Here is a 72,089-nt window from a genome sequence, read left to right as displayed (position 1 = left end):
GGATCGAACCTGCCAAGCTGGGGTCAGAAGGCCAGCACCTCAACAGTCTGAACCACTCAGCCCGACTTGTGAAAACTAGATGAAGTCATATTTATCTTTATCATGTTTAACTTTTTCCCTCCACAAAGATATTTAATTCTCTTTCATGGGCCCCGGAAGTGGGTAGGCCAGTTGTCCCAACCATGAATATATATTTTTTTGGGAATGATAGATTATAGCCCTATAGTACTATGATCTTTCTTTCCTTCTTTCTTTCTTTCTTTCTTTCTTTCTTTCTTAATCAGTTTATCCTTCAGGGTTGGTTTTCTCTCGGACTCAGCGAGGGATTTCACCTCTACCACTTCAAGGGCAGTGTCCTGGAACGTGAGACTTGCAGTATGGCGATGGAACTGGTGAGGAGGGCCATTACCTCGCCCAGGCGGCCTCACCTGTTATGCTCAACAGGGGCCTTGTTGGAGGATGGGAGGATCGGAAGGGATAGACAAGGAAGAGGGAAGGAAACGGCCGTGGCCTTAGGTGCCTGGAGGAGAAGTAGGAAAATACGAAAAACCACTTCGAGGATGGCTGAGGTGGGATTCGAAACCCTTCTACTCAGTTGACCTCCCGAGGCTGAGTAGACCCCGTTCCAGCCCTCGTACTATTTGTTTTCAATTTTCATGGCAGAGCCGGGAATCGAAACCGGGCCTCCGGGAGTGGCACACATTAACCACTACACCACAGAAGCGGACTAGTACTATAATGCTACCTACATGTTTATGTTAGTGCTGAAATCCGATTTCTTACTTTACTAATGCTGAAAGCCCGAAAATGTAATGTTATTCTTTAATAGGGGAATCAGTCTAGAAGGAAATGTTGAAAGTGATGTGATATCCATCCAGGTTCGTTGTTATCCTAATACTATGGGTTACAGTACATTGCACGTATATAAAAGACGCCACTTACAAACTTGCTTGTTATCCGCGAATTTCTGCGGCCACAAAAGTTACTATTTTTCAAGAATGATGACATTTACACATGATGGATTGTCTGATTGTGCTGTTTTGAACCTTTCTTCTGTCATTATGAAGTTATTCGCGATCATGAATAATAAACAATCGGCTTTTAGCAACGGCTGATGCACAACGGCTGGTAGAGCTCCATGCGGTACTGGATCGTGACGTCACAGCGCGCCGCTTACGTCAGAGGCCGTTTCACTCGCCTTGCGGAAAGGCACTATTAAATATCTTTTTAATGGTAGAAAACAAGGCAACATACCACAATGCAATATGTTTACGTACTATTTCATTGGTGTACTTTTCAAAAAAAATATTTTTGAAAATGATGCATGTTCCCAATTGCTGAACGACGCTGCAACGCACAGATGGTCAGATATCGGTCATCCTGTGGGGTTGTCATGCGTCCACGACCTTGTCCAACCCTCCTTGTGAGATGGCCTGTCTCCATGTAGCGATTCCACAAGCGTTGAATAACTGACGGAGAGACATTGAGATCCACAGCAACACGACGAAAAGTCCATCCTTCCTGGATCAAAGTGACGGCCCTTGCGTCTTGTACCTCGTTAAGGCGTCACTCCGGAGATAAAAGTATATTTTTACCTAACGCATGGATTTTCACGAAACTTTGTGGGAATGTCACCTACATAAAAGTATAGATATCATGACCATTTCTTTCATATACAATTAATAGCTTTTCTAAAATATGTTTTGAAACTTTTAATTCCTCTTTATTCATGAAATTTGTTGTCACCTTCTATTAGAAGCCTCCGTGGCTTAGGCGGCAGCGCGCTGGCTGGGTTCCGTGGTTCAAATCCCGGTCACTCCATGTGAAATTTGTGCTGGACAAACGGAGGTGGGACAGGTTTTTCTCAGGGAACTCTGGTTTTCCCTGTCATAATTCATTCCAGCAACACTCTCCAATTTAATTTAATTTCACCTGTCATTCACTAATCATTGCACCAGAGACTTCGGCAGCCGGCACAACTCCTATCCTCACCGCTGGAAGGGGGCTTCATTCATCCCATTCCTGACCCGGTCGAATGACTAAACAATGATATTGCAACAGTTTCAACTTAAGTTCACTAAGTACTGACATGAATTGAATGGTTCCACCCGTCGACTGTTGGCCGTGTTCAGTAACGGTGATTGGGGTGGGGGCTGCCCCCCACTTTGTGGAGGAAACAATTTTTAATCCATTTTATCCGGCTGGAACGAGGAAATATTAAAACAAGCAATTTGTACAAGCTTTGTTGTCTTATCAGATAATTATTTTCTTTAATTATTAATAAAAGAGCCTCCGTGGCTCAGACGGCAGCGCGTCGGCCTCTCACCGCTGGATACCGTGGTCCAAATCCCGGTCACTCCATGTGAGATTTGTGCTGGACAAAGCGGAGGCGGGGCAGGTTTTTCTCCGGGTACTCCGGTTTTCCCTGTCATCTTTCCTTCCAGCAACATTCGCCATTATCATTTCATAGCATTTATCACCCATTAATAAATCACCTTGGAAGTGGCGACCCCATTGTAATAACAGCCTATATATGTTTCATTCATTCCATCCCTGACCCGGTCTATGACTGGAAAACAGGTTGTAGGTTTTCAATTATTAATAAAATTATTAGCGGAAATGCCCACAAAATATCGTTCATCGCGGATTACCGATTTGTATAGCGCCACATGTAGTGGTTAGTGTGATTAGCTGCCACCCCCGGAGGCCCGGGTTCGATTCCCAGCTCTGCCACGAAATTTGAAAAGTGTACGAGGGTTGGAACGGGGTCCACTCAGACTCGGGAGGTCAACTGAGTAGAGGTGGGTTCGATTCCCACTTCAGCCATCCTGGAAGTGGTTTTCCGTGGTTTCCCACTTCTCCTCCAGACAAATGCCGGGATGGTACCTAAATTAATGCCACGGCTGCTTCCTTCCCTCTTCCTTGTCTATCCCTTCCAATATTCCCATCCCCCACCAAGGCCCCTGTTCAGCATAGCAGGTGAGGACGCCTGGGCGAGGTACTGGTCAACCTCCCCAGTTGTATCCCCGACCCAATGTCTCACGCTCCAGGACACTGCCCTTGAGGTGGTAGAGGTGGGATCCCTCGCTGAGTCCGAGGGAAAACCAACCCTGGAGGGTAAGCAGATTAAGAAAGAAAGAAGAATAGCGCCACAGCAAGTAGCGGAGACTTTGCATGTGTTGTGAGGAAGAATAGCAAGGGTATTTTTTTTTTTTTTTTTTTTTTTTTTTTTTTTTTTTTTTTTTTTTTTTTTTTTTTGCCAAGGTCCGAAGGTCATGGACACTCAGGTATGTTTCACCTGCTTGCCGCGCGCATTCGTCAGTCTCGCAGTCTCTTTAGTGTCAGTTTCTTAGTGTGTAGCAAATGCTAAATGATTTTTATTGTATAATCATGCAGTACTTCTATTTAATTGTATTACATGTGTAAATATTGTTCTTTTGGTGAAAGTTTAATTGTACAATACTGTAGGTATTAGGCCTAAGTCAAAATCTCAATATATATATTGCCGCACTTACGTTGCTAAATTGTCAACCTTCGCTCAGAAAACATTAAAAAAACATTTTATAGCTTCTTTCAGTTCTGATATATATCCCCCCCTCCACCGACCGCTATAACCTAAAAGCCCGTGTACTTATTGTTGTCTGTACATCTTTTGCCCCACCCCCACCACTTCCAATTCCCAATCGCCGGTACTGGCCGTGTTAATGTTTCACCAGTCTATACCAGAAGATATTTTTCATAACACAAAATAATGCTGAAAGGCATGTACCCCAACCTCTGCTCTGTGACATGTATTGTAAATGGACTACACCATACTTGTGAAAATATCGGGGAAAATTACAGCAGGGTAAATGACTTCATTGTTGCTCTGAACACAATTCTTTCGTAAAGGCTCCCAGTCCTCAAGTGTTGTACCATGAAGTGTCTGGGCTCTACCTTCCACAGTTTCCTGTCACCGGAAAGTGAGGTACTCGGATAAGATGCGCAGTTTTCTTGGCGAAAACTTTGATAAAATCAGGTGTCTCAATTGTCTCATATATGCCATCAAGCAGGTCCAACAATTACTCAACAAGAAAGACCTAAACTTTTTGCAGTGCATGGCTACAAGTATTGCCTGATGTGATTCAGAGTTTGGAAGTAGATGATGAGTGTTGGGGAGAAGCTTGAAGGATTAGCTAAAGACAAATTCGAATTAAATTTGAAGAACAATCTAGATGTGGAAACCTTTGCAACTTCGACCGAACTCCCTTTGAGTGCCGACAAGATATGCTTCAGTGGTTTCTGTAGATGTCAAATGCAGTTTCTCTCTATACAGGATGAACAAAAAATGCTGCACGTGGAGGTCTGCATGCGGTTTCTCGTCGAAATTCACGACAAAAGTTTATCTTGCAAAACCAAGTCCCACCAATAGATTTAATAGAAAAGCGAGTTAAGAAATGAGGCTTTGGCAACGCTGTAACGGCGTGCAGCGTGGCCAAACACAGGTCGCATGAACTCGGCGCTCGGCCGAAGCTGTCTCAATTGCTCAGTGACGAAGTAATGCCACAAATGCCGGTTGTGCGGACGCGCCGATGTTCGAGTCGCGTTAGCGCCAATGTTTTTTTCAGTTAATGTATCAAATTGTATCCAATGTACACCTCCACTATGCAACACACGATGTTCTGTTTTACAGTTACAGTTACCTTTACTGAAACATTCAAACGTAACATTAACTTCTTACAGACGTAAACGACTACTTTGTTTTGTCCACGGCACAAATAAAGCCAATACGTAGAACATAATAGTGGATATAGTAACGCCGGCCCCGTGGTGTAGGGGTAGCGAGCCTGCCTCCCGGCTAGGTCAGGGATTTTTACCTGGACCTGAGGGCTAGTTCGAGGTCCACTCAGCCTACGTGATTAGAATTGAGGAGCTATCTGACGGTGAGATAGCGGCCCCGGTCTAGAAAGCCAAGAATAACGGCCGAGAGGATTCGTGCTGATCACACGACACATCGTAATCTGCAGGCCTTCGGGCTGAGCAGCGGTCGCTTGGTAGGCCAAGGACCTTCAAAGGCTGTAGTGCCATGGGGTTTGTTTGTCTTGTCCATTGCGGTACAAGGAAACACAATACAATACAGTAGGTAGGCTACACTGGATTGCATATTACGCTACGCACAATAGTTCCATAGTGTATGTTGTGTAATACCATTACACGCAGACACAAATGCTTTAAGAAAGTCTTACAATTGATCTGCACTGAATTTAATGTTAGAACACTTCTTTGTACAGCTTACACCACATCATAGGTACTTTACAAAAACATTACTGTCTTTTTTTAAGTGCCCAGCAGATGGAACTGCCGGCAAATGGCGCTGACAGTGTCGACAGCAATGTCTGATGCAACATGCTCCCACCTTAAATAGCAGAAGATTACTCAACAATACCAACAAATACAAACCTACTGCTTACAAATCGAGTCTGTCAGGAACTTTCACTACTCGACCACTTCGAGTAACAACTGGATCACCACTGTTGTCATCCTTTGGTACACCTGAAGAATCACAGCTTCTAGAGAGCCCAATAGGGTCATCAGAAGACACTTCCAAGAGATAAATCCTTGGTATTGGAGTTTCACTGTTCTGACGACACCATCCTTTCTTTCTTTCTTTCTTTCTTTCTTTCTTTCTTTCTTTCTTTCTTTCTTAATCCATTTACCCTCCAGGGTTGGTTTTTCCGTCGGACTCAGCGAGGGATTCCACCCTTACCGCCTCCAGGGCAGTGTCCTGGAGCGTGAGACATTGGGTCGCGGGATACAACTGGGGAGGATGACCAGTATCTCGCCCAGGCGGCCTCATTTGCTATGCTGAACAGGGGCCTTGTGGAGGGATGGGAATATTGGAAGGGATAGGCAAGGAAGAGGGAAGGAAGCGGCCGTGGCCTTAAGTTAGGTACCATCCCGGCATTTGTCTGGAGGAGAAGTGGGAAACCACGGAAAACCACTTCCAGGATGGCTGAGGTGGGAATCGAACCCACCTCTACTCAGTTGACCTCCCGAGGCTGAGTGGACCCCGTTCCAACCCTCGTACCACTTTTCAAATTTCGTGGCAGAACCGGGAATCGAACCCGGGCCTCCGGGGGTGGCAGCTAATCACATTAACCACTACACCACAGAGGAGGAGTATTATCACCAACATTATGGTGTCTGGTAGTGGATGAACTACTTACCAGGTTAAATGTTGGAGGAATTTACGCCCAAGGCTATGCAGATGACATTGGCCCGATGGCGGTGGGAAATTTCCCCAGTACGGTTTCAGAGCTCGTACAAAGCTCCCTACGTAGGATGGAAAGATGGTGCCACGACACGGACTTGTCGGTTAATCCCGACAAGACGGAGCTCGTGGTATTTACCAGGAGGAGGAGGCTAGACGGACTGTCAGAGCCTTTCCTATTTGGGTAAAAATTAGTTAAGACAACCTCAGTTAAGTACCTAGAGGTAATCCTTGAGGCAAGACTGAGTTGGAAGTAACATATAGATCATAAGGTGGATAAGGCTCGCAAGATTATGTGGGCCTGTCGCAGGGCCATCGGAAAGACTTGGGGCCTAGGACCTAAGATGGTCCAGTGGCTCTATATTTCTATTGTATGGCCCACGATCACCTTCGCATCTTTAGTCTGGTGGCCAGGTTCGGAGATTAAAACTGTAACCACCAAGTTAAACAGTGTCCAAAGACTTGCGTGTCTAGGAATAACAGGGGCACTGGGTACTACACCATTATGTGCAATGGAGGCCATCCTAGGCCTTCCTTCCTTATATTTATATGTTAAGGAAATAGCGGGAATGGGTGCTTACCGCCTCTGGTCACTCGGAGGATGGTCCTTCAAGAATCCGAATAGAGGACATGCTTCTATTCTTACAAGGCTTCACCAGACCTGCCCTACGACAATGATGATCGGAGATCTGATGAAGCCTAGTTTTAATCTGAATTATAAGTTCACAGTGGTGATACCCACAAGAGAGGAGTGGGCCGCGGATCCTGGGGCCCGTCTTAGGTCTGGGGGCTGTACATGGTACACAGATGGTTCGCGGACAGAGACGGGCACAGGCGCCGGGGTCAGGGGGACTAAGACAAGGCTCTCCCTCCCCATGGGTAAATATGCTACTGTTTTCCAGGCCGAAGTATATGCAATACTGACCTGTGCTGTATATATGGAACATGCCTGGACATAGAAGATGCATCACCATTTGCAATGATGCCAGGCAGCGTTAAAAGCACTATGCGCAGTCAGAACAACAACAAAAATGGTATGGGAGTGCCAAAGGATGTTAGATCAACTGTGTGAACTTAGCTCAGTTACCCTATTATGGGTCCCTGGGCACACAGGAATCAGTGGAAATGAAGAAGCTAACAAACTAGCGAAACAAGGCTCAAAAGGTCCTTTCACAGGACCAGAGCCCTTCCTAGGAGTGTCACTCTGAAGTGTGAAACTGGTAATATCCCAGTGGACGAACCAGTCTCACCTAGACATTTGGAAGAGGTTAACCATAGCAAGGGAAGCACGTGAACTTATCAAAGGGCGTAGCCAAAGTTATAAAAAGGTCCTGATAAATTTGAATAGGACCAGAACGCGAATGGTAGTTGAACTGTTGACAGGCCACAATACCTTACAGAGACACCTACACATCATGAAAATCAGTCAGGAACCGATGTGTAGAAGATGCGGTAGGGAGGAAGAGACCTCTGCGCATGTGTTGTGTCACTGCGAGGCTGTTGCAAGTACTAGACATCGATATCTTGGCTCACATTTTGTGAGCCTGGAAGACATCAGGAATGCCAATATCCGAACACTGGTATCCTTTATAGGAGCACTAGGGCTGGAATAGGCAAACCCGTTTAAGGGATACAAAGAGTCTTCACAGACCTACGTGTGGAGCCCTGGGCTCGCCCCTTCCTTATCTATCTATCTATCTATCTATCTATCTATCTATCTATCTATCTACACCACAGAGGCGGACGACACCATCCTTACCTGGTACAACTTCAACTATGTATTCCAATGGACACAGGATTGCCACCTTTAGTACTAGATCTAGTACTTCATGATCATTTTTAGTACGTTAGTTCTTATTATGGAAATCTAGTACCTTTTACCGGGGTAGAGTGTAAACTCTTCTAGTGGAGCAAAAGAACAAGAAAGAAATTGCCAAGAAACTTCAGAGCCATGTTGAAGTTTGTAAACAGATTTTTTGGACGGTGGATTTTCGTGATCCTATTTTAAGAAATCTGTCCATGGCGAACCTGGAAAATTACTAATGGGGTGGCAGTTTCATCAGTACAATCCCATTAGCTATATATTTATCGGCTGTAATTAGAGAAAGTGTTAATGAAATTCGATGGGAAATCGTGGTAAGCTAAGACCACAGAAACTTAAAAGATTTTCAGCCTCGTGTGAAAATGGGAAACCATGGAAAACCATCTTCAGGGGTGCCGACAATGGGGTTCGAACCGACTATCTCCCGGATGCAAGCTCACAGGTGCGCCCCTCTAACCGCACAGCCAACTCGCCTGGTGTTTTTGAAATTAAAAATCCTGTAGGCGACTACACCTTTCCAAATTTGACGAATTTTGTGAAGGCAGTGTTCTGTTTACTACATTCTTCTGCTGCAACAGAACGGTTTTTTTTTCTGCTGTTACTATCAATAAGACCAAGTTGAGAAACAAACTCCAATCCTGTATGATGAACGGGCTCCTTCTGACAAATGAGAAACTAAAACATTCGTCTGCACATAATTTTCACATTTCAAAACAGTTTATTGCTTTGGCATTGTTTTCCAAGGATTAAGAGAAGAGTAAAATATGAAGATGAAAACCGGTAAGTTCCGTTCTCATTTTATAAATGTGTATTTTTGTTAAGTATACTTTGATTTCTATAACTTACTGCCTTTATGAATAACCCTATTCCATTGTTAATACATATTTAGTACCTTTTACCATAATCTAGTACCTTTTTAGGGGAAAATTTAGTACGAAAATATTTTTCCCGGTGGCATTCCTGAATGGACAGTCTATACGTTACCGAGCTCGATAGCTGCAGTCGCTTAAGTACGGCCAGTATCCGGTAATCGGGAGATAGGGGGTTCGAATCCCACTGTCGGCAGCCCTGAAGATGGTTTTCCGTGGTTTCCCATTTTCACACCAGGCAAATGCCACGGCCGCTTCCTTCCCTCTCCCAGGCATTTCTTGTCCCATCGTCGCCATGATACCTGTCTGTGTCGGTGCGACGTAAAGCAAATAGCAAAATAGGATTTCAGTTTTGATAGGTGTCCAAACTTCCAGATCTTAGGTGGTACAGAATACCTAAAAAGTAAATGAGTGTCCTTGGATCCAAGTAAGTGGTGGATTCGTGCGGATTCCGGAAGCTAATATTAATCTTATTCCGCTTTTCCCACATCTGTGGAGTCGCGGGTGCGAACTGTGTCGCACATGTGGATTTAGCCCTGTTTTACAGCTGGATGCCCTTCCCCACGCCAACCCTACATGGAGAGATGTAATTACTGTTGTTTGTTTCTTGTGGTTGGTAGTGTAGTATGTTGTCTGAATATGAAGAGGAATGTGTTGGGACAAATACCCAGTCCCTGAGTCAGAAGAATTAATGAGACGCGATTAAAATGCCCGGCCGGGAATCGAACCCGGGACCCTCTGAACCGAAGGCCTCAACACTGATCATTCAGCCAATGAGTCGGACACCGGAAGCAAATTGTAATATATATACAGTATATATAAAATGCTTAATAAAAGTACATTCGTTAAAACTCCTGGGGTCTCTGGACTCCTTGGACAACACCCCCCGCCATCCTCTGTTACTCCCATCTCAACATAACTGCAGCACTTCATATATTCCGAGTACAAGTGAAATGAATGTAAGAATAAACTGAGTAAAGATGCATTATTCTAGTTTAGAATAAATACGGTAATTTTATTATAATAATGGTCATGTGATAAGCTATAAAGAAGTGACATTTTATACAAATAATGCGCTCGTCAAATAAAGGTTTCTCGCCCTTCAATGGGAAACAAACCCTAGATGACACAGACTTCGAATCTTACCACATCTAAAGAAATCGCACAAAGCAGTTAATCAGAAATTTTTAAAAAATGTACATATTTTTTAAATTTATTAAACAACTTAAATTTTAATCGGGCATAGGACCAACTTAGAGCTCTGGGAATAGCAAAACATTAACAGAGACAGACAACTCTGGCATTCCACTTTACGAACTTAATTACTTTAGTAGAATAAATATTCAACCTACCCCAATTATCTGCACCGACTCACCGCCCCCGCCACGCCCAGCCAATCTACCATTCACATTTCACAGTGTCACAGAAAATCAGGTTAAAAAGGCTCTACTCGATTAAATCAAAGGCTACAAGTGTAGATGATATTACTTTTATACATAACATTATGGGTGCTGTCCTGCCTATGCTGACACACATACTGAACTACTGTATACTAAACGGAAATTTCCCTACTATCTGGAAAACAGCCAATATTATACCGGTACCTAAGAGTTTAGACCCACAATCACCCTCTGACAATCGTCCTGTGTCCATATCTCCCTGAGCTTTCTAAAGTCTTTGAATGTTCTGTATACGAGCAAGTTCTGGAATACCGTACCTAAATAAAAATGCTCTTTTGGACCCTTTGCAATCTGGATATAAGAAGGGTCACAGTACCGCGACAGCACTTTTGAAGGTTACTGAAGACATTAGAAACGCTACGGACAAACGACTGCTCATTATACTTATCCTTCTTGACTTCAGTAGCCCCTTTGACACTATAGAAATTCCGACTATGATAAAGGAAATGGAACTGCTAAATTTCGACCTCGCTGCGCTTAAGTTTTTAAATTCTTATTTTAGTCAAGATGTACATCCGTACTTGAAAAAGGTCCGGTCGTTCTGAATTTTTTATATATTGTTAGGACCTAAACCAATATTAAAAAACAGATTTGCAATTTCCAAAGTGCTGTGCGAGCGGTGTACCCAAATAACCATGACATTTTCGGACTTTTTAAAGGTTTTGCTCAATATCTCAGTGAAGGAAGGGTTCGACCGGTATCGGCACTCTATATACTTCTAAAGTAGACTAAATTTGCTACCAAGGGTAGCTCCATACAGCCACTGGTTTCCAATAGGCAATAGGCTGACGACAGTGGGGTTCGAAGCCAATATCTCCCGGATGCAAGCTCACAGCTGCGCGACGCTAACCGCACGGCCAACTCGCCCAGTAAAACTGAAATCCTGGCTATGCCACTGCACCTATACTTGGCCATGAATGACAACACTTCACCGAAAGGGAAAGGGCGTATGGCTTTTAGTGCCGGGAGTGTCCGAGGACAAGTTCGGCTCGCCAGATGCATGTCTTTTGATTTAACGCCCGTAGTCGACCTGCGTATCGTGATGAGCATGAAATGATTAAGACTACACATACACCCAGCCCCTGTGCCAGCGAAATTAACCAATGATGGTTAAAATTCTCAACCCTGCCGGGAATCGAACCCGGGACCCCTGTGACCAAAGGCCAGCACCCTAACCACTTAACCATCTAATCCAGGGATGGCGAACCTATGCCACGCGTGTCACTAGGTGACACGTGACACGATTTCGGTGGCACACCACATGAACATAATAATATTTTATATATACCGGTACGTCTTGCACTGCAGACAATACATATAAAGTTTCACGTGTAAGAAATAAATATCGAAAATCTAAATACTAGTTCCATTCGGACGTGCAATATGGCAACACTGCTACGCTGATAGGTCCGAAAGTCAAGTGAGATAGTGTCGTTTTCTGGTGGTTTTGTATGCGGACATCGCAAACATGTTTTCCGTGCCGAAAAGAGCAGAAACTTAACAAAGATGGTGACCGTATTTTTCAAGAACTCTGGCCAAGGGAATTCGGACTGATAAAAAGATGTGTTGCCTTTGTTCGAAAACAATTGTATCCCCCACATTTAATGTAAAGCGCAACTTCGAGACTGATCATTCGAATATTTGTTCCATTTCAAATGAAGATAGAAGAGAGTTCGTTTAACAAAATATCGAACATTGCACAAAACAAACCAATTCTTTTGTATCATCTTTTCGGCCAAGGAATAATATCAGTGCGGCTGTTTCCATCTCTCTCACTGCATAGTACAGCATGCATGGGAAACCGATTTCTGACGGTGAGTTGTTGAAACAAATTGACGTCCGACACATTATTTGAAAACTTCCCTAACAAACAACTGATAACAGAATTAAAGGATGCCAGCCAGCTGAACTGCTGTCAAGGATAGAATATTAAAAATGAGTGAAGAAGTTTCGGAGCAGTTGAAAGCTAATTTGGATAACTCCCACATGTATGCAGTATGTTTTGATGAAAGCAGAATGTGACCTTACCAAAAATTATACCTGTTTTTTTAATTTTCCATTTCGTTATGGAAATGTGATGAGGGAGAAATTAGTTTAATTGTTGAGCATACAAACTACAACATGGAATGATAATGCTAATGGAGGAAGTTAAGTCCATTCGCAATATTAGTACTTTTGAATTTTGTATCTAATAACTATTTTTTTACAATTTGTTTTACGTCGCACCGACATACATACAGTAGGTCTTGTGGCGAAAATGGGATTGGCGTACAAGTGGGAAGGAAACCGCCATGGCCATAATTGAGGCACAGCCCCACGGAACATGCAATCAAATGTATTTACCAGATATGTGTATAATAAATAAATAAATAAATGAATCTGCAAATGAATAAATAAATGACATATTATGAAACATAATGGGGAATTTATAAAGGAAGTCCCGGGGGGACGGGGGGTTGTAGACATCCCCTAATGGAAAATAACAAGTGGCACAGTCAACAGATGATAGTAATAAACCAGACTTAAAATGGCACACTAGATGGAAAAGGTTCGCCATCCCTGATCTAATCAATGAACAATCAGTGATCTGCATTTAGAGCTGTTGCCCAGGTGGCACTTACCATATCAGTTGTTTACCTACTCTTTTCTTAAATGATTTCAAAGAATTAGGAAATTAATGGAACATTGCCTTCCGTAAATTATTGCATTCCCTAATACCTCTTCCTATCAATGAACACTTGTCCCAAGTTGTCCTCCTGAACTCAAACTTTATCTTCATAAGATATACGTGACGTGACAATATGATCTGGTCTGGCATCAAACATGAATATCCTACCGTAGGCTTACGTATTTTAAGCTAATATGTCGCTTGGCCTTTCTTTAAAACAGCTAATTAAAGCTCGTGTCATGAACGCGAATATTACATTCTTAAATTACTTACATATGGCGTAATTATTAAAACATTTGAATAAAATGTCCAAAGCTATGGCCCATGTTGCCACATGCGTTAAAACGGCCCGGGTATCTTTTAATACGAGAGACATACATAGCAGAATTATTCAGTAAGAAAATGCGTACCGCATGTTACGAAATAGTATGACAAGAACTGCGTAGGGCAAGGAATCATTTCCCCCTCCCCAACTGATGTGACTCAGATGGTCGTGAACATTACTTCCGTTCACCGCTCTTAATGTTGATATATCTCTTTCTCTGTCTGACTCGATGCGCATACATCCCCTACGTCCCCTAGCCAATCCCCAGCCCCACTCTTTCTTGTCTAAACCTACCAGGAGATTCCGGAACTCGTGCAGAACATTCTGGGCTCTCTGCTCCGGCACTATATAACGATCTTGTTTACGGTTGTTGGTTGAGTTGATTTTGAACTTGTTGCTGTAACTGTTAGTGAAGGTAAGAAGCAGTGTAAAATTTGTTCCAATAACGCTGATGATTATCAGTTTTGCAGTAGTGTTTTAACTTTGAGTTATTAGGTGTGGTAGTGTATTTAAGAGTGACGACCTTTTTTTTTTTTTAAATATCGAGGAAGTTGTACAGTTGTATGACAGTGTTTCAGTATTTTAATTATTTTATTGCATTGCAGGATGAAGTGAAAAACTAAGAAGTATTGCTTTCGTGTAGATGGAGTGAAGTAATGCATTAATTTTCGAACGTCATGTTACGTTCTACGTGAAACGAAATGTATTCCTCGTTTGAAAAAAATGTGTAGGAACATGTCCAATTTTTTTTTTCTGTGGACCACATATTATGTACTGTACATTTATTTCTGTTGTGGTTGTATTTTTATTTGACATGTATAATGCGAAACTGGCAAAGTACGTATCGCGCAGATTTAGTGTCTTGTGTTGCAATCTGTTGTCGTGGGTATGTTTGACAAACTAAAATAATTAACTAAAACGTAGCATGCAAAGAAAGATTCCAAACACGCCGAGTCAAATGCGACTACCCTCGTAGAGCATACCGTTAGTACATTCGAGAAAAATATTAAAATAGACTTTGGGAAAGGCGTGTTACATTGATATTATGAAGCAAGTTATCATTGAGATACCCTTGAGCTTCTAAAATACGTCTTCAGAAAATATATTGGCAATTATTCCCTCGTACTCTTTAATCTGCTGTAGCTCAAGGTCTACCGGATATTAAAGGTGTTAAATCATTTATCATAGTGTATTTATAAGCAAAGTTGAGAGAATGCATATCTAGCAACTCGAAGTCAGTATTGGCGTGTTAGTAGCTAGGTAGCTCATGTTTCATACTTAGCGCGATTCGAACAGATCAGTCCTCAGCTTGGCAAATGGGGGCATGTTGGGTACGTGTTATGATTTTCAAAATAATCACGCTGATGAATTTGTAGATAAAAGGGTGTGACAAAATGTGGTACAGTTTAAAACAAGCGTAGTACCATGATTTTGGAAAATATGACACAGTACTTAGTCGAATTATTAGCCCTTCGGTACCATTAAAAAAAAAAAAAAAAAAAAAAAAAAAAACACCCCTACCATCCTTTAACCGTTCATGAGTAATTTGAAGTGGACACCTTTGCTGCATAACTCTGTATATGGGAGGAATCTTTGTATAGTCCTATGCTCGTGCTTCCTATGACTGAATCACAGACGACATATTCTGAAATATCATTTAAGCACATCTCTAATTGTCAGTTTGTCAAGCTTTATATTTGTGGACGTTTTAGATATGGTTTGAGAGGTTCCTTCCAGTTTGAAAATTTGCGAGAGCCGCGAAGTACGAGATTGCGAGGACGAAGAAAACATTGATTCAACTTTTTTTTTTTTTCAGGCTAGTGGTACTGTTTGTCAATCAATACTAATCAGCATTTAGGGCATTCGCCCAGGTGGCAGATTTCACATGTTTTCCTAGCCTAGCCTAGCCTTAAATTATTTCAAAGAAGTTGGAAATTTATTAAATCTCCCGTGGCAAGTTATTCAAATCCTTAACTCCCCTTCTAATGTCATTCCATTTACTCGGGCAGCTTGTCTTCTTTCTCCCAAGTCTTCTCAGCCCAAACTTTGCAAAATTTTTGTAATGCTACTCTTTTCTTCGAAATCACGCAAAACAAATCAAGCTGCTTACCTTTGGATTCTTTCCAGTTCTTGAATCAAGTAATCCTGGTTAGCGTCCCATACACTGGAACCATACTCTCCTAGTTGTAGTCTTACCAGGGACTTGTATGCCCTCTCCTTTACATCCTTACAACCCCTAAACACCCTCCTATTTGTGAAGCTCAGAACCTGGCTTTTTGTAAATGTCATTGTAATCGTATGTAAGTTTTAGCATTTCTTTACGCAAATGCTGACTAAATACTTCTGCCTTTTGAAGATCCGCCAAATACACTAGAGACAATTCGCAAGTGGCGCTCCTAGTGTCGTGACCTGGAAATTCGCGCTAAATTCAAATATCAATGGAAAAGCATATATGGAAATGGAAAAATTACGTGTAGGAAGAAGGTGTCATTAAGATCATATCTTCAAAGTTGGTAAAACAATTCTGGATAAACGAATGAAGAATTTTCTATTCTTATTTAAAGATGGAAATTTAGATATATAATCAAGGTGTGAAATGGACTGCTGTGTGAAAGTGCTTGGTCTTTCATTTATGCATTACTTTTCTAGCTTTAGCATTCCTGCCTGAACTTTTACGGCTAGATTTGTTTCTTTTATCATAAAAAAACTCTATCACATTAACACTATTCGATAAAAATCTCGGCACATTCCCTACACACATGATTCGATGAATTAAAATTTTCCTTTTAACCTGAAGCCTAGTAACACAAAGAAAATCTATAAATTTAGCCTCAAACATTCTAAATTTCCCTATAAGCCATTACGTTAGGATAAAGCAAATGTGCATAATCATTTTATTTCAATAAGTACATTTCTTAAGTCGCCCATATTTTCTTCAGTGCTTGACAACTCGTTATGGAATGGGGTAACTTGGAACACAAGCAGCCTCGCACATATGCACATGCTTTTTCCTGCATTAAATCAAAACCCACAGATAGCACCTACAACACCACATGGGTGCTGAAGGTTAACTCCTGCACTATACAGTAAAATAAGCTTACTAAATTTTAAGCCAGTTAAAATACGAGTTGCTCAGGTTCCAGGTTTAGGAAGTACAAAAAAAATCTCTTTCCACTTGAATGTGTATGCAACCACAATATTTACTTACATTTTGCTGTGAGCTTGCATCCGGGAGATAGTAGGTTCGAATCCCACTATCGGCAGCCCTGAAAATGGTTTTCCGTGGTTTCCCATTTTCACACCAGGCAAATGCTGGGGCTGTACCTTAAGTAGGGCCACGGCCGCTTCCAACTCCTAGGCCTTCCCTATCCCATCGTCGCCATAAGACCTGTCTGTGTCGGTGCGACGTAAAGCCCCTAGCAAAAAAAATTACATTTTCTTGTTACGAGGGACACGGAAGAGACAGCAAATCCTTCTGCCCTTCATACTTAATGCAGCCGAACACAGCACATATCTTTTCTCTCGTGTTGAGATATAAATAAGACACACTACTATTTATTTATGCCAACTTGCTCCAAACTCAAATATTGTCAAAAACTTCACAAACAAATACACGTGCTCTTGTAACAGAATCATTAACTCCAGGTCACTCCGCTAGACAGAGCTGTAATCGCTGTCCCTCAATATCTCGCAGAGTGTCGCGTATAGTCTCTACTGTATTTGGATCCGCACATATACACTCCCCTTATTCATTATTCCTGGAATGTCCTCCTTGGAACCTGCTTCTGTCTTACAGTATCCCTACATGCCCTATCATTTTTCACTAAAATTTGTATGACTGCCAATTAAGCTTGCCATCATGTTATCCTTAGCTGCCTTCTTGGCTTGATTCAATTTCCTAGCAAGTTCCTTCAATTTCTCCTTACTTGCACAACCATTTCTTTCTTTCCAATCTGCACCTCCTTTTTAGTCTCTTTATTATAATAAGTTGGGTCTTACCATTCCTTTCCACCTTTTAAAGGTACAGACCTGTTTTCACATTCCTCAACAATTGCTTTAAACCCATCCCAGAGTCTGTTTAGTCTTCCACCGATCATGGTTATTTTTTAAAAACTGCCTCGTGCCTGCTTTATCAGCCATATGGAACTGCCCAGTAGTCCTACTTTGAAGACTTGCTTAGACGACAAAAACGGCTTCATGATCACTAAGGCCAATTATTACTTCGGTTTCTCTATAGAGTTTATCTGGTTTTACCAGCACCACATCCAGGATATTTTTCCCTCTAGTTGGTTCCATCGCTTTCTGAATCTGCTGTCCTTCCGTATTAACTTATTTGCCCTTTGTTGGTCATGCTTCCTGTCGTTTGCATTCCTTCCCAATTGACATCTGGTAAATTCAGATCTCCCGCTACAATCTCATTCCTTTCCTTGTTTCCCACGTAGCTGATTATCTTGTCAAATATTTCTGAATCCGTGTCAGCGCTACCCTTTCTCGGTCTGTACGCTCCCAGGATATCAAGTTGCCTGTTATCTTTTAGAAATGAGCCTTACGCCTCGAATTTCATGTTTGTCTTTTTTGTAGCTTACAAATTCTTCTTTCACCAGAATGACTACTCCCCCTCCCGTCATTCTTACCCTATCTGATACACACTCCAGTTCCGTGAGAATTTCTGCATCCATTATATCATTTCCTAGCCATGATTCAACTCCTATTATGATATCTGGTAAATGTGTATCTATTAAATTGCTTGATTCTTTTCCTTTATTTATAATACTTCTACAGTTCAACAGTAACATTTTTGTTATCCCAACTTGTCTTCCAGATCTCTGTACCCTTATCACCGCTCCCTAGACAACCCCGTTTCCCTGAATGTACCTCCCTATTACCCTTACAATTTTAGTAACTCATACATGCCACTGCAGTTTGAGTGAAGGCCATCTAAGCGCAGATCCCTATCTCCTACCCACCCATTAGGATCTAGAAATTTCACTCCATTTTCCACATACCCACTCCATATTCTCATTTAAATCACCAATCACCCTCCAGTCAGTATCCCTCCTACACAGTATTCCACTGATAACTCTCTGCTTCACCCTTGCTGCATTTCCAGATCCCACACATCTCAAACTATGTTGGTACTCGTACCAGCTTGCCATATGTTGTTGGTACCATTGTGAAACGCTACCACCTTCACCTTCCCCTCCTTCTCTTCTACTTTCCTCAAAATCTGCCTCATCCAGGAATTAGGTTACCTCTACCCTCTTTCCCTATCCTTTCGGGCACCTGCACATGTGTTTATGCCAAGTATCTGTTTTCACAATTCCATTTTGCGATGGTATGTACTTCATTAATTTGTCCTGCGTAATTGTTGGCTGTATGTAGCAGCATCTAATTTTTCTTTCCTTGAGATAAGTTAATAGCAATCTTCATGTCGTATAGTCCAGATAGTAATTTTGAATTTCTGGGAGAACCATAATGGCTTGTATACCTTTCTTAAAGGTCTGCATCGCCGGGCGAGTTGGCCGTGCGCGTAGAGGTGCACGGCTGTGAGCTTGCATCCAGGAGATGGTAGGTTCGAATCCCACTATCAGCAGCCCTGAAAATGGTTTTCCGTGGTTTCCCATTTTCACACCAGGCAAATGCTGGGGCTGTACCTTAAGGCCACGGCCGCTTCCTTCCAACTCCTAGGCCTTTCCTATCCCATCATCGCCATAAGACCTATCTGTGTCGGCGCGACGTAAAGCCCCTAGCAAAAAAAGTCTGCATCAACAAAAACCCTTTGTATAGCTAACTTGCTTCTAGGCATCTTCAGTTTAAAAAGTAAGAATTTACGCACCTGGTGGCTATGATTAAGGCATCAAGTCTCCATGGTCTCACTGCTGTCCTGTTTAGCTAGTAGGATAGGAGAGAGGGTGGTGTACAATTTCAAATATCTAGATTGTATACCAAAAGTGTGGATTCATTTCCTCACTGCAATGTTCGTGTGGACCGACAGTTTAGGACACCATTGATTGTGATTAGTCTGTTGTACGGAAACTTGAGCCTCTGACATTCCTTAGTGTTGACTTGACAGGAGTAACTAGTGTCAAGACTGGTTTCCACCCCTTCCACTTGGACATCAATTCTCCACCACAGTAGCTTCGTTTTAGTAATTGTACATGCAGATGAATTGCCTAGATTAAAAACCCTTTATGGCAACTTTTTTTTTTTTTTTTTTTTTTTTACATTGAATCTATTGCACGCCCTGGTTTGTTTTTCTCATGAGCATATGAATTGGGTACGCTTCGGAACAAAACCATTAATATATACACTTAGGTTCAAGACCTGCTATAGATAGTCAATGAGCGAGCATAAAAGTGGTCACAAGGTTTGTGACAGAATAAATTGGAGCCAATAAGGAGCATCTTGTTCATTTACAATGCTAGCTTTGTGTTGATAACAAGATTAAACTGAAGGATTTCAAACAGTTTTGAGTTTTTTTTAAATGCATTTGTCAGACCACAATTGGAAATGCTTCTAAAGTTGCTCCTCACGATTTAAGGAAACTAATTAGGCAGCCAGAAACGTAAGGAAGAGAGGAAGGTACTCTGCCAAGGGTCTTCCCAAACTGAATTGCACTCCAGTACAAATGCAAGACATGAAATTTCACAAAGTATATTTCGGTTCACAAAATAAAATTCAACAGGCTTGTTTCATTCTCAAACATTGTACCATACTGTGATCAAAGTGCAGAAAACCAAATGAACAAGGAGAAACGTAACCTTCAATTACCACACACATGATTCAGTTCCTGGATCATTAATTCCTGTTTGCAGAGACACACATATTAAATCTCTAGGTCTGAAGAGACTTGTAAGGTGTACTGAAAAGATCACACTTCGGGTGGTAAAATTCCTGTGAAGAATAGAGGTGGGAACAGAAGTAAACTTAAAAAGAAAAGCTGCAAGGACGTTTCTCGAGTCAATTGGACGAAAAAGTTACCTGTAGAACCGAGTACCCGGGTGTACTTTCCTCAACAACTGAACACCAGAAACTGTGGCGGGTTTACAATCGGCAGTATGCTTCAAGTAAGACACTAGTTGGTGTACAGACTAGACCATGGCCGCACATAACAGCACTCTGGAGAGGGTGCATCCTTAACATCATTTCTTAACTTTCTTCCAGTTAGTTTCTGGAAGGAAGCAAACCAGTTAAGATTACTCAAAAGGGTACCACATAGGGTCTTAACTGTAATGCAGGTCTCCTGAACACATATTGAAATGCTTGTGCATTATATCTAACTTCCCTTAGGCTACTGCTATTACTATACCTTACTGGTATAGTTTGTGTGAATATTATTTTGACATTTCCCACTTCTGGCAAATGCAATCAACATGTTCTCTCTTTCACACTTCTGTTCACCAACTACTTCTTGAATACTGCCTGCACAGGATTATTTTCTTGCTGCCATTTCAGATTGTGTTGAAGACTTCATTGTGAAAGTTCCTCATAGTTCTACTTCTATTGGGGCCAATTTAACATGTACATTTGTTTGTGGTATCCACTGGATTTTTCTGTACACAAGAAAATAATTGTATTTTGATAATTGATATTCAAGCCTGATAAAAATGCTAAACAAAAGGAATATTGCAGTGCAATGTTATTGATTGTCAGCTAAAAGGATTTTATGCAAGATTTCTTGGAAGTAACCTAAATAACTTGGAATAAGTTTCTTGAGGCTTCAATTCAAAAATAATTTCTTACTGTGTTATTTACAAATATGCTTCAGATGTCGCTGGTACCACACTTCCCAAGTGATGCCTTTGATGATTGGAGTCTCTGGCCTCAGCATTTTTACCATCCTTGGTTGGGTTATCACCCTTACCAGCCATGGGTTCACGAAATGGCTGTTCGAGATGACGACTATGTTAACCTAGACAAGGACAAGTTCAAGGCAAGTTTGTTTTTTCTTCCTAAATTGTGACCTAATTGAGGGGATTATGCTTGAAATTCAGCACTCCACCATTTCCCATGATGTCCTGCAATTATGATCCCTGCCAGCAGGCACGCCAATTTCTGTGCAAAAAATTGGCAGTATTATCAGAAAAGACCACAGCATTGACATCCCCATTTCCTACCCTTATCATTTCCTTTTTATTATACCATATTCATAAGTGCAATAAAAAAAATAACTGTACTACCCTGTAGCACTCTCGTGTTGAAACAGTGTCGTGATCCTAAGGTCCCGGCAGGCTGAGGACTATGGGTTCGGATTTTCGGGAGCTTAATCTTAAAATAACAAGATTACCTTTTCACACTCGCACTCTTCCCTTCACCTGTATTGAATATGATGTACGTTACATATACACAATTAAGAAACATATAACCCTTTCTGCAAATACTTCTGACTCTTGGTTGTCTAGTCCTTTTCAAGTCTTTGATCAACCAGTTACATTGCATTCCTTAATATAATAAGATCGTACCATACAAGCTTGGTAGTTACTTAGCTTTTGGGTTGAAAATTTCTTCTGTCTTCGGTATCGTCTTGTCTCTTGAACTCTTCTCTGCGCCCATAATTCCATAATTGCGTTGAATGATTCACTGTTTGGCTCGCGCGGATGTGTAGCTCCAGAATTCGAAGACGGCACCCGCAAACTCTATCATTGGCCAGGTTAGTCTTTCTCCCAAACAGTCCTGACCACTAGATTGGGTTCACTGATAGGAAAGACTCACTATGACACTCGGCCTTCCTGTCACAGTTCGATATTTGTGTTATTGCAACTCAAGTCTTTACATTAGCAACCTGCTAAATTATGCTTGTACGGTGTTTCGCTCGCTGCCTCGCGGAACTCGTTGCAATTTCTAGACTGTTTGCTAGCCACATTCAACTGATCCTGCGGCTCACTGCTACGTACATAACCTACAACTTCTGTACTATTGTCTTACAACCATACACGATTCTTGTATGAAGCTAGGCAGTTTTCCCTCTCGTGGCGCTCGGCCACAAACACAAGTTGCTCCAATGATGGTTGGTCAGATTCTCCGAAGTGTCGTTCCCTATATCTTACGTTCAAACGTTTCTCAAATTTTCCTTCTCTACTACCATAGAATCCTACTTTTGTAAGTCTGATTGGTTCATGAGCCTCTGCCACTAACAAAAGGGGAGTGTCGTAGAATTCACTCGAACAATTTTCCTTATTGCTGCATAAACAATCTATGCAATATTTGCTTTGATTTGCTTCTCGAAACACGGAACTTCTTTTGCATTCTCCGATTTACACAGACGCTGTGTAGATGACTTCCACAATGTTACACTTGTTACACCGGCTTTCTTCAAGTGAAACTTCTATCAAGTCTTGTGCTTGAATACCTATAACTCTCTTCCACTTAATAAAATTATTCAATATTTGAAACACAATAACTCCTTATCACTGTTACACGATTGTATTAACTCGATATCCTCGGAGGTCGCGGATTCAAGACTCGCTCGATTCCGTTCGCTCGGCACTGAGACTTGAAAGGGGTGCGTCGCAACATGCGGTCGTGACAAGTTTGATCTTCAAATACCCCCTTGTACACAGCTTTTGCATCCTTCATATACAATTTCAATATTTCTAGTTAGAAATTTAAATTTTTATTCACTTTTTTAGTCTCAGATATTCAAAGTAAACTAGATGTTGCATTTTCTATAATTTGGTTTCTCTCGTCCTTCGATGTCTCGAAGGATATTTCAAGCCCAGTTATAAAAAAATACTTTTCTGTAATTGCAAGTTCTGCAGAAAATTGCACTGTGTACTCTTATTTCCTCATAAAACTTAGTTCCTGTAAAAGGAACCTCGCACTTCAATGCTGTGGCATCATCTTGTATTGATAATTTACATTGACATCTGCTATAATTTGTGTTCTTAAATGGATGTACCGAGTTTCTGTCATTATGTCCAAATGTAAAACTTACTTCTGACTTATTTCCCATTGTATCACTTCGCATTCATACATAATTTGTGTTGTATCCTAAAGGTTAGACGGGCTGGGGACTGGGGTTTGGATTTTTTGGGAGTTTAGTCTTAAAAATAACAAGGTCACCTTTATGCACACTCACTCATACACACGCACACACTTTTTTTTTTTTTTTTCTCTCCTGTGTTGCCTAAATAGGCACACATTATATGTTCACAAATTGTACAATTAAACCTGAAAATCCTTATAGATACTTTTGCCTCTTGGTTATAGTCTCTCTGTCTCTGACTATCCACTTCATTCTGCGTCGTCCTCTCGACTTCTTCTCTGCGTCAACGATACCGTAGTAGTGTTCATTCACACAATGTTTAGTTCAAGAGCATGTGGAACTCTACACAACACCCTCAAACTCTTGTCTCCAAACGGTTCTGGGCTACAAGGTTTTTTTTAGTTGCTTTACGTCGTTATGCTTACTAAAAGTATAGGCACACTATGACACTTGGCCCTCCTGTCACAGTTCATATTATTGCAGCTCAGGTCTTTGCACTAGCAACCTGCTAACTATATGCTGTGCAGAGTTTCCTGCACTGCCTCGCGTAACCTGTTGCAATTTCTAGACCATTTAGTGAGCCACATTTAACAGATTCTGCGGCTCACTGCTACGTACATAACCTACAAATGCTGAATTATTCTGGCTCACAGCAGTACACACATTACTTGTACTGAGGCTAGACAGTTTCTCTCCCTTGGTGGCGTGCAGCCACACACGTTAGCACGATGGTCGGACAGATTCTCCTGGTTTGTCGTATAATTTCCCACGTTTCCCGTTCAAAGCCTCTCGGAGCTTTTCCCCTCTTCTGTAGAAGTATGTTTTTAAATCTAATTGGTTCGAGTTCCTTCCCGTCAAGCTGATGGGAAGTGTCATCAAATTCACTCGAACAATTAGTTTCTTTCAGAGTAAACAATCTACGAAATGTTTGCTTCTATTCGCTTCTAGAAACGCTTACAGAACTTTCTTTTGCATTTTCTGTTTTGCACTGATGCCGTGTAACTGAGTATTGCACAACAATTACACCCGGCTTGGTTCAGGTAGAACTTGTATGAAGTCTTTATGCCTTGAACACTTATAACTCTGTCCCACTTAATAAAGTTATCCCTCAACATTTGAAACGCTAACTTTTTACCACTGTTACACGATCATAAAATCTCCAGATCAATGCTCTATATCCTTAGTCTCGGAGGTCACAGATTTGAGACTCGCTCGAGTCCGTTCACTCGGCTCCGAGACATGAAAGGGGGCGCGACACGACACTCGGTCATGACTTTTTAAAATTTTTTTATTATTATAAAACTGAACTCAGCACGTATGCAGTTAGTTCAAACGTATACCATAAAATCCCAAAAGTAATTTTCCTCTCCTGAAAAATGAACTACTTTGTTTGCAGGTTTTCTACACTTCAACTTTTTGATGAGTTATCAACCTCCTCCAAACACTTGGATTGAAACTTCAGCTGTGTACGTGTTCATTTCAGTTGCAATATTTTCAAGAATGTAAATTCGTACACTTTGGAAACTAAAAGCCATTATTGCTCTGTGAACATGCACACCTTTAAACTTACATTATTTTTGTGCAACATTTCTAATTTCAAATATTCTCCTTCCATGTAGGTAAATGTGGATGTTCAACATTTCAAGCCGGAAGAAATTACTGTTAAGGTGAAGGGAAACACTGTCACTGTCGAAGGTAAACATGAAGAAAGACCAGATGAACATGGTTATATTTCTCGTCAGTTCGAAAGGCGCTATACTCTTCCAGATGAAATCGATCCAGATGGTGTAGCTACAAAACTGTCATCGGATGGAGTTCTCACCATAGAAGGCCCAAAAAAGGTTTGAATTCTCTCTTTCTCTTTTTAAAATGTTCAGGTGCATTAGAATTTGTCGTCCCTATTCATCTTCCCAATCCTTCAGTTGTTATATACTGTAAACTTTGTTGATGCACTACAAATTTGCATCTAGTACTTCCCAATATTGATGAATTAAAATAACCCTCAAATTATAAGATACCCACTTTCTAAAAGAAAGTTTCTCAAGTTTTCTATTATCACTTCAGCAAAGCTAAGACTCTTGAGGCGATTTCTCAAATTTAGTTTTAACCTCTTTTGTATCCTCAGGACTTCAGAGTAAATTGTTTGTTTTTATAAGGTTTGGTACACTTGAGCCCTTGCCTCTGTGTGGTTGTAGTTACAATGCAGTCCTTTTATTTCCAGCCTCATTCCTCACGATCGTCTGACGAGCGTATCATCTCTGTTGCACGTACCAATAAACCAGCTGTGCCAGGCTTCTTCCATGGCATCATGGATAAGTTCAAACACTTCATATTGCCTGTAAGTATCACGATTGAGTTTCAGAGCTTATTTCACTATTCAATAACTGCATTTTGTAACAAAACAATAGATTTTGTTATTGCACCTGTTTCCATTTGTTATGGATGGTCAGAATAACACACCTGAACATCTAATTCAGGCTTAAGACATATCCCAGGGCTTTCTCGTAAAATTTAAAGTTACTTTACGTGTTTACATATTTATTTTGGAGTTCCAGGAAATAATTACTACCCCTTTTCAATTTTATTTCCCAGTCTCATCACTCCTCAGCTACACAGGAGAAAAATTAATCAAGATGGCTACCCTGCTGTGTGAAGAATGGTGTGACTCGTATCTTATGGAATGAATGAGTTTTCTTAGTTTAATGCAAGTAATCATGTTTAATGTACATTTAGAGTATTGTATAAATAAATGCACGGTAACTTACAGGAAGGTGGTTTCATTCCTAACCTAGTTCAGTCTCCCATATTGTCGAGATAAAAAATTGTGAATCAAAAAATTACTTTGGAGCCATATAAAAAGTTGCTTGCATACATCAATTGTTTAGTTAAAGCAATCTGTTCTTTTATATTTTTATATACTACTCAATGTTTAGATATACAGTTCCAGTTCTATTACCTGCATTAATAACCAAAATATACTAGTGGAGGGAGGGTGAGGTTGAATGTCGCAACTCTTGCCTTTCCATCCTATATCTGGAAATGTACATAGACAGCGGTTCTAGATCTCCCTACTTCCAGCATACTGCTTGCTTAATAAGATCCGATTTAATCTGATGTGTTACTTTTACTATGGATGAGCAGTGCAATTTTTTGTGTTCAGGTCAGTAAGACGAAGGTAAATGCAATCTTGACTAAACTTTCATAATTTGGGAAGTAACTAAACTTTTTAAAGTTGCTTTGGAAACTGCCAGTCTTCATTCTCTGTACACGTTTTGGCACCTTGTTAGTGACAATTAAATATTCCCAACAAATATTGTATAGTTCCTGTACAATGTTTGGGTTTGTTTGGTACATGCAATTTTTGGGAATTGTACCAGACATATCAGGCTGGACAAATTGGGGCACCAAGAAGGCCATAAATTCTTTTAGGGGGGAGGGGGAAGACTCTCAGCAAATTTCTCTTGGCATTATTTGATGTGACAAGTGGTAAGAAACATGTTAAAATCGTGCTCCCTGTGGGTTAATTCTGTGAAAAAGGGGTTTATGAAAATGCTTTCTTGGTATCTCTTGCTAATAAGTTCCATTCTTGTAATCTAGAACCTACTAATTCAGAATTTTGCTTGGGAAGACCTAAATCCCCAACTAGATAAAGAACTGCCTGTTGTCACATGAGGTGTTTTATGATGTAGGATCAGAAGTTGAAAGGTGGTCTAAAGGTTCAATTCTTACTGTTCCTCTGGAATGACATCTTCCCCCATTAGGGGGAGGGATAGGGACGGGTAGATTTGGACAATGTGGCACGAGTCTTGCAGCTGATGGCAGATAAGCCCTTCAAGGGGGTATTAAGTTCGAGTCTTACCCTACAGTAGTACAATTTTTACATGCCGTCACAAACATTGCTATAAGTTAAGGAACTTGTCTGATTTTGTTCAAAATAAGTGGATAAGCAGTTCATATCGTGCAGATGTATCTACGTATGAAAAGGTGGCATGCAAAGTGATAAAATGCCTAATTACCTTCTTGGAATAAAATTCAAATTAACAGGTGTCCGTGACCACTTGGATGAGCATTCGCTTACATTGCTATCACTACTAATACTATCATTATGTACGTGACATGTAATTTTCTGCTGTGAATAATCATTGTTGCTAATGCTCATCACTCTTATTTTCATCACTACTTTCACCTAATGTGTGATCGAGAGCTGCATTGGATAAATATAGACCATGCAGAAATTGATGAAACATTCTTTTTACGCCAACACAATGCCCTAGTATGATAGATGCTCACTTCTGATTATATCAGGCATGTTTGTGAAATTAACAACTGGTTTGATAGAAGGCAGTTCGGTTTTAGGAAAGGTTACTCCACTGAAGCTCGACTTGTAGGATTCCAGCAAGATAAAGCAGATATCTTGGATTCTGGAGGTCAAATGGACTGTATCGTGATTGACCTGTCTAAAGCATTTGATAGGGTGGATCATGGGAGACTACTGGCAAAAATGAGTGTAATTGGACTAGACAAAAGAGTGACTGAATGGGTTCCTATATTTCTAGAAAATAGATCTCGGAGAATTAGAGTATGTGAAGCTTTATCTGACCCTATAATAATTAAGAGGGGAATTCCTCAAGGCAGTATTATTGGACCTTTGTTTTCTTACTTACATATAAATGATATAAGTAAAGGAGTGGAATCAGAGGTAAGGCTTTTTGTGGATGATGTTATTATGTACAGAGTAATAAATAAGTTACAAGATTGTGAGCAACTGCAACGTGACCTCGATAGTGTTGTGAGATGGACGGTGGGCAATGGTATGATGATAAACGGGGTTAAAAGTCAGGTTGTGAGTTTCACAAATAGGAAAAGTCCTCAGTTTTAATTACTGCGTTGATGGGGTGAAAGTTCCTTTTGGGATCATTGTAAGTATCTAGGTGTTAATATAAGGAAAGATCTTCATTGGGGTAATCACATAAATGGGATTGTAAATAAAGGGTACAGATCTCTGCACATGGTTATGAGGGTGTTTAGGGGTTGTAGTAAGGATGTAAAGGAGAGTGCATATAAGTCTCTGGTAAGACCCCAACTAGAGTATGGTTCCAGTGTATGGGACCCTCGCCAGGATTACCTGATTCAAGAACTGGAAAAAATCCAAAGAAAAGCAGCTCGATTTGTTCTGGGTGATTTCCGACAAGAGTAGTGTTACAAAAATGTTGCAATGTTTGGGTTGGGAAGAATTGAGAGAAAGAGCTGCTCGACTAAGTGGCATGTTCCGAGCTGTCAGCGGAGAAATGGCGTGGAATGACATTAGTAGATGAATAAGTTTGAATGGTGTTTATAAATGTAAGAAAGATCACAATATGAAGATAAAGTTGGAATTAAAGAGGACAAACTGGGGCAAATATTCATTTATAGGAAGGGGAGTTAGGGATTGGAATAACTTACCAAGGGAGATGTTCAATAAATTTCCAATTTCTTTGAAATCATTTCGGAAAAGGCTAGGAAAGGAACAGATAGGGAATCTGCCACCTGGGCGACTGCCCTAAATGCAGATCGGTATTGATTGATTGATTGATTGAATAACCCTGCACTATCCAGTCACGTGGTGTCTTGCGGTAAAATGGTTGACTGAAGTTTGTTCGAGTCGCATGTGGTGGTTTGCGTGCATTTTTACAAATAAATATATATAATGAATTGGTCGTTTTTAACAGTATTCATATTTGCTGTGCAATAAAATGGAACGCCATTCCAGAAAGCGTCAACGTGATCTTTCCACCTGGAAGCGCACAAGGGGAAAACAGCTGAGGTGAGTACAATCAACAGAGGCTTGGTGATGTGTTTCGAAGGCACGATGGTATTGAGTAGGTATAATATGAAGAATATACATTGAAGTAACTATATGAATCTACATATTTGCAAAATATACACTATTTAAATGTTAATTAGCCTCTACATTGGTTACAATGTTGGGTAATTTTACACATACATAGTGTTTAATCTTTAAAGATTTTTCACTAAATCTTATTTTTAATCACATTTGTTCCAAATAAAGTCAAGATGAACATAGTTGGAAAATAGGCATAATCTAGATTTTTTTTTTTTCCTTGCGTATTACCACAGTACCCAACCTGTAATCAGAGGAACAAAAAGGTGTAGGCCACTGGAAATAAGACTTTCATAGTGCATACTGTGCACACCCCGTTAAAGCTAAAAAATAAAAAATAAAAATAAAAAAAAGCTTTCTGGTACTGTCGCATAAGCATACCCAAAAGACGAAGCAGAAATAATGCATATTAGGCCAAATTTTCTAATCTAAGTTTCAAAGATGGCCCAAGTCCTCGGCAAGTTTCAAAATTGGTCAAGTCCCATAGAGAGTTTCAAACATGGTAAAGTCCAAATTTTAAATACATATTTCAATTCATGTAATATATTTAGACTGTAAGAATTGTATGGTAAGGAATTAGAAGTGCCTGTTAAGCAACTTAAAGAATAAGGTGTCTGAATATATATGAATTAATATCCTAAATGAGTTTTTTGCTTCTGAAAAAAAAATCAGCTCACCAGACTTGGCCATTTTTGAAACTATACGCCTCAATTATTGAAAGTCTTTTTAGGACGACTTCATATAGTCTATAGGGTATCTTCAAGGCCTAGCTTACTGACCTACATCTCATCTCTACGGAAAATCCACCAGACTCGTAAATATATTTATGTAGACTCCTAATGTTTTACAATCCCAGTAAAATGCTATCGCAGTCAGCTATAATTTATAAGCACAAGGACGTAGTTTTTTTTAATACAATAAGGTCCTTGATATAAAAGGAAAAGCTTATTTGTGACTTTATCTTTACTGGTGGACAACATGGGAACTCGCAAAAGAACAAGGTCACCTATCTCAAATTCATCTAGTACCTTACGTTTTTGCAGCTTCTTTTGAAGGTTGCCAGATTTAGATTTTCTCTGGCCAATCATGTATAAAATTCAGCATTATGCTGTGGCTCCTTGGTGATCCCCAACACTCTAATTCATTTTGTGGCTTCTTACTATCGAAAACACACTTTTGTCACTTCAAAGTGAAACCAGCACGCTCTAACTTAACAAAAACCTTCTTGAATTGATACAAGTGCTCTTCAAAGGTCCTAGAAGATATGACCAAGTCGTTAATATAAACAGTGGTGAAATCCCCTGTGTCATCATTTAATGCTCTAATTAAAGCTGCTGAACTTGTCTTTGTCCTGTAAGGAACACGCTGAAAATGATACAAGCTGTACTTATGACTAAATGCTGTAAGAGGCCTGTCCTCTACTCTCAAAGGGATCTGCCAAAAGCTAGTTCTTAAATCAACAGATGAAAACCATTTTTTACCCTGGAAACCCTGAATTAACTCTTCAATAGTCTGCTATTTGACACTTCAATCACCCGATCGTCGTAACATAGCTTGTATCTGACCGTCAACTGCATATTTGTGTGGTATAGCATACCATGGTCCACTGAAAGGACCGTCATCCAGGACTGAAAAAGAATGTTCATAAACATGTGTTTTAGTGTTTCTTACGAGGGAACACATACATGTGTTACACTCGGATTCGGTTGAAATTTGGTAGGAATATTCGTGGTAGGCAGTAGAATGCTAAGGTGAAAACTGCATGTGCCCAGCGCAAGTTTAAACGCCAAAATTGAACAAATAAATAGTCGTAAAATTAGAAATGCCGCGGGATTATGGGGTTGTGGCGGAGAGGTAGGGAGGAGCGAAGCAGTGGACGTGAACCAACTAGGCTGTAACGAGCAGTGCCCGCAGCCTGGCTGCAGCACTTCTAATTTTACGACTATTTATTTGTTCAATTTTGGCATTTAAACTTGCGCTGGGCACATGCAGTTTTTACCTTAGCATTCTACTGCCTCCCACGAATATTCCTACAAAATTTTAACCGAATCAGAGTGTAACACATCTATGTGTTCCCTCGTCAGAAAAAATTTTGGCGTGTTCACATAATAATGCCAACAATTAGTCCCTGTGGACTTCCTCTAATTTCCTGTTACTCGCAGCTTCAAATATGGCATCCTTCTAATCCTTTTTCAACCACAACTGGCATAAATTAAAACCTTCTCTGGGTTTCTCCTCATATCTAGAAACCTTAATAACATTCCACATGGCACAAACGTTCATTTTCCTCTGAATTGCATTTTTTTTCTGTTTGAGTTTGACATGCTTATTATCCCACTTCAGATTTACCATTGTTTCTTTGTAATCTAACTGGGCCGATTTTAAGGTCAGCCAGTCACATCCCAAGATGAGATCAAATACCAGGTGAGGAATAACCAAACATACCTGTACAGAAATTAAACCCTCTATATTAATTGGCACCACGATTTGCTTGTGGATTTGTTTCGACTTTTTACCAACAGCTGTAATAATGAATGTTGACTTAACAGGCATCTCTTCAATCTTAATACCCTGTTTAACTAAATAATCATACCATTCTGAGTTAATACACGATTTCTGACTTCCTGTATCAAATAACGCATTAACATATGCCCCCACACATCTAATTGAACCACAGCATTAACCATTTCATCACCCGAATCTAAATAATTATGATCTGGTTTATACATATGATCTTCAACATCTAGGTGATGTGGCAATAGTTTCATAACACAATTTCTAACTACTTCCGGATAAGGCTGAAATTCTGACCCATCATTACAGCCCACATTTAGTTTAAAGGTTGAGCTCGCGTACCTACACTTGGCTCATTAGTAACTAGTCCTCTATCTCTTTGGGCACTTCCTGCTCTATTTTGAGGAGCTCCATCCCTACCGTCATTCCTTGGCTGAAGCTGACTACGATTCTCATAGTTTTGCTGTCTCCTCTTGTCCCTTGGCTCACTATGAGGAACAAATTTATGTGGGTTTCCTGTTCTATGCCCAATGTTTCCTAATGCATCAAAACTCCCTAATAACTGCTCCATTTCCTGGATAGTTTTAATACTTTGCATGCACACTACTTTGCGTACCCTGTCCGGAAAATGTCATAACCGTAATCTGAATCGGCCGTGATTCCGTCTAAATTCTGGCAAATCATAACATGCGACAGGAAGTACTCAGTCATAGAGACGCCTTCATTATGTTTGAACTTCCCAAATCCTACCCTTTCTCTTTTACGGCTTTGAGCGTGTTCATTCCAATATTTGTCTCTTTGTTCCCTAGTGTTGTCTTCTATCATACACTTAAGCATATCAATATTGTTTTGTACCTGTTCTTTAAATTCTCTTATTTCTTCCTTTTGGGTCTCGGCTATATTGTTAATACATGTCGCCTGTGTCTTTTAACTCCTCTGGTGTTGTTGCTTTCTGTTTTTTTTTTTTTCGCTAATTGTGAAAACTCACTCCTCTGCTCTTCAAATTTCTTTTCTACCTCTTGTTTGTTTTAGTTGTCTCTTTCTGTTCCTCTGTCTGTTTGTTAAATCTTTCATTTTGTTTAAATAATTCATTTAACTGTTTGCTGTGTTCGTCCATTCTTTTATTAGCTTCGACCTTGTGTTCATTCAATGCCTTACTCAATTCTCGTTTAGTTTGTTCATTTTTAATTTCTGATTTAGTTTGATCCACTTCTGTTTTAATTTGTTCCAATTCATGTTTTATATCAATTTACTATCCTCTACTTTACTTAACATTAACTGCATCATTTCTAGTAACTGATTATTACTTTCATTGTTACGGCCAACCTCCGTCTCGCCCCCTGTCGTATTATTGTCTGAATCTATCGTAACTTCGTCATTCCTACTCTTATGTCCTTCGCTATCTTTGCTCCTATTATCTTATCTACCTCTTCCTTAGAATTACTTAAAGCACTACCCTTCAGCACGTGCCCACTACGCAACATCATGTCTTTCTCCTCTTGTTCAGCCATGCTACCCCCAAAATCAAACAAACAAGAAAAATATAGTGTGGATACACAACAGTTCTCTCCCCCCCCCCCAAATACTGATTCTATCTTCTTTACAGCCGGTCTATACAAGTACTTAATGGTTTTCAAGCTCCACGCTTGTGGCGACAATATGTGACGTACTCACTCTTGCCCACTGATATGTGACGTTTAGGGTCACCTTAATTTTAATATAAATAAATAATCTCTCACTGTTTGTCCATAAACTATCTCATGGGCACCAGCCTTCAAGCTTATAATAATAATAATAATAATAATAATAATAATAATAATGCGTAATGAGACTAAATATTCCCAGAATACTAACCATTAAGTACAAACTAATGTGGAAGTTAAGGGTCATTAAGAAGAATTTCAGAGAATACTAATTAAAACAACTATTTATTAGGATGAAAAATGTAACGGCGTATTTACGAAATCTGAACTTACGAAAGCAAAAGAAACATTGAATGAAATAAAATTGAAGAAAATAAAATGTTACATGGAGACTTGCAGTAATTTATGCTATTAGCTCACCATTTGTAGACACTGTTATCTGGACATGATCTATGTAGCAGCTGATGTTTGATGAACCTCTCGTACAGGCGTAGTCATCTCTCATTGTTGGTACCAGCCCTTTTCTAATTTGTGCATCGTCCACTAGTTATACTGCGACTTTTATGACTTCAACAATTCCTACAGTACTCCTTACATAAAGTTGTAACGAGTCCTAATTTCAAGAGCAAAACCACCTTTGTTTACATTCATGGAGAGAATACACTTTTATTCTTCGATATAAAAGAACTGTAGCGTAACTAAATGCATAACAAAATTTCTCTTGTCCTATACCAGTCAAAACCGGTCTCTCGTTTACTTTAACTCATTGAGATAACCAGGTGTTGATGCGAGTAACTTTGAGTAGTGCTCTACTCAGATGCGAAGTGAACTAAGTTAAGATCTTCAGCCGTTAGGAGACTCTGATGTAATGATAGAATAGCTTAGAATTGTCCGATAGAAAAAGCCCGATAAAATAAAGAAGCCCTCTCCAGCTCTTGTCATTAATGTATATTGACTCCAGAGTCTCCCTCCATTAACCGTATCGCATGGTCCAGTAAGATCTGATGTACTATCCTTTCTCCTATCCATTGCTGTATATCTATCATCTTGTTGCATAACGTCCATTCACATAGGTTGAACTTTCCCGGGCAATCAAAGTGTCAGGTAGTGAACTTCGAAAAGCAGGCTTTAACTGTCTACAGAGTGTGGAAAAGGTAAGTCTCTTGCAAGCTTGATGATGTACATTTCCTTGTAATGGGCTAAAATTAGTACGACGAGTCCAGTCACCTGACCTCGGCTATTGGAAATTTACTGCAAACTATTAACACGAATGATGATGTAATAATTTACTCAAGAAGTCTTTCGTTCAGAATATGTTACAGCCATGATACAAAGAAACGAGATGATGATGTTAAATGGATGACTATATAAATAAACATAATAATTAAAAATGACCTACCACTAAATATATGAATCTTTCCAAATGATCACATAGTTCGATAATTTAGTACATATTGTGATATTCCAAACATCACAATGTCGTAATAACACTCAGTGTTGAAGGTACTGTAAAGTGAACTAGTGAGGGATAAATTTCTTGTACAACTTTTAAATGTCTGGTTAAGAGGATTTCAAATTTTATGCCTAGATTTTCCTCCAGTTATGATGTCAAGAGTTTTACATTATCTTTTGAATTATCGCAGTAAATCTCACTCGGTAAAATCAGCATTTAAAGAAAATATTTTGTTTAGTATCAAATTAATACTGTAGTTTAATTTCAATAGTAGATCAGATAACCTCACATTTTAATTGGGAAATCTCACTTCAATCTCCTTATCTCAGAACCTATATGGTATGCTGTCAAAGTGAGTTCATCACCTAACACCCTAGAAATATTCACCGAGCTCGATAGTTGCAGTCGCTTAAGTGCGGCCAGTATCCAGTAATCGGGAGATCGTGGGTTCGAACCCCACTGTCGGCAGCCCTGAAGATGGTTTTCCGTGGTTTCCCATTTTCACACCAGGCAAATGCCGGGGCTGTACCTTAATTAAGGCCATGGCCGCTTCCTTCCACTTCCTAGGCCTTTCCTATCCCATCGTCGCCATAAGACGTATCTGTGTCGGCGTGACGTGAAAAACAAATAGCAAAATAGAAATATTCAAGACTCTTATTCTATTCTCGTTACATCTATTTGTAGCTGGCGCCCGTCAACAATTGTATGTGTAAGTAATTGGGTAAGTACGAAGTGTGAGTACACGGTCCAACGATTATTTTATTTCATGAATATTTTATTATTGTTTCATTTTAATAGAGTTCCATATTTTTAAATCAATGAATAGTCACAGTACATACATGTCGAACCGGCTTGAGCAGTTAGGATACACAATGTTACTTTTAGTTTTCCTCGAAAATTCCTGTCTTGGTAATACAGAAGTAACAATTTTTCAGGTGACTGGTAGGCCGTTGGCAATCACTGGAACAGCAAAAGACTGTTATTTTTACCCCGCAACCACTCTGTTAACTTCACGTAATATGTTGCACAGCACACGTTTGGTGCCCAAGAATCCCTTCTCCCCTTTGATCTTAAACCAAGACTCCATCAAAATATGGATGGAATACCGTTTGTTTGATAGTCTCGAATCATCAACCCTCCTAAGCCAAGGATAATGATGTATCAAATCACGAATCAAACCTATTTTTTTTTTGTCTTAAAGTTGTTTTTAAAAAGGGATTATATTTTGGATTCACCTGTTGTAACAGATGCAGATTTTTTTTTAAATTCTTGCTTTTAGAGCATTTTATATTGTATCATTTGTGTTAATAGGGAAGAACGGGGCAAGTTGACGATTATAAGCTTCTTTTCAACATTTCCCTGGAACATTGCATGTTTTCCGTCTGTGATGGTATGTTTATTACTGCTTACCTTTTAAGGCAACAGTTCTGCAATGTTCAGTTTTTGTTTTAATAGTGAAGTTTAATTTTATGTAAATTAGTCAGCTTGCCCAGTGTCTTCTCAACGGTTCCAACATAGAACTTCACTGAAATTTGTTGCAGGAATTCACCAAAGTAATTTAACGATTTTATTATACTTAAATATTTTTAGTAGCCCGCCTGGTGGCCACAAGTCTCATTGGTCGAGAAAAATTTCACTATCAGAATGTTGGCGATTAATTCGTCAGATGGGAGGAGCAGACCCACTTTGTGCTATTCGACAGGAGCAGGCCGTATGCCGGCACCAGGTTTCACCCTCTCCCTTCCTACTAACATATATCACGTCATTTATTTTATCTTGTCTAGACAACAGTAAATGCAGAGAGATACCAAGGTGACATTTTGACGCTGTTCTTCCATCGGTTAACAGAAGAAGAAAAATCGCATGGGTGATTTCAACAAGATTCAGCCCCTGCTCATACAGCAGAAGATTCCCTTCTGAAAATCTCAGAAGTGTTTGCAGACAGAGTGATCAGTGCTGGTCTATTTCCCCCTCGTTCTCCAGGTCTAGCAGTGTGCGAATTTTACTTACAGGGTAAACGGAAAGAAAAAGTGTATCGAACAAATTCTCACACATTGGAGGAACTGAAAGAAAATATTATGAATGAAATCAGAAACATTACAGTGGCAGAACTAACTCGCATCAGTCAGAATGTGGTTACCAGATACAATGCCTCCCAGGAAGATCGTATACACGCTTAAAGCAGGGCAGCTGCGCGAGACATAAGTTTGGCTGAAGCAGCTGCTGGAGTGCAGGGTACAAACAATGCATTCAGAGTCCAAGTTTATATGAGAGACCCTGTATACATGCATGTAAGCAGGTATACGGGTTCCCTGTCAATCATGCGCGGACCAACCCTCCCGTCTCACACACTCTCAGTGGTGGTGTCGACCGGTCCAGCTCCACCGGGGTGAAACTCTTTTCACGAGACGCGGCAGCCGTGGCCGCACGAACCGCGACGCTCCCGCCCTCCGAACGCAATGTCGCGTTCAGTTTTAGCAACCGACCCTCAGCCAGGCGTGGTCCAGGAACGGAATCCATGGACCGCAATGTGCGTTCGAAATGTCGATGTTCGTGTATCCTCCAGTTCACATGTCGACGTGCAATTTGCTGCGTTCTTCATCGACCCACGAGCCGAGTGATCCACCGTTCAGGTTTTTTTTTCATTTTTTTCATTTTTCGATCGTTCTCTCCATGGTGAGTGGAGGAGAAGCAATCATTTTCATGGGTTTCTCATCACAGAGCTAAGAAGTGTTTCGAGCATGGGCGTGGCGTTCATTTAAAACCTTCCCGCCGGGCCGAAGCCGCGACGGGTACCCTCCACTGAGCGAGGAGGTAGGTACCCAATGTCGAACGTCTGCGTCGTGGGAGACACGGACCGCGACACTCCCCGTCGGCGACGGCCGGGGCCGCCGCTTACACAGTACGAACAGGACTCGCCTGAGCTCGCAACAGCGGGCTCGGCAGGAGTCTCGCTCCTCGAGGGAGCCTCGCCGGAGGAGAGGACCGCGCGGGGCCGTCCGACTCCTTCTTCTCGAAATGTTTTTTGTTAAAAACAATTTCGGTAATGATCCTTCCGCAGGTTCACCTACGGAAACCTTGTTACGACTTTTACTTCCTCTAAATAATCAAGTTTGGTCATCTTTCCAGACACATCGGAAACTGCGCAAAGCAGATCCCGCGCACTGGTCCGAAGACCTCACTATATCATTCAATCGGTACTAGTGACGGGCGGTGTGTACAAAGGGCAGGGACGTAATCAACGCGAGCTTATGACTCACGCTTACTGGGAATTCCTCGTTCATGGGGAACAATTGCAAGCCCCAATCCCTAGCACGACCCTGTCAATCATGACACTTATATGATACATTCTTTTTAAACTAATCAAATGGATTAATTATCTTCAACCACTGATACCGATCTGCATTTAGAGCAGTCGCCTAGGTGGCGGGTTGTCTTAGCCTTTTCTTAGATGGTTGCAAAGAAATTGGAAATGTATTTATTATTATTTACTTATTTTATTTATTGATGGTTAACTGGACAGCAAAATAACCAGAATGAATCCTTAGTGATAAATGAATCAAGTTTGTTATATGATTACACTGATATAGTGTGAACATATATATACATACTGTATTTACAAGAATCTTTGTTCTAGTATTACCTACTATACTTATAACTATTTATACACACAGTTCATAGAATGGGCGACATTGGTCACGTTTCGGATACTTGGATATGTCTTAATTCAGATTTTGTGGGAAGGTCCCAATCAGCGGTTTAAATATAAAGACATCCATTTTTCATGGTTGACCAAGGGCTGAATCATCATGGTCAATAGTGAAGGGCTTAACGGTGTTGTAATATGACTTTTTGGTCAGCATTATATTAGGCTGTGGCTAGACTACTGGTGATGAGAGGAGGAAATGGGAAGGGAGTGGTTCCCATGTTCAGTCCTTCCTGGGTGGAGTGACACTAGTGATGGGCAACGGTCTCGCTCGGGACTCTCGTGACTGACATCGCAGATCTCAAGAATCTCGAGACCAAACCTTCTGTAGTGCAAGCTGTGTGACATACCAGTAACTATGACTATAAATTTGATAGTATATCATTTGCAGTTATTGTGTGAAATAACGTATTCACAATATGAAAACGTGTGAGCCAATACATTTTGTCAAAAGCCTGGAAAAGTACTGCATGTTCAATTATGAACCCCTTAATACCATTAACGAAAGTGAAAAGCAAATGTCAGTATCTTAAACTGTTCACTGCTCATTTGAGGTGGACATCTTGGTTGAATAATCCTGCATAATTTGTGAATAACTGTAGATAGGATGTACACCCACTTGGATACTAGAGGCGTGCATAATTTTAACTTGAGACGGGGAAGATGTGCTGAGCTACATGTGCAACCCCCATTACACATGAGTGGAACGTGTAATCTAAAATGCCTGACTTTGCTCCAATTCCTTCAGCAGGGGTGATGGTCAACGCTCTCGATACAGATTCTCGTGTGCTGCGAGCTGTGTGATGCGACGTCTCAGTAACTACGAGTGTAAGCTTGATAGTTATCATCAGCAGTTCTCATATGGAAACGTGTGCGACGATAAATTTCGTCAAAAGCCTAGGAAAGCACTGCATGTTGAACTATGAGCTTCTTAATACCATTAATGAAAGTGAAGAAAAAATGCCAGAATCTTAAACTGTTCACGAATTATTTCAGGTGGACTTCTTAGCTGAATAACCCGTATAATTTGTTAATAACTATTATTAGGATGTAAACCTATCTGGATGCCTCACAATCGTTGTCGACAGGGTAGCTTCTTGTGGTTCAGACCGGGCCGGAGGTGTTCTGTGACTATTCCTCTTCTTTTATATGTCCGACTCGTTGGCTGAACGGTCAACGTACTGGCCTTCAGTTCAGAGGGTCTCGGGTTCGATTCCCGGCCGGGTCGGGGATTTTTAACCTTAATTGGTTAATTCCAATGGCACGGGGGCTGGGTGTCTGTGTTGTCTTCATCATCATTTCATCCTCATCACGACGCGCATGTCGCCTACGGGTGTCAAATAGAAAGACCTGCACTTGGCGAGCCGAACCCGTCCTGGGATATCTCGGCACTAAAAGCCATACGACATTTCATTTCTTTTATATTATGTGTTTTTAAGTGTCGGATCATCGCAGAAGTATTTCTGCCGACGTATTCGACTTCTTTTGAATAAACAACACAGCAGGCTGTGCTACGCGACATCTCTTCAAAATAACCGACACCCACGACATCGATATACTGAAGACAATGGGTTGGGATATAGTACCATATCTGAAGTACTTATTTGATTATTGTTTGGCCGAAGGGGCTATACCAGATGAATGGAGAGTTGCTATAGTAGCCCCTGTGTATAAAGGAAAGGGTGATAGACATAAAGCTGAAAATTACAGGCCAGTAAGTTTGACATGCATTGTATGTAAGCTTTGGGAAGGCATTCTTTCTGATTATATTAGACATGTTTGTGAAATTAATAACTGGTTCGATAAAAGGCAATTCGGTTTTAGGAAAGGTTATTCCACTGAAGCTCAACTTGTAGGATTCCAGCAAGATATAGCAGATATCTTGGATTCTGGAGGTCAAATTGACTGTATCGCGATTGACATGTCTAAAGCATTTGATAGGGTGGATCATGGGAGACTACTGGCAAAAATGAGTGCAATTGGACTAGACAAAAGAGTGACTGAATGGGTTGCTATATTTCTAGAAAATAGATCTCAGAGAGTTAGAGTAGGTGAAGCTTTGTCTGACCCTGTAATAGTTGAGAGGGGAGTTCCTCAGGGTTATTGGACCTTTATGTTTTCTTATATATATGAGTGATATGAGTAAAGGAGTGGAATCGGAGGTAAGGCTTTTTGCGGATGATGTTATTCTCTATAGAGTGATAAATAAGTTACAAGATTGTGAGCAACTGCAACGTGATCTCGAAAATATTGTGAGATGGACAGCAGGCAATGGTATGTTGATAAACGGGGCTAAAAGTCAGGTTGTGAGTTTCACAAATAGGAAAAGTCCTATCAGTTTTAATTACTGCGTTGATGGGGTGAAAGTTCCTTTTGGGGATCATTGTAAGTATCTAGGTGTTAATATAAGGAAAGATCTTCACTGGGGTAATCACATAAATGGGATTGTAAATAAAGGGTACCGATCTCTGCACATGGTTATGAGGGTGTTTAGGGGTTGTAGTAAGGATGTAAAGGAGAGTGCATATAAGTCTCTGGTAAGACCCCAACTAGAGTATGGTTCCAGTGTATGGGACCCTCACCAGGATTACCCGATTCAAGAACTGGAAAAAATCCAAAGAAAAGCAGCTCGATTTATTCTGGGTGATTTCCGACAAAAGAGTAGCGTTACAAAAATGTTTCAATGTTTGGGTTGGGAAGAATTGAGAGAAAGAAGAAGAGCTGCTCGACTAAGTGGTATGTTCCGAGCTGTCAGCGGAGAGATGGCGTGGAATGACATTAGTAGACGAATAGGCTTGAATGGCGTCTATAAAAGTAGGAAAGATCACAATATGAAGATTAAGTTGGAACTCAAGAGGACAAACTGGGGCAAATATTCATTTATAGGAAGGGGAGTTAGGGATTGGAATAACTTACCAAGGGAGATGTTCAATAAATTTCCAATTTCTTTGAAATCATTTCGGAAAAGGCTAGGAAAGCAACAGATAGGGAATCTGCCACCTGGGCGACTGCCCTAAATGCAGATCAGTATTGATTGATTGTCTTCAAGTTGTCGCGTACAGCTAGACACAATTACACATTGCACTGTTATATACCAAAGTACCTAATTATTATAACAAATACATCGCACCCGGTGGCGACGGTCACTTACAATAGTGTAATAATAACCAGCATGCTGATGTGGGCAAGTTTTTCTTCATAAACAGGACCATAAGGGATTGGTATGAATTACCTGCAGCAGTCTTGATAGATTCTCTTCCGGTATCAAATGTTTAAGATGATGCGCTAGCGCGGACACTGAATTTGTGATTTTCTGCTGGGTATTTCTTCTAATATTTTCTCTCTATGGAATTGCTTGTTGTAATCTTGTTGTTGTAGTTGTTGGGTAGTTATGTTTTAACTTTAATATCACTTGTAGTGTTAAGATAGTCCAACCTATAGTATCGTAAGCGGTAGTGTTAAGCACTGGAAATACTAAATACTGTTTAATATGGTGCTGGATTTAGAATGTTAAATTAGTAGTACCATACTTCTTGTAATATTTCCATTCCATGGAGTTGCTTGTTGTACTCTTGTTGTTGGGTAATTTTGCTAACTTTACATATGATGCGAATACTCTATAACATTGTAAGGAATTATTTCCTTCGTCACCAAAATATCGGTAAGCACAAGCGGTGCTCGTATTTATTGAATGTGGAGTCTGATAACGATGTACTCCTATCTGTCGAAAGAAATGGAGCAAACTGAAGCGTTTTAGATTACACATTCCACTCATGCGTAATGGTGGTTGCATTTGCAGCAAGGCGAATCTTGCCTTGTCTAGAGAGAATAATGCAAGTCTCTGGTATCCAGGTTCGTGTACCTACAGTAGCCGTCAGGTTCTGTACTTAAACCACTTATTCATGTACCTACCAGTGCATAAAATGCCAGAATGCGTACCCTTTATAATTACGTTATACTGTGTGAAAATAGACCTCGGTAGAAATTAACGCCCTAGTCGCTTGTCGACACGTATTTACGAAATGGAGAAGGCCCGTGGTTTGCTATTCGCATACCCGGCACAAACAACATTCAGCTCCGACTACCTGTAGGCCTACGACACGCCGCACAATGTGGGGATAATGCTCTCGAGATCTGTCGAAATCTCGAGACCTCGTCTCAGACTGCCCATCACTAGGGGACATGCCGAAATAAAGCACGTAGTACCATTCACTTTGACTCAAGATATTACCACATTTGCAATTTTTGCTGCCAGTCTCGGCTCTTGAGCAAGAAGAATTTCACCTCCACTATCAACACAAAGTCGCCATGAAAGTCAAGTGCCAGAACGTTCATGATTAGAGCTAGTTGTAGGCTAAGTACGTCTGCATTTGAGAAATGACCGTTTCATGTCTAATGTTGGGTACAAGAGAGGTTTGTCCAATTGAAGTAAGGCTGGCTGTGAATACAGAAAATTTTAAAGCAAGGCTTAACTGACCTTTTTGGATGAAATTCAATATCAACCTACAATATTCCCTTATACTTTAACTGCAGTGGTGAAATAAGTTTGCAGACAATATTTAGAAGTTGGCAACCAAGAAGTTTGTGCAGGGAAACATTTATGTATTTATGGGATCCATTACTGCACTGTTCATACTCGAACCCTTTTTGGGATTAAGACCATCTCATCATACCAGTTTCCTTATACAAGACAAGGAAACTGTGGACCATACTCATATTCACATAGTCCAGAAAAAGTGGACACTGTTTGTATAAAAGGAAATTCTGATGATATTTAAAGGGGCCTAACATCTAGGTCATAGGCCCGAAGGAAATTCTGACGTAGTCCCTTGCTACATTCATGAAACAATTTTAATATACAATTCAACCTCTTTCATACACCAGTAAGACTCCTGCCAAAAATAACACTCCTAGAAGATAAAATTCAACACAGCAAACACTATGGAAGAGCAGACAAAACACAACTAAGGTAAGTGATGGTGCACAGATGGGAATGCTATGGATTTCACAAGAAGTGAAGTATGTAGATGTGGATAAGATTGTTATTGCATTTAATTTGATGAAAACATAACTTGAAACTATACCAACTACATGAATTCATTACTACACAAGGGAGCTGCGACTTGCATACCAAACGTGCCTTCATGTATATGCAGAGTTCCAAGGTGCTTTCTATTACAGTTATCAAATTTAAAAAAAGTAGAAGTCGTTTAAATTTCCTTTTATTCACATCCATGAAATTAATGGTACATAATACAAATGTAAAAAAGCTCAGTCTTAATCTCTCAGGTAGAGGCTAACTAAGAGTGATCAAATCAAAATGCAAATTTAGTGAAGTTAAAGTTCCATGGTGTCTGGAGCATCTCCTTTACCATTTGATGCCTGCAACGTCGACTCTGTTGCTTCAGTCACAGCAGGGGCACTGGAGCGAGTAATGGGAATAATACGCTCTTTTGCAGAAGGCGAAACCTTAAACAGACAAAATAAATGTGCCGATTTAAATTGGGTGAAGAATAGGTCCAGCACTGTTGAGTGGAAAGGATGGTAAGTGAAATACATCGTCCTAAAGAAACAAAAACATATTAAATTAGACCTGAAAGGGTGAAATACAGAGGGAATTCCTCAAGGCAGAATATTATTGGACTGTTATGTTTTCTTATATACCTATATCAACGATATGTGTGAAGAAGTGGAATCAGAGGTAAGGTTTATTGCAGATGTTAATCTGTATGTACAAAGTAATAAATAAGTTACAAGATTGTGAGCAACTGCAAAATGACCTTGATAGATAGTGTTGCAAGATGGACAGTAGGCAATGGTATGATGATAAACCAAGATATTTAATGTTTCTCTTTCATGGGCCCTGGAAGTGGGTAGGCCAGTTGCCCCAACCATAAATATATATATTTTTTTGGGAATGATAGATTATCGAACTATAGTACTATGATCTTTCTTTCTTTCTTTCTTTCTTTCTTACTTAATCAGTTTATCCTTCAGGTTTGGTTTTTCCCTTGCACTCAGCGAGGAATTTTACCGCTTCAAGGGCAGTGTCCTGGAGCGTGAGACTTTGGGTATGATAATACAACTGGTGAGGAGGGCCATTACCTCGCCAAGGCGGTCTCACCTGCTATGCTCAACAGGGGTCTTGTTGGAGGATGGGAAGATCGGAAGGGATAGACAAGGAAGAGGGAATGAAACGGCCGTGGCCTTAGGTGCCTGGAGGAGAAGTGGGAAAATACGAGAAACCACTTCGAGGATGGCTGAGGTGGGATTCGAAACTCCTCTACTCAGTTGACCTCTCGAGGCTGAGTAGACACCGATCCAGCCCTTGTACTATTTGTTTTCAATTTACATGGCAGAGCCGGAAATCGAAATCGGGCCTCCGGGGGTGGCAGCTAATCACATTAACCACTACACCACAGAGGCGGACTAGTACTATACTGCTACCTATATGTTTTAGTGCTGAAATCAGATTTCTTACTTTACTAATGCTGAAAGCCCGAAAATTTATTCTTTAATATGGGAATCAGTCTAGAAGGAAATGTTGAAAGTGATGAGATTTCTATCCAGGTTCGTTGTTATCCTAATACTATGAGTTACAATACATTGCATGTATATAAAAGATGCCACTTACAAATTTGCTTTTTATCCGTGAATTTCTGCGGCCACAAAAGTCACTACTTTTCAAGAATGATGACATCTACACATGATAGATTGTCCGCCTGTGCTGTTTTGAACATTTCTTCTGTCATTTTGAAGTTATTCACAGTCACGAATAATAAACAATCGGCTTTTAGCAACGGCTGATGCACAATGGCTGGTAGAGCTGCATGCGGTACTGGATCGTGACGTCACAGCGCGCCGCTTACGTCAGAGGCCATTTCACTCGCCTTGCGGAAAAGCACTTTTGAACATTTTTTTAAATGGTAGAAAACAAGGCAACCCACCTCATTGTAATACGTTTACATACTATTTCATTCGTGTACTTTAAAAAAAAAATATTTTTGAAAATTATGCATGTTCCCTATTCTAATCACGTAGGCTGAGTAGACCTTGAACCAGCCCTCTGGTCCAGGTAAAAATCTCTGACCTGGCTGGGAATCGAAACCGGGGCCTCCGGGCGAGAGGCAGGCATGCTACCCTTACACCACGGGGCCGGCTTCAAAGATGATAAGATTCCAAAAATGCCCATTTTGGTTAGATCAGACTGGTAGATATCGAGCAAGAGTTCAAGAAAACAATACTAGGAGCTTTTACAGAACGTTTAAAGAAAAACTGATGAGTTATAGGGCACCCCACTATGTTTTAAATGGCAGGATGGGACTTTGAAACAAATAATGAAGAAAACTAAAAACTTTTGACAGATCATTTCAAGACCTTCTAAATTAATCATGCAAACACTAACAGGCACCATTTCCAAGGTTAAATTCTTAGGGGAACTGTCTGAACCATTTGACGTTAAAACAGGAGTCCAACAAGGAGATGGGTTCTCTCCTTTATTATTTAAACTTGTTTTGGAAAAAGTGATTAGGACTTGGGGGGAAAAGAAGTTAAAGGCATAACCCTTGGCAGATTACATGAAAACAAAATTGTACCCCATAAAATTGCATCCAGAACAGGGCTCTAGATCTCATCAGAACTGACTATATGGAAGGATCTCTTCGGTACTTAGATGGACAGCCAATGAAAACCCAATGTGGCAAAATATCCCAGTGTCTAAATTCAAATACCTGGGAGAAGTCATCCAACCTTCAGGACTAAATCCTGAAGCAAACAAAGAAAGGGATCTCGAAACTACAAAGAGCATACAGTCACTTGGAGCAGATATAATAAAAAAAAATCTATATCCCAAAATGCAAAATTAAGACCTAACACTAATCAAGCCTGAAGCACTATATGCATCTGCAACACTGATCACTGATTAAAGATTTAGAAAAGCAAGAAATAAAAATCTTAGGAAAATTTTTGGACCAGTCTATATAGTGGGTATTTGGATAAGGAAATCTCATGACCTGTACCAACACTTAGAAAAATATCAGAAACATTTAGGAAAAGACGTTGAAATTTTATAGACATATAAAAGAATTTTGAACCTTGCCCTACCAATGACAGTAAAAAAAATTATGAAGTTAGAAAAAGATCTTCAGGAAAGAGGCATCACACGTCATTGTGTTAGATCTAAGTTAAGAAAATCAGTCTACAATCACCTGGTCAAAAGATCGCACGAAAAGCCACAGCGAGAAGATGAGATTTTGGGAGAAGAAAAAGGCAGCTACAACAGCTAAATGATTTCAATCGCACTCCTTAGTTGGGCACAATGAAGAATAACCTCAAAATATACAGTACTGAATAGGTGGACCTTCCCAGCTTTGTTCATAGATGATCAAAGATACTCAAAGCAGATGACCACTTCATAGCAACCCCTGCAATGACAGGCAAACTCTCTCTTTGTAGGAAGAATAACTGCAGATACAAACAGTGGGAATACAGCCAGGAGGGTATTCATAATAAAGACCATGAAAGGCCAAGTTAGAAAATAGCTCTAGGGTTGAAGATGCTTCTACAAACCAGCTTTGCTGGTAGGTAGGGTCATGCAAGGCAAATAATGGATAGGTTATCTAGTAGAATAATAATAATAATAATAATAATAATAATAAGAGAGAGAGAGACAGCCAGCAACACACACACACACACACACACACACACACACACACACACACACAAGGCAACTATGGTTAAACTTCTCTTTTAATAAGAAGTGCAGAAATGAATTAGGCCCACGGTGCTAGTAGGAAATAAGAGGATTGTGGAGACTTGTTAATTCACTGAGGTTTGCACACTGAACAATAGGGCATAACAGTCTATAATGAAGTAAAATATAGATGCTTTTATGTATTGCTCACGTGCAGATATACTTAATTTACGAAACTTCTCTTACCTCAAAATTAATTACCACATAAATCATTTTCTGAAACTCACCATTACACCAAGGCAGAAAACACAAATCAGGAATCAAGCCAGTAGTGTGTCACAGCATCAAAGAATATTCTGCAAATCCTATTTGCCATTTATTACTATAAAACGGGAAGATAATGAACTAATCATGCCATACACTAGAAATTTTTTACTTTACTTCCCAAAAGGTTGCACTCCTAGAGAGTAATAATCCACCCGACAATGGATAGAATGTACATTATACCTTCTTGGGGCACTCAATAGTGAGGATTCCATCTGACGATAGCTTGGAGGTAACATTATCCACGTCTACATCATCAGGAAGTTTGTAGCGTCGCTGAAACTGGCGAGAAATAAAACCATGCTCGTCTTCACGTTCTTCGTGTTTACCTTCAACCAGAACACAATTGTCCACCACTTTGACTGTTATTTCATCAGGATGAAATTGCTGAACATCTAAATTTGTCTACAAAAGAAAAGAAACAATCAGTATATATTAAAAACATTCCTCTCTTTTATTAACTAAACTTATAGGAAATGCATTACTAACTTTGAATCCCTTATTGGAGCTTTGGGCATTTACAACAGCACTGCGTCGACCCTTGCGACGCCATGGACGAACGTTTGACAGCCGATATGGGTGGTAGTAGTAATTATCTAATGACCGTCTATAGTGGAAGTCGTCCAAATCGTCCAAGACATCATTCAACAGCAAAGGAATGAGAGCCATCTGAGGGGAGAAAAGAAATTAACTATGAACAAACAATGCTTAATTTTTTTTTAGAAAATTTTGAAATAAAGTAAGTAATTAAAAAATCCACTTTCTCAATAGTCAATTATGCTGAATGTAGGGTTTTTATTGATAACCAGAGCTGCAGTTACTGTTAAGTCTCAAAATACAAAACCTCAGGATTAAAAAAAAAAAAAAAAAAAAAGGTATTGTCAAGAATTATTGACTTAACCAGTAACATTCATCATTCTCAAACATTACCAAAGTTATATTTCATACTACAAGGAGAGGCTAAGGAAAATTATTGGAACTTCTGGCCTGTGCAGCCGTGCAGGTGGACAGGGAAAATGCTCGATATGCTCCGAGTGGCAGGGATGGAGTGTGCGGCCAGGCACCAAGCATATGACATGAATGTTTAGTTTTACGAGTGGAGTTCTTTCTGACTGCACGTTATTAGGAATTTCATTCCTACACTTGTTGCTTAATGTTATTTGTTACCTATGATATAGTATTGGGCAACATTTGTAGTAGAGACATTTTTCCTAAAGAAGAAATCTTAAGACAGAACCATCCGCAAATTTCAACGTCATTTCCGTGGCACTACAACCCCTTTGCAGACTACATAGTAATATGGCGAGAAGATGAAATGGAAGTAGAAGAACAAGTTACCGTATGGAATCAGGAGATAGAGGAATATGGAATGAAAAGTGTGGAAGAAGAGTAAGAAAGTAGTGATAACTAGAGGTAATATTGAAGTAAATCCAACAAGCCAATCGGTCTTGCCATTATGCGAGAGGTATAGGTTGGAACCAAAACCTCCCAGCGAAATGCAAGAAAATTCCATATTCTATGTATTACGTACCAATTTTGACTTATGTGGCAGGCACATGGACAACAAAAAAGAGATGAAAGCAGAATCTGAGAAACCGAGATGAAATTCCTTAGAGGAAAAACTGTGGATTAAAGAAATTACAATGGATAACAAGAGTCTACTATACATGAAATTTCAGAGTAGGAGATATAAACATTGAAGAAATGTCTACACGAATGGGTTTCTATCTAGAACGATTGACATATTCAACAGTTGCTTTGTTGAAAGACAAAAAAACCCTTTTAGCTGCTTTCATTATTAACTCTTGCTAAAAATTTAGGTCTACCATAAACGCCCACCCACACTACTACAGCTTAAGGTGTGTCTACGCGAAGATGTTTTTGTAAACTTTGTTAATAAACAATGTTCAGACCATTTTTGGATGTTAATAAACAAAATAGCGTGTTCATTAAACTTTTCAAGCATGCCGATAAACAAAATGTCTAACTTTTCATTAACTTTTTGTTAACATTTCAGTTCACACATGCGCAAGCACGCAATTAGAACACACAAATTCATAGTGCAGAATACGATAATTTCTTATTGCTTCTAAAAACTATCAAATCGGAAGCAAAAGTTCTAATATACAATGCACTTAATTCTGTACGATACTCTTTTAGCTGTGTGCTAACGCAGTTTCATTTCCAGGTTCGCTACTCTCTGAATAACCTAACCTCCCATAATCACTTTTATATCATCAAAATAATACTATTCTAACTAGGTTTTTCTTTATGTCGTACTTTTACCAATTCCTTGGTATTGCTGCATAAAGCTTCAAGCACCTAGGACACAATAACTGAAACTGCTCGTTTTGACACTCTAGACAAGTAGGTATGCATGTGAAATGTTGAGAGTCACCAGTTGCTAGGAATCTTTAAGTTATACCAATTAAAAAATAGCCAGTCATTAGGGAGCCAGCTTTCTGATAATCTGTATCATTACTTGCAATTTCAGACCCAATTACCATCAACAAGAACTGAAAGTCCTGTGGGGGTATTCTCAAGAAAATTTTGAAAGCCTGCTGCATCATGAATTACAAGTTCTGACAAGTGTTCTCTCCAAACTTAATTCAATTCCCCTTTCCAATATTTTTCTTTGCCACACTTTGCATCTGCGCTTTTGTCTAATTGTACTCACTAAAATAATGAAAGCTGCAGCTGTAAGAATTTTTTTCTTCCTGTCTCTATCCCTTGTAACCTCATCAACAGTTATTTTGGTGTGGACACAATGTTGAAGAAGTTTGTTAACATGAGTTTATTAACATTCATACCTGCCAACTTTACAAACCCAAAAATAAGATTTAGAGATGAAAATCAGGAAAAATCGGGAGGAATCAGGAGATACAATTGCTCAAAACTGCTTATTCTACATACAATACAGGAGTACTATGGTACCGTATATTATAACATCGAAGGCCTAGAGGAAGACCACCGGACAGATGGGACAAAGATATCAAGAAGATCGCTGGTACCACTTGGATGAGATCTGCCCAAGACCGTTCTACTTGGAGAAGACTGTTGAAGGCCTACCTATACCCACGACTTAAAGAGGCCACATCATTTTAATGATTGAAATGGCTGATTGTATTGTATTGTCTCAAAACACGACTGTTGTTATATGAGGCTCACAGGAAGTATGTGAGCGAGATAATCGGTGTCTGATAAGCCTACCGAAAATAGTATGAACTCATGCTCCAGACGTGTGAATCAGTCATGCGCTTAGATGCCATTACTTAGAAAATGCATAGATTAATATACTGCATCTCGCGCCAGCACGATTATGAGAAGTGCAATATTATTTTTATCAAGTAATAAATTAAAATAAAACTCGACAGAATTGTCTCCAAATGGCTCCTAAAATCATTAGGAAATTCTATCACTAAATTACTAAAACAGACTCCAAATCTAGCGACTAGTCTCTAGAATCGACTAGACTGATGCGAACGAACAGGAACATAACACGCGAGAACGAGAGATTGACAGTCGATATACGCGTCGCGATACACAGGTTTCAATAAACATCGCACATTCATGCGCATTTCTCGTATTAACGTCGATATTTTTCATTTCAAAGAGGCCAATGAGCAAAGGACTTCGGCCACTTGCGTACAAAGCTGAAATGGTGGGATTTGAAAACAAATGTTTAAAGTTCACTAAAAGAAGTTAAAATCGGGAGAAATATTAGAATAATCAGGAGGTGGGAAAAACTGTCGAAAATCGGGAGTCTTCCGCCTAAATCGGGAAAGCTGGCAGGTATGAACATTTATCCTCCAAAGAGGAAAGGAAAAAAAAAAAAAGTAATGGAGCTACTTTGAACTTCAATGGTGCTCAAATCAACATACATACATACATACATAATCATTATAGACTGTTATGCCTTTCAGCGTCTGCAAGCCTTTGAGAATTTACTAAAGGTTGCCACAATCCTCGATTTGCAACTAGTGTTGTGGCCTCATTTAGTTCCATACCTCTTATCTTTAAATCGCTAGAAACCGAGTCTAACCATCGTCGTCTTGGTCTACATCTACTTCTCTTGCCCTCCATAGCAGAGTCCATTATTCTCCTAGGTACCTATCCTCCTCCATTCGCCTCACATGACCCCACCACCGAAGCCAGTTTATGCGTACAGCTTCATCCATACAGTTCATTCCTAAATTAGCCCTTATCTCCTCATTCCGAATACCCTCCTGCCATTGTTCCCACCTATTTGTACCAGCAATCATTCTTGCTACTTTCATGTCTGTTACTTCTAACTTATGAATAAGATATCCTGAGTCCACCCATCTTTCGCTCCCGTAAAGCAAAGTTGGTCCGAAAATAGACCGATGTAAAGATAGTTTCGTCTGGGAGCAGACTTCCTTCTTACAGAATACTGCTGATCGCAACTGTGAGCTCACTGCATTAGCTTTACTACACTTTGATTCAATCTCACTATATTACCATCCTGGGAGAACACACAACCTAAATACTTGAAATTATCGACCTGTTCTAGCTTTGTATCACCAATCTGACATTCAATTCTGTTGAATTTCTTACCTACCAACATCAATTTAGTCTTCGAGAGGCTAATTTTCATACCATACTCATTGCACCTATTTTCAAGTTCCAAGATATTAGACTGCAGGTTTTCGGCACAGTCTGCCATTAAGACCAAGTCGTCAGCATAGGCCAAACTGCTTACCACATTTCCACCTAACTGAATCCCTCTCTGCCATTTTATACCTTTCAGCAGATGATCCATGTATCTATGAACAGCAAAGGTGAAAGATTACAGCCTTGTCTAACCCCTGTAAGTACCCTGAATCAAGAGCTCATTCTACCATCAATTCTCACTGAAGCCCAATTGTCAACATAAATGCCTTTGATTGATTTTAATAATCTACCTTTAATTCCATAGTCCCCCAGTATAGTGAACATCTTTTCCCTTGGTACCCTGTCGTATGCTTTCTGTAGATCTACGAAACATAAACACAACTGCCTATTCCACTCATAGCATTTTTCAATTACCTGGCGCATACTGAAAATCTGATCCTGACAGCCTCTCTGTGGTCTGAAACCACACTGGTTTTCATCCAACTTCCTATCAACGATTGATCACACCCTCCCTTCCAAGATGCCAGTGAATACTTTGCCTGGTATACTAATCAATGAGATACCTCTAACTGTTGCAATCCTTCCTGTTCCCTTGTTTATAGATAGGTGCAATTACTGCTTTTGTCCAATCTGTAGGTACCTTACCAACACTCGATGCTAATTTTATTACCCTATGAAGCCATTTCATCCCTGCCTTCCCACTATATACTTCACCATTTCAGGTCTTATTTCATCTATTCCTGCTGCCTTATGACAATGGAGTTTATTTACCATCCTTTCCATTTCCTCAAGCATAATTTCACCAACATCATTTTCCTCCTCCCCATGAGCTTGGCTGTTTGCAACACCACCAGGATGATTTCCTTTTACATTGAGAAGATGTTCAAAATATTCCCTCCACCTCTCCAGTGATTCCCTGGGATCTATTACGAGTTCACCTGAATTACTCAAAACACTGTTCATTTCCTTTTTCCCTCCCTTCCTAAGATTCTTTATTACTGTCCAAAAAGGTTTCCCTGCTGCTCGGCCTAGCCTTTCCAGGTTATTACCAAAATCTTCCCACGACTTCTTTTTCGAATCAACAACTATTTGTTTCGCTCTGTTTCTTTCATCTACGTACAAATCCCTGTCTGCCTCGGCCCTTGTTTGGAGCCATTTCTGATAAGCCTTCTTTTTACGTTTTCAAATATGGATTTTAAAATAGTTAGAGATAAAAGACAACAAACAACAGTTCATAATACAGGACGCAACATTTTCACCTCAAATACGGGATGTCCCGTACAGTATGGGACAGGTGGCAATCCTAACTAATCACTACTAGCGTGCTTAGCAATGGAATGCTGGCAATTTGTTCTCCAGATCTCTCTTGCACAGTGTGGCATCTTTTGCTATTTGCAACACAGATAGGTTTTGTGGATATGATGGGATAGGAAAGACCTAGGGACGGGAAGGAAGCAGCCGTCGTCGTAATTAAGGTACAGCCCCAACATTTGCCTGGTGTAAAAATGGGAAACCACGGAAAACCATCTTCGGGGCTGCTGACAGTAGGGTTCGAACCCACTATCTCCCGGATGCAAGCTCACAGCTGCGCGCCCCTAACCGCACGGCCAACTCGTCCGGTAGCAACATATTACTGGCTCTACTCGTATAGGAAACAGCTAGTTTAAAATAACCTGACAGAATTCTACTTCAGAGATACAAATATTCCCTACAGAAAACAAATTTATTCCAACCTCTTCCCACCAGAAGTCGCCAGTTGACGAAAGTATAATACATTACACACAAGCATACATTCAGCGTTAATTATTGTGTTATTTCCTCGCTAATTCTGGTAGAAATTGTTTTGCATTAATGATACTGAACTTTTCAAAGTTCTAATAACTATAGCTGATACAAAATCCAAGGTTAATTTTGTACAGTTTAAAAGTATTCAGTAAATTTTGAACAACTGGAATATTCCCATTAACATCCCTTCGTTTAGTCCACAGCAATAATGTCCACTTGATGAAAAACACCTGCAGCAAGAAAGTGAACTTTCGAACCAGATTCCTTAATCCACTTAATAATCTTCCCAATTCTCCATGGTGACAAGATCCCAGAACATGCACAAGGGATTCAAACTCTCAGTGTCCACAACCGGATCCACCCCCTGATCTTTGCTGCAACCCTGAAGATTCGAGGCCTCTTGTCAGACAACCGATTGCTGGCTGTATGTTCCTGGTATATATTACCCCTTTTCTTTTTTTGTGATTACACCATGTCTTGTTTCACGATTCCTCAACTCCTTGCAAGCTACTTGGACCTTAAAGAAGGTATGTGGGTTCATTTTGCAGTTCTAGTTTAAGCAGGCAATGTGACATGTCATTGCTGAAGGGTCTTGTAGCAATCACATGAGGATTTGTGGTTTTAAGTACCATCTTGCAGTTATTAACGTGTTGAAGATATGCTTCCCATTTTGAACGAAACGGACCTAATCTCTTGGAATTTTCTTGCTGTATATAGTATTGCATGTGTGTCACCTGGAAGACAAGGCAAAGAATTTCTTTACCAGTACTTCTGATTAACTTATCAGCACGTTCCAGGAACTTCAAGGGAAGCTGATCTAATGGAGCTATTTGGAACGGATATACCAACATTGACAAAATAAAACCGAGAACCAACAGTCTGTTCCGACTCCACTAACTCGATAAAATATGAAGTTTGTCAGCTAGGTTCTGAATTACAGAATTAGAATGAAACTTTAGCTCCTTAGAGAAATGAACACCCAAATATTTAATTGGTTGCTTGCTCTCTCCAGATAATTTTGATATTCATTCCACCCAGATTAATATCTTCACTGTATGGTTGATAACTATTGCTTGACCTTACTCTGAATTTGACTGCAAACCAATCTCAAAAGGATCATACTACACATTTGTCACCTTGCAATCATGAACACAGCGGCCTACAATTACATGAAAGAGTCTTGAGCATAATATTAAGAACTATATGCAACTGCTGCACTGGAAACTAGTTTCAATGTGTGGAAAACTAACAGATCAATGAGATACCTCTTCTAGTACCTTGTTTATTATGGCTTAGGTAATTAGATATCTTTGTAAAAAACTTTCTTCTGACAACTGTAAATAAAAAGTCTGGTTTTCTCAGTATGGATCCTCCTTTGCCTCGTTCAATTTTTGAACAGTCTATGTTAACACAAACATAAGAAACTGGGCTCTAGTTTATCAACAAGGATGCAAATACCAGTAAATTGTACATCAAAATTAAAGTTTCTGCCATAACTTAACATAATTTTCACTGAAGATATTCCTTTCCTAGTCGTAATTCTTTTTGGCAAGTTAATAACTCTAGTAGGGCTACCTACAATGAAGAATGAAGTGTATTTAAAAAGTTTTAAAATGGGCTATTAAAAACTTTTCTCCTCAAGACTTTGGATGACATTAGTACTGTAACTACTTATACGATTGGCTGCAACCGTCAGTTAACTATTTTTGTAGGGCATATACATAATTTGGTTCGACTATCAACATTCCAAAAACAAAGGCACTCGCACAGCCAGACCCTGGAACTACGTTCCTGAATCTCAATATTTCCATCTCCCACACACACGCCTCTGGAACAAGTATACTAAACTGATGAGGTATTGAGTAGTTGTAATCTCCTCCTTCCTCTATATATACAAAACCTAGACTATATAATCACCATGATATTAAAAAAAAAAAAAACTAGAACGCTTCCAACAAAAGAAGCTCAGGTGCATTATGAACATCAAATGGGACTATATTGAACACAACAGTTCCCAAGAAGGCAAAGGTGAATATCATAGAGGCAACTCTGGTTGAGGCTTCTAGCATATGAGGGATGAAAGACTTAACAAACCCTGTATAGGGAACTTAGGATAGGTAGGAGACCTCGCGGTGCCCCTCTGAGGCACTAAAGGATCAACTCAAAGTGACCTTGAGGAGCACAAACATTGATACACGTAATTGGTGTGCCGTTGCAAAAGATTGTAATCTCTGGCACACAACCATGTCAGCTGCTGTTGCACAATTTGAAGGGGGAAGAGAAATAGAGAAACTATGCCAGGTCCAGCCATGTCCTACACCTTCCATTTAAGTGCAATAAATGTCGCTGCATATTTTACACCAGGATTGGTCTGCTAAGCCATCAAAAGGTATCAACACGGAGCACGAGGTTTGGACATGTTAAACATACGGAAGAGGGAATGATACAAGACAGATGATGGAAGCTAAGACTAAAAGGAGAACAAGAGAAGACCCAGACCAAGGTGGTTGGAGTGTTATCAAGTGTTATCAAGAATAGTTGTTAGTTGCTTTACGTCGCACCGACACAGATAGGTCTTATGGCGACGATGGGACAGGCAAGGGCTAGGAATGGGAAGGAAGCGGCCGTGGCCTTAAGGTACAGCCCCAGCATTTGCTTGGTGTGAAAATGGGAAACCACGGAAAACCATCTTCAGGGCTGCCGATAGTGGGGTTCGAACCTACTATCTCCCGAATACTGGATACTGGCCGCACTTAAGCGACTGCAGCTATCCAGCTCGGTGTTATCAAGAATAAACTCGATTTCTTCAGGTTATCCTGGACATTTCTGAGATAGGTACAACCAAGCAGGCTCATTTTTGGTTTTGTCTGGTGCTTTAAACGCCTGATGCCACATAATTTGAGATGAAATTTTCAACCCAGAATAGACCAGGATTTGAGCCTAGGTCCTTCAGGTAGGAAGCAAGCAGCTAAGCCACTGAACTAAATCATGCCCTTTTAAAAAAAAAAAGAGTAAACATGATTGGGAACACAGCTGAGGAACAGTACTGGTGTTTGGATAGGGGAAGACTGAAAGGTGACCTTAACAGGGAATCTGCCACCTGGGCGACTGTCCTAAATGCAGATCAGTATTGATTGATTGATCGATCCAAACTCACCTGGAGCTGGAAAGGAGAAAAATAGGATTACATCATATGGTTTACTTCAGTTCTCTGGCAATAATAATTTTGTTCTTGAAACATAAATAGAATTATTTTGAAACACAAGGTAAAGTCAGTAAATAGAAAAGCTGTCACCCGTTGTTCTCAAGAATTCTTATCATTAAATTCTGACAAACAAGGTTTGATACCAGTACAGACTTGCAACACTCTTGCAGCAAAACCTTTACAGAAAAGAATGGTTAGCAAGTAGCCTATTATCTAAATGTACCTAACCAGAAAAGGTATGTCGGGATCATATATGCATTAAATGTTCAATAAAATGCAGGAATACTTTGAAGAAATTAAGGGTTTCTGCTAGATTAATCATATATTATTTGTGCAGATATTACATAGGATGAAAAAGCCTCCCTTGCTTTAAGTATCTGTAATCAAAAAGGTGCGACCATTCACGATTGAAATTCGAGATAAACTCTGAAATGTCGAGTGGCAAAGTAGAGAATAAATTTAATTCTTGACAAGTAGCCGCGCAAGGTATGCAAAGAAACACTATCTTCGTGCATTTGCAATTTCATTTTGCCATTATAGGCCTAGTGCTTCCATAAATTGGAATTTCGTGTTTCAAGACCGAAAATTCATAAAATGTCATAATAAATACATGTTGCAAGAAAATAAAGCATTCCTTCTTTCACCAATACATACCTTGAATGTATGAAAAGCTCTAACCACTTCGAAATTCACAGTAGTACAAACAGCACTCCGAACAGAAGATTCCTAAGTTCTTGCACGGCACTGCACTCGTAGCACTCGCAAATTTCGTTTGGGAATGGCGCTAAAAGCTGTATTTATATGCGTAATCGAAAGATCTCGAAATCTCTGTTCTCGAACCATGAGAGACCAGTCTCGAACTCTCTCGAATATTCTAGCAGCATTTTGCCAATCAAGATCACGATATATTCGACTGTATTGCGTAATGTGTATTCTTTATTTCAGTAAAACGAGAATATTCGCGAGAATTCTTAAGTTCTTTAGCTCTCAGGCTCATTTTTCTAACTGTGCTAAATCTTACACGATTTATACATAGAGCCTATAGCAATGTTATTCTCGTCTCGTTTAATATAGCCTATTGTGTAATACACAACTGACGAAACATTTCATAGGCAGTAACTTCACGCTAATAGATAATCCAAAGTGATTTTCTTTTAATTTGTAATTAAAAACGTAAGTTCACCTACAGTGAATGACCACAGGGATCTTAAATTTCGAATTTTCGCGCAAAGTATTGAGATTCCGTAGAAGAAACAGTAACAGTAACATAAAATTCAATGCATAGGTCTTCAAATTATGATTGAGTTATCTGCCACTAATAGCATTGTAATCAGCTATAGCACTGCTATAGCTACAGTCTACAGAGGTTGTAAAAGCGACATTTTTCGTTTTTTTAATAGCGTTTTTTGAGGAAGTGTATCGTACTGCTCGTATTTCGAGCGATGTTTGTGCTGGACTCATACCGTACAGCACTGTAATAACTGCAGCTAGATGCAACCATCTGACAATTCATCCACTTGGGCCTACGAACTGTAATATTTTTATTTTGTTTCATCCCGTTCAACCCATCGTGATATCACCTTTGTTTGTGCAGATTGATTGATTGATTGAATTCATTCATGTATGTCTGTCTGCCTTTATTTATTTATTTATTTATTTATTTATTTATTTATTTATTTATGTATTTATTTATTTATTTATTTAATTTATTTATTGACTTTTCGCTAGGTCTTAAAAATTAAAAGCCGAATTGTTCCCAGGATACGCCCAGCCTCTCTGCCATTTTGCTAGCTACTTGGGTCCTGTATTTTGAATGAACTTAGCCTAGTTTTACGATCGGACGCCTTTCCTGTCGTCAAACCTATGTGGAAGTATGTTTTCACTATTGCGTACTTCTGTGGTGGTTTCTTTATTACTGTTTTTTACAAGTTGCTTTACGTCGCACCGACACAGATTGGTCTTATGGCGACGATGGAATAGGAAAGGGCTAGGAGTGGGAAGGAAGCAGCCGTGGTCTTAGGTACAGTCCCAGCATTTGCCTGGTGTGAAAATGGGAAATCACGAAAAACCATCTTCAGGGCTGCCGGCAGTGGGGTTCAAATCCATTATTTCCCGAATACTGGATACTGGCTGCAATTAAGCGGCTGCAGCTATCGAGCTGGGTGTGGTGGTTTGTCGTGTGATGTGTGTATTAAAACGAACACTAACACGCAACCCCCGAGATATATGGATTAGGAGACGTGATTCAAATACCCTCTGAAATGAGTACCGGTAGTAGTAATGTTACAATTCGTTTTACATCGCACCGATACAGATAGTCCATATGGCGACGATGGGATAGGAACGGGCTAGGAGTGGGAAGGAAGCGGCTGTGGCCTTAATTGGGGTACAGCCCCAGCATTTGCCTGGTGTGGAAATAAGAAACCACGTGAAGCCATATTCAGGGCTGCCGGCATTGGGGTTCGAATCCCTATCTCCCGAATACGGATACTGGCTGCAATTAAGCGACTGTAACTATCGAGCTCGGTGTGGTGGTTTGTCGTGTGATGTGTGTATTAAAACGAACACTAATCCGAAAACGCAACCCCCGAGCTATATGGATTAAGAGACGTGATTGAAATCCCCGCTAAGTCGGCCCTGGTGCGAAAATTTGAAACCACGGAAAACCATCTTCAGGGCTGCTAACAGTGGGGTTCGAACTCACTATCTCCCGGATGAAGCTCACAACAGTCGCGCCCCAAACCGCACGGCCAACTCGCCCGGTACCATACTACTATTATTATTATTATTATTATTATTATTATTATTATTATTATTATTATTATTATTATTATTATTATTATTTTGTTTCACGCCACTACCCCCTGAAGCGAGGATGAGTACGCTGACCATTCAGCCAAAGCACCGGACGAGGAGGATAACTTAGCAACATACATGTTTTATTAAGGTTTAGGAAATGACAAACTGTAGTTAAGTAAGAGTAGTGACAAAGGACAAACCAACGCAAGAACTACCTATGTATTTATGTATTTAATAAATGACTTATGGCCATTGATGCTTTTTATATTTATTACTAGCTGATTTACCCATGCTTCGGTACGGGATTGGATTCTCAGAGAGACTGACCTTGTGGTTTTCCTAACGGAAGTCAACATAGCTCATTACAAAAACGTCAGTAGGAGAGTAGCGATTAAAAGCAATGATATCATATAAAATACTCGATCAAATGAAAAACAGCACATTTTCTCACTTTTAACGAACAGGACTACGCTGCCGATCTAACAGTTCAAAGTTCCAGAGCTGGAATGATCAAAGCCGCAGATAGCCGTGATCCGTGAACACCCTTCGTCTTTTTTCGGCAGGGAGGGGGGGGGGGTCGAATAGTGGAGACTCCCACGGCATAAACTATGCCCAGAAACTAATATTTTTCCTAGGAGTACCCGATGAGTCGGAAAATCTTAATTCACTACACTGGCGGCGGAAAAATCTATCTGACTTGGAGACAAATTTTTCCTCCAAGCAAGAGGAGAAACCGACTCTTCACTGCTAATTTGGAATAAAATGAATGTAGAATTTAATAAAAGTAAAGAGGAAGAAGCTTTAATTAAGAAACGGCTCTTTTCAGGGTCGAATTTTGAGTTATTTAGTGAATTGTGGTACTATAATTCTAATAGGCCTAAATTGTTATTCTATACAGGCCATACTACTACTACTACTACTACTACTCCTAAGTGAGCCTCAGCCTTAAGTATGCACACTGTTCATTCAAAACAGCGCGTCAGATTAGGGATCGCATAGCTGGAATATTATGATGAACCTGTATGTTACGTACCAGCTGTATCAGAAAATGTATGAACCAGAGAAATAACATGCTAAAGAAGAAAGTTTTCTAACTCCCCAGCTATTTCCCGCTAATATTCAGTCAGGCTGTTATATTCGGTACGCAGCAGTAATCCCATCTATCGGAGTTGAGGCAGCGTAAGAGACAAAGAACATCACATCAAACAATGGTCAATGTAATGTTACTGTTGATCAATGCTATGCGCTTTTGATATTGTAGGTCTTCACATTTCGTTTTCTTCCGACTCTGAAATACCACTCTTACCATAGTCGGTACGGTAAAACTGATTAAAACATAAATGATCGGAAATTGTATTCCCTATAACTTTTTAAATGTAATATTTTTCGATAGCACCAATAACATAGGTATTTAAAAATTACATTTTAGGCGCCTTCCCCTTAACTACAATTCCATCCAGGGTGAATAAATTTGTTTATAGCTTAGACTGTTGTTTCTCATTCCCGACTCTATATAACGATTTTCATTAAATTCTGTTAACCCATTTTCTCGTGGCTCGGCGTTGATATAGACTTTAGCAACAAAATTACAATTTCATGAATATCTGTGTTATCACAGTCGGTACGGTAAAAATGTATGACATAAATGGTCAGATATTTAATTCTATATAACTTTGGTTATGTAGTATTTATCGATACGACCACTAATAATTTAAATATTTGAGAATTAAATTGTAGGCCTTCCCCTAAAGTACCATTTCACTCAGCGTGAATAAAATTAGTTATAGCCTAGACTGTAGCGACTCATTTCTCGGCTTAGAATACCAATTTTCATTACGATAGAACCACTAATAACATAAATATTTGAAATTTATTTTTTAGGCCTTCCCCTAAACTACCATTTCTATCAGCGTAAATAAAATTATGTATGGCCTAGAGTGTAACGACTTATTCCCCGACTTTGCATACCGATCTTCATTAAATTATCTTTAGCCGTTTCCTAGTGATGCGTGTACATACATACATACATACATACATACATACATACATACATACATACAGAAATTACGGAAAAGTAAAAAGTGCATTTCCTTGTTACTGTGGACATGACCGATACAGAAATACCATTCTTTTCAAATTCTGAGAAATGTACAGACAAAACTCTTATTTTATATATACAGACTAGCTACGGAATTCTACATCGTATACAGAATTCTAGGTTAGGTAGTGTACACGTTGTGAGCAAGATTGTCTTAAATTGTATAGCTCTTAAAAGGGGCCCATAGACGTGCAATATCATTGCGCAAAATGGATCGTACAATATCTGACTTGAAGGCAAATTTTTCCTCCAAGCCAGAAGAGAAACCCCCTCTTCACTGCTAGTTTGGAATAAATTGAATGTAGAATTTAATAGAAGTGAAGAGTAAGAAGCTTTTCTTAAGAAACGGCTCTTTTCACAGATGAATTTTGAGTTATTTAGTGAATATTGTGGTGCTATAATTCGATAAAGCCTAAATTGTTATTCTAGACCAGGCCAAAATACTACTACTACTACTACTACTACTACTACTACTACTACTACTAAGTGAGCTCTGCCTTAAGTATGTAAACTGCTCATTCAAAACAGCGCGTCAGAGTAGGGATTGAATAACTGGAATAATTTGATGAACCAGTGTGTTACGTACTAGCTGTATCAGAAAATGTATGAACCAGAGAAATAACCATCTAAAGAAGAAAGTTTTCTAACTCCCTGGCTATGTCCCGCTAATATTCAGTCAGGCTGTTATACTCGGTACGCAGCAATACTCCCATCTATCGGAGTTGAGAGGCAGCATAAGAGACAAAGAACATCACAATAAACAATGGTCAATGTAATGTTATTGTTGATCATTGTTATGCACTTTCGATATATAGGCCTTCACATTTCATTATCTTCAACTCTGAAATACCACTCTTATCATAGTCGGTACGGTAAAACTGAATAAAAGATAAATGATCGGAAATTGTATTCTCTATAACTTTTTTATATTGTACTTTTCGATAGGACCAATAACATTGGTACCGGTATTTAAAAATTACATTTTAGGCACCTTCCCCTAAACTACAATTTCATCCTGGATGAATAAAATTGTTTACAACTTAGACTGTATTTTCTTATTCCCCAACTCTATATACCGATTTTCATTAAATTCTGTTAACCCATTTTCTCGTGGTTCGGCGTTGATATGGACTTAGCAACAAAAGTACAAATTCATGACCGAGCTCGATAGCTGCAGTCGCTTAAGTGCGGCCAGTATCCAGTAATCGGGAGATCGTGGGTTCGAGCCCCACTGTCGGCAGCCCTGAAGATGGTTTTCCGTGGTTTCCCATTTTCACGCCAGGCAAATGCCGGGGCTGTACCTTAATTAAGGCCACGGCCGCTTCCTTCCACTTCCTAGGCCTTTCCTATCCCATCGTCGCCATAAGACGTATCTGTGTCGGCGCGACGTAAAACAAATAGCAAAAAAAGAAAAAAAACAAATTCATGAATATCTGTGTTATCATAGACGGTACGGTAAACATGTATAAGATATAAATGGTCGAAAATTTAATTCTCTATAATTTTGGTTATGTAGTATTTATCGATACGATAACTAATAATATAAATATATGAGAATGATATTTAGGCCTTTCCCTAAAATACCATTTCACTCAGAGTAAATTACTTATAGCTTAAATTGTAGAGACTTATTCTCCGACTTTGCATACCAATTTTCAATGAAATAGGACCACTACTAACGTAAATATTTTTTTAAAAATTTAGGTCTTCCCCTAAACTACCATTTCACTCAGCGTGAATAAAATTATTCATAAGCTAGATTGTAGTGACGTATTCCTCGACTCTGCATACCAATTTTTATGAAGATAGGACTACTAAAAACATAAATATTTGAAACTTAAATTTTAGGCCTTCCTCTAAACTACCGTTTATATCAGCGTGAATAAAATGATTATGGCCTAGATTGTAGCGTCTTATTCCCCGACATTACATATCGATTTTCATTAAGTTCTCTTTGGCCGTTTTCTAGTGATGCGTGTACATACATACATACATACATACATACAGCACCCATAAGCGAATTTACGTAATTAATTTACAAATTAAAAGTTCAATATTTCGCATATCGAATACTACAGTAGGCTGTGAATCTAGCAGTCACAAAGGAACTTCCTGGCGCCAGTCTGACGGCAAGTAAAATCCACGAAACTCTTCTTAGAGCACGAGCAACTTGTAAACCGCCCTGAATACTCCATCCAATAAATTTTATGATACCGCCTAGGAGTGACAACTTTCTACTTGGTTCTCACGAGAAAATCACGCGTTGAGGCCTGACCTACTTAGCAAGGACAAAGAGACAACGACAATACCCACCAACCCTTGGGAGGAAATGAAGCATCCACGCTACGAAGAGCGCGAAAGTCTCAGCCAATCACAAAATTCTAAATTTGAATGAACTGTCATAGCGGGAATCTACAGTCAGTATTTCGCTATCTGAAGCCCGGTGTAGTGGTGAAAAACAGTGTCCTGGCTTCTTTATAATATTTGGAAATTTATCAATGCGAATCTGTGGTTAATTAGTGCCTGATTAACAGAATTTAACTTCACACGGAACAGTAGTATTGTCCAGGAGAATGAACTGTCATGGCGGGAAGGAGCCATTCGCTGGAAGAAAATAACGCCGGTGACGCGCGCCGTCGTGTGGATTATCCTGTGATCGTTTCCCACGGCGCAATATAACAAGTATGTCAGACCGAAATTAGGAAGTTTTGTACATAAATTTTGAAATTTTAACCTACGGATGTACGATAAAACGCTCCCGAGGGCTAGATCACTACGCCACATCCCTTCCACAGAACTATTTTCAAGGTGGGGGGAGAACTCATTACAAAAACCCAGCGACCAGGGTGTTGAATCTTCAGTGTGACAGAGTGATAGAGTGACTGTGGCACAGTGTGACGGTGTGACCGTGTATTTCACTGTATTTTGTGTTCGTGGGTTAGTTGAATCTTCAGTGTGTTTAGAGTGTGTCAGCTAATTCATTTAGTCAGCTTAAACTTTACTTTTGGCTGGTAAGAAAGCGATTAGAGACACTTGTTGGCATTTGAGAGAGCCATGTATTATTTTACTTGGGAGAGTAACATTTCAGAAATGAACACTTTAACAAACTTTTACTATTTATGCAGAGATAACAGGCAATAGCTACACTTTCAACACTTGGCTTAAATGAACTTACATTACGAGTCGAGAGGGACAAGTCCATGTTTTCAGCATAGCTGCATAAAACCTCTCTAATCCACGTGTAGTTTGACATTTGTTGGAAAGCTATTTTAGTCTTCATTTTTGGGAGGACAATCAGCATAAAATTTCTCCACATCATTGGAAACTGTACTTTAGCTTGCTTGTACCACTTAATAAACTGTTTTGGCAAGCGAGATGTTTACGGGGAGAAACTAGTTAAGGCAGACAGGGAGGAGAATGACTTTTCTTTAATGAAGGCTGCAGTGGTGAAGACCTTGAGCAAACTGTTATGTTCCGTTGGGGTGAACGATCGGTAAGCTGTATGTAAACAAAAGCTGAGGGAGCGGTGTGCAGACCAACAGGTGATTTTCAGGCAGGTAGCGGAGAGGAATTTCCAACTTCACGACAGGAATCTACGCAGTGCTATCGTCTAACCTTCACTGGAGGGCGAGAAAATGCGAGTGTTTTATGTTAATGTAAGCGTGTGTAACGGCATGATAAAAATGTATCAAGTTTGCGTGTGTGAAAATATGGAATACCACATCAGCTTCAAGATGGAATTCTAATTCACCATGACGGAGTCCGGAGGGTAATCCAACATGCCTCCATCACCCAGGTATGAGCATCAATAAAATAATGTAAATAAATATGTAGGACCGTGACTAATCGATGATCAAATGTAGCTTAAACTGTTAGGTAGGATTGTAAATAATTCACATTCTAATAACTATAACAACAACTATAATAATAATAATAATAATAATAATAATAATTATATATTATATATTATATATATTATTATTATTATTATTATAATTATATATTATATATTATATATTATTATTATTATTATTATTATTATTATTATTATTATTATTATTATTATTATTATATTTTGCACTTTCAGCTAGGGTTATTTCCGCATTTCCTTTATGTAGATGTGTTTGCGTAGTTGTTATGGATTATTCTGTAGTATGTCACTTTGACAGTTTAGGAAGCTATATTATTTGATCTCAATGAGTGTAATGCCGATTGGTAATAATTATAATCATCATGTTATCAGATCGTTGGTTTTGAGTCATATTTTCTGTTGGAGTTTGAATTTTGTAGACGCCGCCTCGTTGATTTTAATGCTTATTTTTGCTATTTTGCGCATTTCAGCTTGTTATGTTGTGGGATCATCCTTCAGATGACCGTTTCTGGTAGTTCTTATCCCGTGTATCTTTGCGACGATTTCTGGTGGACGCGAGTATTTAATTCTGTGTAGTTGCGGTTACACATCTTTCAATATCTGTGTTTTGAGAGGCAATCTCGTCATTTTTAGAAACAGTGAGTGCCAGGAAGCCATTGATGAGTCAGCTCTGATATTTTGTGATATGTGAAGCAGAGAATGATCTAGAGATCGAGCTAGATGAGTAATATCCCTGATGATCTACGTTGATAATGGAAATGTGATATTTGGACCATGTCATGAACTGTCGTAAGAAATAGTGATGTGCACGACAGATATTTCGCCCGCCGGATACGAGCGAGGCCGTATTATGAAGTACTACGTCGAGATGAATGATGAGTAAAATAGAATTGAGAGATGAATAATTTAACCAAGAGTGTTAAATATGTTACGACATGGGTTATGATTGTAGGCAGAAGCCTGTATTTGTTTTAAATAATTCCAGGGAAAGAAGATGCTCGGCAAATATGCTAGCCGTTGTACATGTGAGCAGAGCGACGAGTCAATGTGTATTTTGATAGTCATGTAAAGTCATGGATGACATGAAATAACAGTAATTATGGTCCATAAAGGTTAAATAGTATCATGGCCAGACATTTGTCGTCTGAGTTTAGAGATTGCCGTCAAATTCACAATATTTTTGCTACTCGTAGCGGGGTAATATTTTTCTGGAGACTCCGATTATATTTTGCGCATTTCATCCTTATTAATTTACAGTAGGCAGCGATGTTGGGATCTAGTTGTTTATTTGTTGTTTCTTTCTGAGTGTACCTTTTATTACCGTTTATTTGTAGGATGTGATCGTACGTGAATTGTTTATATTTGATCTGATGTAAATAGATAGGTGTAGATAGGCTAGTTTTGATTTCTGTATTTTTCTTTTGTTGGAGCAGTGTTTCTCCGTTAACAGATTTAATTATGTAAATAAGATTTCATGTGTTAGGATAACAGATCTTCGATTAGGTCACAGTCAAATGAATAAGGAATACCACCTCATTTGAAGTACAGAATTGTCTTACGTAGAAAATATCTCTCAAAATAAATTAAAAGTAGTTGAATCATAATAAAGTAATCAGTTACGTCATCAATCCACTGACTCAGAGGGGTTATCAAATCTTTAACACATGTGGCTTATTTGGGAAACACCCAACTTATCTGTTAAGGTAATATAGTAGTGGTATGCTCATACCAGGCATTCAGTAATTACCAAACCTTTTAAAATCCACTACATTTTATTTAAGAAATGAAGCGATCTTTAATAAACCAGTTGTATAAAAACTGCCGCAATGAATGAGGTAAATAAGATGGCATCTGCCTCCATCAAGTGGTGATACCACAAATAATGAGTTGATAATGAAATGCAGTTAGCGGCAAATTCAGTAAAATTTTAATGTACAAGGATCGCTGTCATTTGAAATGTAAACATGAGGCACTTAGCCTAATCTTTTGGATTATTTTTAAGAAGTCTAGTCTATCACAGTCATGCAGGTGAAGTTTAAATAATTAAATGAGTGATTGTAACACTCAAGTTCATGTTTCAATAATTTATTTTGTTTAATCACGAGGTGTTTGAATAAGACAGTGGTTACGTGGTAAATGAAGTGTGATGTTCATGGCTGTTTTCTTTGAATTATTCCTTATTTGTTACACATGGTTAGCGCAATCCACGATCATTTTAAATTGGGTGTTTCCCAAATAAGCCACATGTGTTAAAGATTTGATAACTGCTCTGAGTCAGTGGATTGATGACGTAACTGATTACTTTATTATGATTCAACTACTTTTAATTTATTTTGAGAGATATTTTCTACGTAAGACAATTCTGTACTTCAAATGAGGTGGTATTTTCTGACCAGAGTTTCGTATTTATTCACGTTATCGTCTTGAAGATTGAGTCAACGTAATCTGGAACATAACTTGAATATTATAATTAATTTATTCGACCTTCAGTCAGTTTATTAGGTAGATAATGGTGTTATTGTAAGGCAGATCCTCAATCCTTAATTTTCTTAGTCTCATTTATTTCATTTTGTTTACATTTTTCACCAGTTTAGTTTACTTTCATTTTTTTGACACTTTGCACTTTATTCAATAAATCAGTTTGTTATTTAAATTTTAATTCAGTCTTTGGGTACCGTCATTTTTTTAGTTAGTTTACCCCTACTTTTCATTTCCTCACTCCCTGATCGACGGGTGGCCTATCTTCGGGGATACCAACGGACGGTCCACGGCTGAGGAAGAAGAGTCTACATGCAGCGGTGAGTATCTTTTAAATGTCATTTATTACAGGAGCAGCCGGCGCACAGAAGAAGGAAGAGTTCACCGCAGTTGTTGCCTTAAAAAGGGCACAATACATACATACATACATACAGACAGACAGACAGACAGACAGACAGACAGACAGACAGACAGACAGACAGACAGACAGACAGACAGACAGAAATTACGGAAAAGTAAAAAGTGCACTTTCTGGTTACTATGGACATGACCGATACAGAAATACCATTCCTTTCAAATTTTGAGCAATGTACAGACTAAACTCTTATTAGATATATACACTGACTGACAGAGCAAATGCAACACCAAGAAGGAGTGGTTCGAAAGGGATGAAAGTTGGGGAAAAAACAGAGACGGCACGGGCGAATAATTGATGTTTATTTCAAACCGATATGCAGGTTACACAATGCGCACGGCATCGACTCAGTAGGATGTAGGACCACCGCGAGCGGCGATGCACGCAGAAACACGTCGAGGTACAGAGTCAATAAGAGTGCGGATGGTGTCCTGAGGGATGGTTCTCCATTCTCTGTCAACCATTTGCCACAGTTGGTCGTCCGTACGAGGCTGGGGCAGAGTTTGCAAACGGCGTCCAATGAGATCCCACACGTGTTCGATTGGTGAGAGATCCGGAGAGTACGCTGGCCACGAAAGCATCTGTACACCTCGTAGAGCCTGTTGGGAGATGCGAGCAGTGTGTGGGCGGGCATTATCCTGCTGAAACAGAGCATTGGGCAGCCCCTGAATGTACGGGAGTGCCACCGGCCGCAGCACATGCTGCATGTAGCGGTGGGCATTTAACGTGCCTTGAATACGCACTAGAGGTGACGTGGAATCATACGCAATAGCGCCCCAAACCATGATGCCGCGTTGTCTAGCGGTAGGGTGCTCCACAGTTACTGCCGGATTTGACCTTTCTCCACGCCGACGCCACACTCGTCTGCGGTGACTATCACTGACAGAACAGAAGCGTGGCTCATCGGAGAACACGACGTTCCGCCATTCCCTCATCCAAGTCGCTCTAGCCCGGCACCATGCCAGGCGTGCACGTCTATGCTATGGAGTCAAAATGGTAGTCTTCTGAGCGGACGCCGGGAGTGCAGGCCTCCTTCAACCAATCGACGGGAAATTGTTCTGGTCGATATTGGAACAGTCAGGGTGTCTTGCACATGCTGAAGAATGGCGGTTGACGTGGCGTGCGGGGCTGCCACCGCTTGGCGGCGGATGCGCCGATCCTCGCGTGCTGACGTCACTCGGGCTGCGCCTGGACCCCTCGCACGTGCCACATGTCCCTGCGCCAACCATCTTCGCCACAGGCGCTGCACCGTGGACACATCCCTATGGGTATCGGCTGCGATTTGACGAAGCGACCAACCTGCCCTTCTCAGTCCGATCACCATACCCCTCGTAAAGTCGTCTGTCTGCTGGAAATGCCTCCGTTGACGGCGGCCTGGCATTCTTAGCTATACACGTGTCCTGTGGCACACGACAACACGTTCTACAGTGACTGTCGGCTGAGAAATCACGGTACGAAGTAGGCCATTCGCCAACGCCGTGTCCCATTTATCGTTCGCTACGTGCGCAGCACAGCGGCGCATTTCACATCATGAGCATACCTCAGTGACGTCAGTCTACCCTGCAATTGGCATAAAGTTCTGACCACTCCTTCTTGGTGTTGTATTTGCTCTGTCAGTCAGTGTATATACAACCCCTGCGTGTGGAAGCGGTAGAATGCATCCGCAGTAAGGGGTGGTGGTGGTGCTGATTACTCTTTTAAGAGGAAGTATAACTGGGCAACCATCTTCTGTTACCTCTAATAAGAGGGAACAAATGGAAGATGTCCGACACTTCTAAAATGGAGGTATCGAATGGCGTGAACATGAAAGACTCCCTAGAGTTCGTAATCTTAATACGGTTCAGTCGGAGTAAAAAAAAAAACGCACACACAACAGTTGATCAAGGAAGTTTGGGTAGTAAAGGCGAAAGATGTGGAAGCAATGCCAGGCTCAGCAAAGGGAACCGTGGTCACCAACCCACGCTCCCAGGTTGAGAGTCCCTGGTCCCTTTTACGGCAGGCTTGGATACGATGATGCTTTCGTTGTAGATGTGGGCGGTAGAATAACATCCACGCATATCTTGCCTGTCGTAAAGGGCGAATGAAATGGAGATCAGGGTCTCTGAAATTGGGAGCAGACTGATTTTTTTGTACATATTGCAAATAATTGTTCTTTCTCGGTGTCTGGTCCCGATCACCTTCAGAATCTCAAATCGCTTGGTCCAAGGAACATTACTGATTGTCTTTTCTAGATGTATGTGGGCTTGTCATTCTTAGTAATTCGATCCACTCAGATCAGACGAAAAGTCAGGATTGCTTTAGGTATTCCTACGTTATTTTGTCTTAATCCAAAATATCTTCTCCCAATTCAGTTTCAACTTGTCTTTCCATCCTTCAATAAATAATAAGTGTTAATATTTTGCAAGCGTGAGGTACTAAACTAATTGAGTTTTTTTTCTTCACATATGTCAGCACCTGTTTTCTTAGGAATACGTATAACAACATTCTGTTTAAAACCGGATGGCACTTCTCCTGTATTATACATCTTATACACCTAATGGAATAACCTCGCCATGCTGGTTTCTCTTAAGGCAGTCAATAATTCTGAGAGTATGACATCAATTCACGATGCAGTATTCCAGTTTAGGTCTTTCAAAGGTCTATTGAATTCTGGCCCTAAAATGTCATCGGCATCAACAGTCTCTTCTTGTTCCAGATCTTATTCAACTAATTCTTTCCCTTCATAGTCCGGCTCCATGGCTGAATGTTTAGCGTGCTGGCCTTTGGTCACAGAGGTCCCGGGTTCGAAATTTTAACCATCATTGGTTAATTTCTCTGGCACGGGGGCTGGGTGTATGTGTCGTCTTCATCATTTTCATCCTCATTACGATGCGCAGGTCTTCTACAGGATTCAAATCGAAAGACCTGCACCTGGCGAGCGAACATGTCCTCGGACACTCCCGGCACTAAAAGCCATACCATACGCCATTTCATTTTCTTTTTCTATTCGTACAACTGTTGAATATGTTCCTGTCATCTATCTGCCTTGTCTTCTTGCCCTAATTGTTCAATGTTCATACATCTAGTTTTCCTTCCTCCAAATGTTTCCTTAATGTTCCTGTATGCAGCATTTAGCTTTCCTACAACCTTCAACATCCTTGCAATTCTCTTTCAGCCATCCTTCTTTAACTGTCCTGCACTTTGTATCTACTTCATTCTTTAATCACCTGGATTG

General features: G+C 39.9%; 2 protein-coding genes and 1 non-coding gene across 3 annotated transcripts; 1 reads left to right on the top strand and 2 right to left on the bottom strand.

Annotated features, from left to right (window-relative positions):
• The first annotated feature begins 13,670 nt into the window (after positions 1-13,670).
• On the top strand, positions 13,671-26,145 carry LOC136865805 (alpha-crystallin A chain). The gene is made up of 5 exons (XM_067142431.2): positions 13,671-13,809; positions 21,163-21,327; positions 24,999-25,220; positions 25,601-25,717; positions 25,972-26,145. Exons 2-5 carry the CDS (start codon positions 21,163-21,165, stop codon positions 26,005-26,007), a joined length of 540 nt encoding a protein of 179 aa, XP_066998532.2. The 5' UTR covers positions 13,671-13,809; the 3' UTR covers positions 26,008-26,145.
• Positions 26,146-37,352: 11,207 nt separating this feature from the next.
• Positions 37,353-37,507, bottom strand: LOC136858900 (5.8S ribosomal RNA). The gene has a single exon (XR_010858681.2). It is a non-coding gene; the product is annotated as a 5.8S ribosomal RNA (ribosomal RNA).
• A 6,275-nt stretch (positions 37,508-43,782) lies between these two features.
• LOC136865789 (alpha-crystallin A chain) lies at positions 43,783-58,188 on the bottom strand. The gene is made up of 4 exons (XM_067142430.2): positions 57,869-58,188; positions 48,082-48,261; positions 47,776-47,997; positions 43,783-44,045 (listed from the first exon to the last, which is right to left on the bottom strand). The coding sequence occupies exons 2-4, from the start codon at positions 48,259-48,261 to the stop codon at positions 43,914-43,916; spliced, it is 534 nt and encodes a 177-aa protein (XP_066998531.2). The 5' UTR covers positions 57,869-58,188; the 3' UTR covers positions 43,783-43,913.
• Positions 58,189-72,089: the final 13,901 nt, after the last annotated feature.

Source organism: Anabrus simplex, chromosome 1 (assembly GCF_040414725.1).
Source record: "Anabrus simplex isolate iqAnaSimp1 chromosome 1, ASM4041472v1, whole genome shotgun sequence".
Lineage (NCBI taxonomy): Eukaryota > Metazoa > Arthropoda > Insecta > Orthoptera > Tettigoniidae > Anabrus > Anabrus simplex.
This window is presented reverse-complemented; position numbering and strand designations above follow the sequence as displayed.

What these genes read in the sequence shown, in the direction of transcription:
- LOC136865805 (XM_067142431.2), top strand. Translation starts at nt 21,163, where the DNA reads ATGTCGCTGGTACCACACTTCCCAAGTGATGCCTTTGATGATTGGAGT. An exon ending in TAGACAAGGACAAGTTCAAG is followed by an intron (nt 21,328 to 24,998) that starts GCAAGTTTGTTT and finishes CCTTCCATGTAG; the next exon opens with GTAAATGTGGATGTTCAACA. An exon ending in TCAAACACTTCATATTGCCT is followed by an intron (nt 25,718 to 25,971) that starts GTAAGTATCACG and finishes TTTATTTCCCAG; the next exon opens with TCTCATCACTCCTCAGCTAC.
- LOC136865789 (XM_067142430.2), bottom strand. Translation starts at nt 48,261, where the DNA reads ATGGCTCTCATTCCTTTGCTGTTGAATGATGTCTTGGACGATTTGGAC. An exon ending in GCTCCAATAAGGGATTCAAA is followed by an intron (nt 47,998 to 48,081) that starts GTTAGTAATGCA and finishes TTTCTTTTGTAG; the next exon opens with ACAAATTTAGATGTTCAGCA. An exon ending in CTATTGAGTGCCCCAAGAAG is followed by an intron (nt 44,046 to 47,775) that starts GTATAATGTACA and finishes TGTCTGTTTAAG; the next exon opens with GTTTCGCCTTCTGCAAAAGA.